Genomic DNA, 72,089 nt, shown 5'->3' with positions numbered 1-72,089 from the left:
CTTTATATATTGTTCCGGGTGGGCGTTGTATTGGTTTTTCGGAAGTGTTAGACCTGTAAGAGAAAAATTTAAATGGTTGGGAAAGGCCATGGGATGTAGAAATATTTTTTTCACATTTTATTTCCTTTTAAAAACAGGTAAATCAATAGGGATTTTCGTACGGATAAGTACCCAGTGAACGGTTCGTTTAGCTTTATATTTTGTTCCGGGTGGGCGTTGTATTGGTTTTTCGGAAGTGTTAGACCTGTAAGAGAAAAATTTAAATGGTTGGGAAAGGCCATGGGATGTAGAAATATTTTTTTCACATTTTACTTCCTTGTAAAAACAGGAAGATCAATAGGGATTTTCGTACGGATATGTACCCAGTGAACGGTTCATTTAGCTTTATATATTGCTCCGGGTGGGCGTTGTATTGGTTTTTCGGAAGCGTTAGACCTGTAAGAGAAAAATTTAAATGGTTGGGAAAGGCCATGGGATGTAGAAATATTTTTTTCACATTTTATTTCCTTGTAAAAACAGGTAAATCAATAGGGTTTTTCGTACGGATAAGTGCCCAGTGAACGGTTCGTTTAGCTTTATATATTTTTCCGGGTGGGCGTTGTATTGGTTTTTCAGAAGTGTTAGACCTGTAAGAGAAAAATTTAAATGGTTGGGAAAGGCCATGGGATGTAGAAATATTTTTTTCACATTTACTTCCTTGTAAAAACAGGTAAATCAATAGGGTTTTTCGTACGGATGAGTACCCTGTGAACGGTTCGTTTAGCTTTATATATTGTTCCGGTGGGCGTTGTATTGGTTTTTTGAAAGTGTTAGACCTGTAAGAGAAAAATTTAAATGGTTGGGAAAGGCCATGGGATGTAGAAATATTTTTTCACTTTTTACTTCCTTGTAAAAACAGGAAAATCAATAGGGATTTTCGTACGGATATGTACCCAGTGAACGGTTCGTTTAGCTTTATATATTGTTCCGGGTGGGCGTTGTATTGGTTTTTCGGAAGCGTTACACCTGTAAGAAAAAAATTTAAATGGTTGGGAAAGGCCATGGGATGTAGAAATATTTTTTTCACATTTTATTTCCTTGTAAAAACAGGTAAAACAATAGGGTTTTTCGTACGGATAAGTGCCCAGTGAACGGTTTGTTTAGCTTTATACATAGTTCCGGGTGGGCGTTGTATTGTTTTTTCGGAAGTGTTAGACCTGTAAGAGAAAAATTAAAATGGTTGGGAAAGGCCATGCGATGTAGAAATATTTTTTTCACATTTTACTTCCTTGTAAAAACAGGAAAATCAATAGGGATTTTCATACGGATAAGTACCCAGTGAACGGTTCGTTTATCTTTATATATTCTTCCGGGTGGGCGTTTTATTGGTTTTTCAGAAGTGTTAGACCTGTAAGAGAAAAATTTAAATGGTTGGGAAAGGCCATGGGATGTAGAAATATTTATTTCACATTTACTTCCTTGTAAAAACAGGTAAATCAATAGGGTTTTTCGTACGGATAAGTACCCAGTGAACCGTTCGTTTATCTTTATATATTCTTCCCCGTGGGCGTTGTATTGGTTTTTCAGAAGTGTTAGACCTGTAAGAGAAAAATTTAAATGGTTGGGAAAGGCCATGGGATGTAGAAATATTTATTTCACATTTACTTCCTTGTAAAAACAGGTAAATCAATAGGGTTTTTCGTACGGATAAGTACCCAGTGAACGGTTCCTTTATCTTTATATTTTCTTCTGGGTGGGCGTTGTATTGGATTTTCGGAAGTGTTAGACCTGTAAGAGAAAAATTTAAATGGTTGGGAAAGGCCATGGGATGTAGAAATATTTTTTTCACATTTACTTCCTTGTAAAAACAGGTAAATCAATAGGGTTTTTCGTACGGATAAGTACCCAGTGAACGGTTCGTTTAGCTTTATATATTGTTCCGGGTGGCCGTTGTATTGGTTTTTCGGAAGTGTTAGACCTGTAAGAGAAAAATTTAAATGGTTGGGAAAGGTCATGGGATGTAGAAATATTTTTTTCACATTTTATTTCCTTTTAAAAACAGGTAAATCAATAGGGATTTTCGTACGGATAAGTACCCAGTGAATGGTTCGTTTAGCTTTATATTTTGTTCCGGGTGGGCGTTGTATTGGTTTTTCGGAAGTGTTAGACCTGTAAGAGAAAAATTTAAATGGTTGGGAAAGGCTATGGGATGTAGAAATATTTTTTTCACATTTTACTTCCTTGTAAAAACAGGAAAATCAATAGGGATTTTCGTACGGATATGTACCCAGTGAACGGTTCATTTAGCTTTATATATTGCTCCGGGTGGGCGTTGTATTGGTTTTTCGGAAGCGTTAGACCTGTAAGAGAAAAATTTAAATGGTTGGGAAAGGCCATGGGATGTAGAAATATTTTTTTCACATTTTATTTCCATGTAAAAACAGGTAAATCAATAGGGTTTTTCGTACGGATAAGTGCCCAGTGAACGGTTCGTTTAGCTTTATATATTGTTCCGGGTGGGCGTTGTTTTGGTTTTTCAGAAGTGTTAGACCTGTAAGAGAAAAATTTAAATGTTTGGAAAAGGCCATGGGATGTAGAAATATTTTTTTCACATTTTACTTCCTTGTAAAAACAGGAAAATCGATAGGGATTTTCATACGGATAAGTACCCAGTGAACGGTTCGTTTAGCTTCATATATTGTTCCGGGTGGGCATTGTATTGGTTTTTCAGAAGTGTTAGACCTGTAAGAGAAAAATTTAAATGGTTGGGAAAGGCTATGGGATGTAGAAATATTTTTTTCACATTTTATTTCCTTTTAAAAACAGGTAAATCAATAGGGATTTTCGTACGGATAAGTACCCAGTGAACGGTTTGTTTAGCTTTATATATTGTTCTGGGTGAACGTTGTATTGGTTTTTTGAAAGTGTTAGACCTGTAAGAGAAAAATTTAAATGGTTGGGAAAGGCCATGGGATGTAGAAATATTTTTTTCACATTTACTTCCTTGTAAAAACAGGTAAATCAATAGGGTTTTTCGTACGGATAAGTACTCAGTGAACGGTTCGTTTAGCTTTATATATTGTTCCGGGTGGGGGTTGTATTGGTTTTTCAGAAGTGTTAGACCTGTAAGAGAAAAATTTAAATGGTTGGGAAAGGCCATGGGATGTAGAAATATTTTTTTCACATTTTATTTCCTTGTAAAAACAGGTAAATCAATAGGGTTTTTCGTACGGATAAGTGCCCAGTGAACGGTTCGTTTAGCTTTATATATTCTTCCGGGTGGGCATTGTATTGGTTTTTCAGAAGTGTTAGACCTGTAAGAGAAAAATTTACATGGTTGGGAAAGGCCATGGGATGTAGAAATATTTATTTCACATTTACTTCCTTGTAAAAACAGGTAAATCAATAGGGTTTTTCGTACGGATAAGTACCCAGTGAACGGTTCCTTTATCTTTATATTTTCTTCTGGGTGGGCGTTGTATTGGATTTTCGGAAGTGTTAGACCTGTAAGAGAAAAATTTAAATGGTTGGGAAAGGCCATGGGATGTAGAAATATTTTTTTCACATTTACTTCCTTGTAAAAACAGGTAAATCAATAGGGTTTTTCGTACGGATAAGTACCCAGTGAACGGTTCGTTTAGCTTTATATATTGTTCCGGGTGGGCGTTGTATTGGTTTTTCGGAAGTGTTAGACCTGTAAGAGAAAAATTTATATGGTTGGGAAAGGCCATGGGATGTAGAAATATTTTTTTCACATTTTATTTCCTTTTAAAAACAGGTAAATCAATAGGGATTTTCGTACGGATAAGTACCCAGTGAACGGTTCGTTTAGCTTTATATTTTGTTCCGGGTGGGCGTTGTATTGGTTTTTCGGAAGTGTTAGACCTGTAAGAGAAAAATTTAAATGGTTGGGAAAGGCCATGGGATGTAGAAATATTTTTTTCACATTTTACTTCCTTGTAAAAACAGGAAAATCAATAGGGATTTTCGTACGGATATGTACCCAGTGAACGGTTCATTTAGCTTTATATATTGCTCCGGGTGGGCGTTGTATTGGTTTTTCGGAAGCGTTAGACCTGTAAGAGAAAAATTTAAATGGTTGGGAAAGGCCATGGGATGTAGAAATATTTTTTTCACATTTTATTTCCTTGTAAAAACAGGTAAATCAATAGGGTTTTTCGTACGGATAAGTGCCCAGTGAACGGTTCGTTTAGCTTTATATATTTTTCCGGGTGGGCGTTGTATTGGTTTTTCAGAAGTGTTAGACCTGTAAGAGAAAAATTTAAATGGTTGGGAAAGGCCATGGGATGTAGAAATATTTTTTTCACATTTACTTCCTTGTAAAAACAGGTAAATCAATAGGGTTTTTCGTACGGATGAGTACCCTGTGAACGGTTCGTTTAGCTTTATATATTGTTCCGGTGGGCGTTGTATTGGTTTTTTGAAAGTGTTAGACCTGTAAGAGAAAAATTTAAATGGTTGGGAAAGGCCATGGGATGTAGAAATATTTTTTCACATTTTACTTCCTTGTAAAAACAGGAAAATCAATAGGGATTTTCGTACGAATATGTACCCAGTGAACGGTTCGTTTAGCTTTATATATTGTTCCGGGTGGGCGTTGTATTGGTTTTTCGGAAGCGTTACACCTGTAAGAAAAAAATTTAAATGGTTGGGAAAGGCCATGGGATGTAGAAATATTTTTTTCACATTTTATTTCCTTGTAAAAACAGGTAAAACAATAGGGTTTTTCGTACGGATAAGTGCCCAGTGAACGGTTCGTTTAGCTTTATATATTGTTCCGGGTGGGCGTTGTATTGGTTTTTCAGAAGTGTTAGACCTGTAAGAGAAAAATTTAAATGGTTGGGAAAGGCCATGGGATGTAGAAATATTTTTTTCACATTTCATTTCCTTTTAAAAACAGGTAAATCAATAGGGATTTTCGTACGGATAAGTACCCAGTGAACGGTTCGTTTAGCTTTATATATTGTTCCGGGTGGGCGTTGTATTGGTTTTTCGGAAGTGTTAGACCTGTAAGAGAAAAATTTAAATGGGTGGGAAAGGCCATGGGATGTAGAAATATTTTTTCACATTTTACTTCCTTGTAAAAACAGGAAAATCAATAGGGATTTTCGTACGGATATGTACCCAGTGAACGGTTCGTTTAGCTTTATATACTGTTCCGGGTGGGCGTTGTATTGGTTTTTCGGAAGCGTTAGACCTGTAAGAAAAAAATTTAAATGGTTGGGAAAGGTCATGGGATGTAGAAATATTTTTTCACATTTTACTTCCTTGTAAAAACAGGAAAATCAATAGGGATTTTCGTACGGATATGTACCCAGTGAACGGTTCGTTTAGCTTTATATATTGTTCCGGGTGGGCGTTGTATTGGTTTTTCGGAAGCGTTAGACCTGTAAGAAAAAAATTTAAATGGTTGGGAAAGGTCATGGGATGTAGAAATATTTTTTTCACATTTTATTTCCTTGTAAAAACAGGTAAAACAATAGGGTTTTTCGTACGGATAAGTGCCCAGTGAACGGTTTGTTTAGCTTTATACATTGTTCCGGGTGGGCGTTGTATTGTTTTTTCGGAAGTGTTAGACCTGTAAGAGAAAAATTAAAATGGTTGGGAAAGGCCATGGGATGTAGAAATATTTTTTTCACATTTTACTTCCTTGTAAAAACAGGAAAATCGATAGGGATTTTCATACGGATAAGTACCCAGTGAACGGTTCATTTAGCTTTATATATTGTTCCGGGTGGGCGTTGTATTGGTTTTTCGGAAGTGTTAGACCTGTAAGAGAAAAATTTAAATGGTTGGAAAAGGCCATGGGATGTAGAAATATTTTTTTCACATTTTACTTCCTTGTAAAAACAGGAAAATCAATAGGGATTTTCGTACGGATATGTACCCAGTGAACGGTTCATTTAGCTTTATATATTGTTCCGGGTGGGCGTTGTATTGGTTTTTCGGAAGCGTTAGACCTGTAAGAGAAAAATTTAAATGGTTGGGAAAGGCCATGGGATGTAGAAATATTTTTTTCACATTTTATTTCCTTGTAAAAACAGGTAAATCAATAGGGTTTTTCGTACGGATAAGTGCCCAGTGAACGGTTCGTTTAGCTTTATATATTGTTCCGGGTGGGCGTTGTTTTGGTTTTTCGGAAGTGTTAGACCTGTAAGAGAAAAATTTAAATGGTTGGAAAAGGCCATGGGATGTAGAAATATGTTTTTCACATTTTACTTCCTTGTAAAAACAGGAAAATCGATAATGATTTCCGTACGGATAAGTACCCAGTGAACGGTTCGTTTAGCTTTATATATTGTTCCGGGTGGGCGTTGTAATGGTTTTTCAGAAGTTTTAGACCTGTAAGAGAAAAATTTAAATGGTTGGGAAAGGCCATGGGATGTAGAAATATTTTTTTCACATTTACTTCCTTGTAAAAACAGGTAAATCAATAGGGTTTTTCGTACGGATAAGTACCCAGTGAACGGTTCGTTTAGCTTTATATATTGTTCCGGGTGGGCGTTGTATTGGTTTTTCAGAAGTGTTAGACCTGTAAGAGAAAAATTTAAATGGTTGGGAAAGGCCATGGGATGTAGAAATATTTTTTTCACATTTTACTTCCTTGTAAAAACAGGAAAATCAATAGGGATTTTCGTACGGATAAGTACCCAGTGAACGGTTCATTTAGCTTTATATATTGTTCCGGGTGGGCGTTGTATTGGTTTTTCGGAAGTGTTAGACCTGTAAGAGAAAAATTTAAATGGTTGGGAAAGGCCATGGGATGTAGAAATATTTTTTTCACATTTTACTTCCTTGTAAAAACAGGAAAATCAATAGGGATTTTCGTACGGATAAGTACCCAGTGAACGGTTCATTTAGCTTTATATATTGTTCCGGGTGGGCGTTGTATTGGTTTTTCGGAAGTGTTAGACCTGTAAGAGAAAAATTTAAATGGTTGGAAAAGGCCATGGGATGTAGAAATATTTTTTTCACATTTTACTTCCTTGTAAAAACAGGAAAATCAATAGGGATTTTCGTACGGATATGTACCCAGTGAACGGTTCATTTAGCTTTATATATTGTTCCGGGTGGGCGTTGTATTGGTTTTTCGGAAGCGTTAGACCTGTAAGGGAAAAATTTAAATGGTTGGGAAAGTCCATGGGATGTAGAAATATTTTTTTCACATTTTATTTCCTTGTAAAAACAGGTAAATCAATAGGGTTTTTCGTACGGATACGTGCCCAGTGAACGATTCGTTTAGCTTTATATATTCTTCCGGGTGGGCATTGTATTGGTTTTTCAGAAGTGTTAGACCTGTAAGAGAAAAATTTAAATGGTTGGGAAAGGCCATGGGATGTAGAAATATTTATTTCACATTTACTTCCTTGTAAAAACAGGTAAATCAATAGGGTTTTTCGAACGGATAAGTACCCAGTGAACGGTTCCTTTATCTTTATATTTTCTTCTGGGTGGGCGTTGTATTGGATTTTCGGAAGTGTTAGACCTGTAAGAGAAAAATTTAAATGGTTGGGAAAGGCCATGGGATGTAGAAATATTTTTTTCACATTTACTTCCTTGTAAAAACAGGTAAATCAATAGGGTTTTTCGTACGGATAAGTACCCAGTGAACGGTTCGTTTAGCTTTATATATTGTTCCGGGTGGGCGTTGTATTGGTTTTTCGGAAGTGTTAGACCTGTAAGAGAAAAATTTAAATGGTTGGGAAAGGCCATGGGATGTAGAAATATTTTTTTCACATTTTATTTCCTTTTAAAAACAGGTAAATCAATAGGGATTTTCGTACGGATAAGTACCCAGTGAACGGTTCGTTTAGCTTTATATTTTGTTCCGGGTGGGCGTTGTATTGGTTTTTCGGAAGTGTTAGACCTGTAAGAGAAAAATTTAAATGGTTGGGAAAGGCCATGGGATGTAGAAATATTTTTTTCACATTTTACTTCCTTGTAAAAACAGGAAGATCAATAGGGATTTTCGTACGGATATGTACCCAGTGAACGGTTCATTTAGCTTTATATATTGCTCCGGGTGGGCGTTGTATTGGTTTTTCGGAAGCGTTAGACCTGTAAGAGAAAAATTTAAATGGTTGGGAAAGGCCATGGGATGTAGAAATATTTTTTTCACATTTTATTTCCTTGTAAAAACAGGTAAATCAATAGGGTTTTTCGTACGGATAAGTGCCCAGTGAACGGTTCGTTTAGCTTTATATATTTTTCCGGGTGGGCGTTGTATTGGTTTTTCAGAAGTGTTAGACCTGTAAGAGAAAAATTTAAATGGTTGGGAAAGGCCATGGGATGTAGAAATATTTTTTTCACATTTACTTCCTTGTAAAAACAGGTAAATCAATAGGGTTTTTCGTACGGATGAGTACCCTGTGAACGGTTCGTTTAGCTTTATATATTGTTCCGGTGGGCGTTGTATTGGTTTTTTGAAAGTGTTAGACCTGTAAGAGAAAAATTTAAATGGTTGGGAAAGGCCATGGGATGTAGAAATATTTTTTCACTTTTTACTTCCTTGTAAAAACAGGAAAATCAATAGGGATTTTCGTACGGATATGTACCCAGTGAACGGTTCGTTTAGCTTTATATATTGTTCCGGGTGGGCGTTGTATTGGTTTTTCGGAAGCGTTACACCTGTAAGAAAAAAATTTAAATGGTTGGGAAAGGCCATGGGATGTAGAAATATTTTTTTCACATTTTATTTCCTTGTAGAAACAGGTAAAACAATAGGGTTTTTCGTACGGATAAGTGCCCAGTGAACGGTTTGTTTAGCTTTATACATAGTTCCGGGTGGGCGTTGTATTGTTTTTTCGGAAGTGTTAGACCTGTAAGAGAAAAATTAAAATGGTTGGGAAAGGCCATGCGATGTAGAAATATTTTTTTCACATTTTACTTCCTTGTAAAAACAGGAAAATCAATAGGGATTTTCATACGGATAAGTACCCAGTGAACGGTTCGTTTATCTTTATATATTCTTCCGGGTGGGCGTTTTATTGGTTTTTCAGAAGTGTTAGACCTGTAAGAGAAAAATTTAAATGGTTGGGAAAGGCCATGGGATGTAGAAATATTTATTTCACATTTACTTCCTTGTAAAAACAGGTAAATCAATAGGGTTTTTCGTACGGATAAGTACCCAGTGAACCGTTCGTTTATCTTTATATATTCTTCCCCGTGGGCGTTGTATTGGTTTTTCAGAAGTGTTAGACCTGTAAGAGAAAAATTTAAATGGTTGGGAAAGGCCATGGGATGTAGAAATATTTATTTCACATTTACTTCCTTGTAAAAACAGGTAAATCAATAGGGTTTTTCGTACGGATAAGTACCCAGTGAACGGTTCCTTTATCTTTATATTTTCTTCTGGGTGGGCGTTGTATTGGATTTTCGGAAGTGTTAGACCTGTAAGAGAAAAATTTAAATGGTTGGGAAAGGCCATGGGATGTAGAAATATTTTTTTCACATTTACTTCCTTGTAAAAACAGGTAAATCAATAGGGTTTTTCGTACGGATAAGTACCCAGTGAACGGTTCGTTTAGCTTTATATATTGTTCCGGGTGGCCGTTGTATTGGTTTTTCGGAAGTGTTAGACCTGTAAGAGAAAAATTTAAATGGTTGGGAAAGGTCATGGGATGTAGAAATATTTTTTTCACATTTTATTTCCTTTTAAAAACAGGTAAATCAATAGGGATTTTCGTACGGATAAGTACCCAGTGAATGGTTCGTTTAGCTTTATATTTTGTTCCGGGTGGGCGTTGTATTGGTTTTTCGGAAGTGTTAGACCTGTAAGAGAAAAATTTAAATGGTTGGGAAAGGCTATGGGATGTAGAAATATTTTTTTCACATTTTACTTCCTTGTAAAAACAGGAAAATCAATAGGGATTTTCGTACGGATATGTACCCAGTGAACGGTTCATTTAGCTTTATATATTGCTCCGGGTGGGCGTTGTATTGGTTTTTCGGAAGCGTTAGACCTGTAAGAGAAAAATTTAAATGGTTGGGAAAGGCCATGGGATGTAGAAATATTTTTTTCACATTTTATTTCCATGTAAAAACAGGTAAATCAATAGGGTTTTTCGTACGGATAAGTGCCCAGTGAACGGTTCGTTTAGCTTTATATATTGTTCCGGGTGGGCGTTGTTTTGGTTTTTCAGAAGTGTTAGACCTGTAAGAGAAAAATTTAAATGTTTGGAAAAGGCCATGGGATGTAGAAATATTTTTTTCACATTTTACTTCCTTGTAAAAACAGGAAAATCGATAGGGATTTTCATACGGATAAGTACCCAGTGAACGGTTCGTTTAGCTTCATATATTGTTCCGGGTGGGCATTGTATTGGTTTTTCAGAAGTGTTAGACCTGTAAGAGAAAAATTTAAATGGTTGGGAAAGGCTATGGGATGTAGAAATATTTTTTTCACATTTTATTTCCTTTTAAAAACAGGTAAATCAATAGGGATTTTCGTACGGATAAGTACCCAGTGAACGGTTTGTTTAGCTTTATATATTGTTCTGGGTGAACGTTGTATTGGTTTTTTGAAAGTGTTAGACCTGTAAGAGAAAAATTTAAATGGTTGGGAAAGGCCATGGGATGTAGAAATATTTTTTTCACATTTACTTCCTTGTAAAAACAGGTAAATCAATAGGGTTTTTCGTACGGATAAGTACTCAGTGAACGGTTCGTTTAGCTTTATATATTGTTCCGGGTGGGGGTTGTATTGGTTTTTCAGAAGTGTTAGACCTGTAAGAGAAAAATTTAAATGGTTGGGAAAGGCCATGGGATGTAGAAATATTTTTTCACATTTTACTTCCTTGTAAAAACAGGTAAATCAATAGGGTTTTTCGTACGGATAAGTACCCAGTGAACGGTTCGTTTAGCTTTATATATTGTTCCGGGTGGGCGTTGTATTGGTTTTTCAGAAGTGTTAGACCTGTAAGAGAAAAATTTAAATGGTTGGGAAAGGCCATGGGATGTAGAAATATTTTTTTCACATTTTATTTCCTTTTAAAAACAGTTAAATCAATAGGGATTTTCGTACGGATAAGTACCCAGTGAACGGTTCGTTTAGCTTTATATATTGTTCCGGGTGGGCGTTGTATTGGTTTTTTGGAAGTGTTAGACCTGTATGGCCACAAGTTAATCACTCTGAAGTCAAGAAGCTCATTGGTACCCTTAAATCAGGGAAAGCCCCTGGCTATGATTTAGTACCTCCTGAACTAATTAGAAGGAACATAGAATGGTGGGTGCCAGTATTGGCTAAGCTGTTTACAACAATTGATAGAACAGGTATCCTTCCAAAAGGTTGGGAAATAGCAGTGGTGGTACCCATATACAAGAGAGGAAATAGGAAGGAACCCCAAAACTACAGACCAATAAGCCTCCTCAGCACCATAAGTAAGCTGTATGCTAGGCACCTTTGCTGGAAATATAGAGACTGGCTAGAAGAAGAGAACATCCTAGCAGAGGAACAAGGAGGCTTTAGAGAAGGATATTCCACACTGGATCATTGTATGCTGGTAGATCACCTAATAGCTAAATACTCCTCAAAGAAATCAACCTCCCTTTATATCTCATTTGTTGATTTTAAATCTGCATTTGACTCTATTCCAAGAGATCTGTTATGGGCCAAATTAGGCAGGACCTCCATTGACAGGAGGCTACTTGTGCTTATTAAAAAACTACATGAAAATACTGCCATAAGAGTTAAATGTAGCCCTCAAGGACATCTCACAGATTTAATCAAGACAACAAAGGGAGTTAAGCAGGGATGCATATTGGCCCCCCTCCTATTTAATTACTTTATTAATGACATTGGCAGCTATCTCAAAAACCCAAATTTCCATCCTCCAAAAATCAGTGGAAAACACATCTCATTTTTGCTTTATGCCGATGATCTAGCCTTATTCTCTAGGACTCCCATAGGAATGAGAAGAGCTTTGAGTGCCTTAAACTTGTATTGCCAAGCAAACTACCTTGAAGTGAACCATAATAAAACTCAGGTGATGGTTTGTGGAAAGAGGCCAAAATCTCACATTTGGAGAATAAATGGGACCCTGATAGAGCAAGTAAAACAATACAAATATTTGGGAGTCATAATTCAGGCCACACAAGCTAGAACTGCACATATAAATTATATCTCATCAAATGCGCAGAAAAGCTCAAGTGCAATTCAGAAATTTTTTTGGCAAAAAGGTGGAAGATGCATACAAGCGGCCATCAACATCTTTAAGGCTAAAGCTCTTGCACAACTAACCTATGGGGCCCCAATAAGCATCTCTGGCAATCTATCTAACCTAGAGAAGGTCCAGTCTAAATTTCTGAGAACTATTCTCCAATTGCCAAATAACATCTCCAATATCGCAATTAGGATAGAGACTGGAATGGTTAATGTTCAGACTAGGCTCTGGATGGCAACCCTTATGTTCTGGCTTAAACTGGTATTTCGGCAGAGGGGTCTTATCAGCCTTCTACTAACAGACTCATTTGTCGCACCCTGGCTAAAAGCACTACCAGAGAAGCTGTGTTCCTATGGTCTGTCCTATCAATTTATTCTGGGCCTGGGACATGACAAAGCGAAAGAATTAATAAGGAACAGACTAATAGATGTAGAAAGACAGCATGATATCAATAAGATATTGGACCCACTTTTTGGGAAAGACCTTCTTAATAAGGCTGTCTTAATGCCATATCTAACTGATCTTCCACATTCTGAACAAAGAAGATCTTTTACTCTTCTCCGCTATAATGCCCTCCCTTCCGCTTTCCTGGAAGGAAAGTTCAAGGGGCTACCGATAGAAGCACGTAAGTGTGTCTGTGGCGAAGGTCAAATAGAGACAGCTGAACATGTCCTATTTGAGTGCAGGCTCTATCGTCACATCCGTACAAATTCACTGGCCTCATTGCTCGCAGAATGCCCCAGAGGTTTGAGGAAACAGCGTCTTAAGCTACTACTTTCAGACACAAATAAAGATCTAACAAAAATTATCGCTAGATTTGCTTGGGTAGCTATAAAAATAAGGCAGAGCTGGACCAACCCTGTTCCCTAGTGTTTTTTTTTTTTCTCTCTCTCTCTCTATCTCTTTTATACTGGATCTATATACAATTGTTCTTATTTCTTAGTTTTCACCCATTTATAATTGATTTTATATTTGTAATTTTATGCTTTTTTACTGGCTGGTCTATGACCGTAAATAAATTGATTGATTGTTAGACCTGTAAGAGAAAAATTTAGATGGTTGGGAAAGGCCATGGGATGTAGAAATATTTTTTTCACATTTTTCTTCCTTATAAAAACAGGAAAATCAATAGAGATTTTCGTACGGATATGTACCCAGTGAACGGTTCGTTTAGCTTTATATATTGTTCCGGGTGGGCGTTGTATTGGTTTTTCGGAAGCGTTAGACCTGTAAGAGAAAAATTTAAATGGTTGGGAAAGGCCATGGGATGTAGAAATATTTTTTTCACATTTTACTTCCTTGTAAAAACATGAAAATCGATTGGGATTTTCATACGGATAAGTACCCAGTGAACGGTTCGTTTATCTTTATATATTCTTCCGGGTGGGCGTTGTATTGGTTTTTCGGAAGTGTTAGACCTGTAAGAGAAAAATTTAAATGGTTGGGAAAGGCCATGGGATGTAGAAATATTCTTTCACATTTACTTCCTTGTAAAAACAGGTAAATCAATAGGGTTTTTCGTACGGATAAGTGCCCAGTGAACGGTTCGTTTAGCTTTATATATTGTTCCGGGTGGGCGTTGTATTGGTTTTTCGGAAGTGTTAGACCTGTAAGAGAAAAATTTAAATGGTTGGGAAAGGCCATGGGATGTAGAAATATTTTTTTCACATTTTACTTCCTTGTAAAAACAGGAAAATCAATAGGGATTTTCGTACGGATATGTACCCAGTGAACGGTTCGTTTAGCTTTATATATTGTTCCGGGTGGGCGTTGTATTGGTTTTTCGGAAGCGTTAGACCTGTAAGAAAAAAATTTAAACGGTTGGGAAAGGCCATGAGATGTAGAAATATTTTTTTCACATTTTATTTCCTTGTAAAAACAGGTAAATCAATAGGGTTTTTCGTACGGATAAGTGCCCAGTGAACGGTTTGTTTAGCTTTATACATTGTTCCGGGTGGGCGTTGTATTGTTTTTTCGGAAGTGTTAGACCTGTAAGAGAAAAATTTAAATGGTTGGGAAAGGCCATGGGATGTAGAAATATTTTTTTCACATTTTACTTCCTTGTAAAAACAGGAAAATCGATAGGGATTTTCATACGGATAAGTACCCAGTGAACGGTTCGTTTATCTTTATATATTCTTCCGGGTGGGCGTTGTATTGGTTTTTCGGAAGTGTTAGACATGTAAGAGAAAAATTTAAATGGTTGGGAAAGGCCATGGGATATAGAATTATTTTTTTCACATTTTATTTCCGTTTAAAAACAGGTAAATCAATAGTGATTTTCGTACGGATAAGTACCCAGTGAACGGTTCGTTTAGCTTTATATATTGTTCCGGGTGGGCGTTGTTTTGGTTTTTCAGAAGTGTTAGACCTGTAAGAGAAAAATGTAAATGGTTGGGAAAGGCCATGGGATGTAGAAATATTTTTTTCACATTTTACTTCCTTGTAAAAACAGGAAAATCGATAGGGATTTTCGTACGGATAAGTAGCTAGTGAACGGTTCCTTTATCTTTATATATTCTTCTGGGTGGGCGTTGTATTGGATTTTCGGAAGTGTTAGACCTGTAAGAGAAAAATTTAAATGGTTGGGAAAGGCCATGGGATGTAGAAATATTTTTTTCACATTTACTTCCTTGTAAAAACAGGTAAATCAATAGGGTTTTTCGTACGGATAAGTACCCAGTGAACGGTTCGTTTAGCTTTATATATTGTTCCGGGTGGGCGTTGTATTGGTTTTTTGGAAGTGTTAGACCTGTAAGAGAAAAATTTAAATGGTTGGGAAAGGCCATGGGATGTAGAAATATTTTTTTCACATTTTATTTCCTTTTAAAAACAGGTAAATCAATAGGGATTTTCGTACGGATAAGTACCCATTGAACGGTTCGTTTTGCTTTATATTTTGTTCCGGGTGGGCGTTGTATTGGTTTTTCGGAAGCGTTAGACCTGTAAGAGAAAAATTTAAATGGTTGGGAAAGGCCATGGGATGTAGAAATATTTTTCTCACATTTTACTTCCTTGTAAAAACAGGAAAATCAATAGGGATTTTTGTACGGATATGTACCCAGTGAACGGTTCATTTAGCTTTATATATTGTTCCGGGTGGGCGTTGTATTGGTTTTTCGGAAGCGTTAGACCTGTAAGAGAAGAATTTAAATGGTTGGGAAAGGCCATGGGATGTAGAAATATTTTTTTCACATTTTATTTCCTTGTAAAAACAGGTAAATCAATAGGGTTTTTCGTACGGATAAGTGCCGAGTGAACGGATCGTTTAGCTTTATATATTGTTCCGGGTGGGCGTTGTTTTGGTTTTTCGGAAGTGTTAGACCTGTAAGAGAAAAATTTAAATGGTTGGGAAAGGCCATGGGATGTAGAAATATTTTTTTCACATTTACTTCCTTGTAAAAACAGGTAAATCAATAGGGTTTTTCGTACGGATAAGTGCCCAGTGAACGGTTCGTTTAGCTTTATATATTGTTCCGGGTGGGCGTTGTATTGGTTTTTCGGAAGTGTTAGACCTGTAAGAGAAAAATTTAAATGGTTGGGAAAGGCCATGGGATGTAGAAAATTTTTTTCACATTTTACTTCCTTGTAAAAACAGGAAAATCAATAGGGATTTTCGTACGGATATGTACCCAGTGAACGGTTCGTTTAGCTTTATATATTGTTCCGGGTGGGCGTTGTATTGGTTTTTCGGAAGCGTTAGACGTGTAAGAGAAAAATTAAAATGGTTGGGAAAGGCCATGGGATGTAGAAATATTTTTTTCACATTTTATTTCCTTGTAAAAACAGGTAAATCAATAGGGTTTTTCGTACGGATAAGTGCCCAGTGAACGGTTCGTTTAGCTTTATATATTTTTCCGGGTGGGCGTTGTATTGGTTTTTCAGAAGTGTTAGACCTGTAAGAGAAAAATTTAAATGGTTGGGAAAGGCCATGGGATGTAGAAATATATTTTCTCTTTCCTTGTAAAAACAGGTAAATCAATAGGGTTTTTCGTACGGATGAGTACCCTGTGAACGGTTCGTTTAGCTTTATATATTGTTCCGGTGGGCGTTGTATTGGTTTTTTGAAAGTGTTAGACCTGTAAGAGAAAAATTTAAATGGTTGGGAAAGGCCATGGGATGTAGAAATATTTTTTCACATTTTACTTCCTTGTAAAAACAGGAAAATCAATAGGGATTTTCGTACGAATATGTACCCAGTGAACGGTTCGTTTAGCTTTATATATTGTTCCGGGTGGGCGTTGTATTGGTTTTTCGGAAGCGTTACACCTGTAAGAAAAAAATTTAAATGGTTGGGAAAGGCCATGGGATGTAGAAATATTTTTTTCACATTTTATTTCCTTGTAAAAACAGGTAAAACAATAGGGTTTTTCGTACGGATAAGTGCCCAGTGAACGGTTCGTTTAGCTTTATATATTGTTCCGGGTGGGCGTTGTATTGGTTTTTCAGAAGTGTTAGACCTGTAAGAGAAAAATTTAAATGGTTGGGAAAGGCCATGGGATGTAGAAATATTTTTTTCACATTTCATTTCCTTTTAAAAACAGGTAAATCAATAGGGATTTTCGTACGGATAAGTACCCAGTGAACGGTTCGTTTAGCTTTATATATTGTTCCGGGTGGGCGTTGTATTGGTTTTTCGGAAGTGTTAGACCTGTAAGAGAAAAATTTAAATGGTTGGGAAAGGCCATGGGATGTAGAAATATTTTTTCACATTTTACTTCCTTGTAAAAACAGGAAAATCAATAGGGATTTTCGTACGTATATGTACCCAGTGAACGGTTCGTTTAGCTTTATATACTGTTCCGGGTGGGCGTTGTATTGGTTTTTCGGAAGCGTTAGACCTGTAAGAAAAAAATTTAAATGGTTGGGAAAGGTCATGGGATGTAGAAATATTTTTTCACATTTTACTTCCTTGTAAAAACAGGAAAATCAATAGGGATTTTCGTACGGATATGTACCCAGTGAACCCAGTGAGGTTGGGAATGGCCATGGGATGTAGAAATATTTTTCTCACATTTTACTTCCTTGTAAAAACAGGAAAATCAATAGGGATTTTTGTACGGATATGTACCCAGTGAACGGTTCATTTAGCTTTATATATTGTTCCGGGTGGGCGTTGTATTGGTTTTTCGGAAGCGTTAGACCTGTAAGAGAAAAATTTAAATGGTTGGGAAAGGCCATGGGATGTAGAAATATTTTTTTCACATTTTATTTCCTTGTAAAAACAGGTAAATCAATAGGGTTTTTCGTACGGATAAGTGCCGAGTGAACGGATCGTTTAGCTTTATATATTGTTCCGGGTGGGCGTTGTTTTGGTTTTTCGGAAGTGTTAGACCTGTAAGAGAAAAATTTAAATGGTTGGGAAAGGCCATGGGATGTAGAAATATTTTTTTCACATTTACTTCCTTGTAAAAACAGGTAAATCAATAGGGTTTTTCGTACGGATAAGTGCCCAGTGAACGGTTCGTTTAGCTTTATATATTGTTCCGGGTGGGCGTTGTATTGGTTTTTCGGAAGTGTTAGACCTGTAAGAGAAAAATTTAAATGGTTGGGAAAGGCCATGGGATGTAGAAAATTTTTTTCACATTTTACTTCCTTGTAAAAACAGGAAAATCAATAGGGATTTTCGTACGGATATGTACCCAGTGAACGGTTCGTTTAGCTTTATATATTGTTCCGGGTGGGCGTTGTATTGGTTTTTCGGAAGCGTTAGACGTGTAAGAGAAAAATTAAAATGGTTGGGAAAGGCCATGGGATGTAGAAATATTTTTTTCACATTTTACTTCCTTGTAAAAACAGGAAAATCTATAGGGATTTTCGTACGGAAAAGTACCCAGTGAACGGTTCGTTTATCTTAATATATCCTTCCGGGTGGGCGTTGTATTGGTTTTTCGGAAGTGTTAGACCTGTAAGAGAAAAATTTAAATGGTTGGGAAAGGCCATGGGATGTAGAAATATTTTTTTCACATTTTATTTCCTTGTAAAAACAGGTAAATCAATAGGGTTTTTCGTACGGATAAGTGCCCAGTGAACGGTTCGTTTAGCTTTATATATTCTTCCGGGTGGGCGTTGTATTCGTTTTTCGGAAGTGTTAGACCTGTAAGAGAAAAATTTAAATGGTTGGGAAAGGCCATGGGATGTAGAAATATTTTTTCACATTTTACTTCCTTGTAAAAACAGGAAAATCGATAGGGATTTTCATACGGATAAGTACCCAGTGAACGGTTCGTTTATCTTTATATATTCTTCCGGGTGGGCGTTGTATTGGTTTTTCGGAAGTGTTAGACCTGTAAGAGAAAAATTTAAATGGTTGGGAAAGGCCATGGGATGTAGAAATATTTTTTTCACATTTTATTTCCTTTTAAAAACAGGTAAATCAATAGGGATTTTCGTACGGATAAGTACCCAGTGAACGGTTCGTTTAGCTTTATATATTGTTCCGGGTAGGCGTTGTATTGGTTTTTTGGAAGTGTTAGACCTGTAAGAGAAAAATTTAAAAGGTTGGGAAAGGCCATGGGATGTAGAAATATTTTTTTCACATTTTACTTCCTTATAAAAACAGGAAAATCAATAGGGATTTTCGTACGGATATGTACCCAGTGAACGTTTCGTTTAGCTTTATATATTGTTCCGGGTGGGCGTTGTATTGGTTTTTCGGAAGCGTTAGACCTGTAAGAAAAAAATTTAAATGGTTGGGAAAGGCCATGGGATGTAGAAATATTTTTTTCACATTTTATTTCCTTGTAAAAACAGGTAAATCAATAGGGTTTTTCGTACGGATAAGTGCCCAGTGAACGGTTTGTTTAGCTTTATACATTGTTCCGGGTGAGCGTTGTATTGTTTTTTCGGAAGTGTTAGGCCTGTAAGAGAAAAATTTAAATGGTTGGGAATGGCCATGGGATGTAGAAATATTTTTTTCACATTTTACTTCCTTGTAAAAACAGGAAAATCGATAGGGAATTTCATGCGGATAAGTACCCAGTGAACGGTTCGTTTAGCTTTATATATTCTTCCGGGTGGGCGTTGTATTGGTTTTTCAGAAGTGTTAGACCTGTAAGAGAAAAATTTAAATGGTTGGGAAAGGCCATGGGATGTAGAAATATTTTTTTCACATTTACTTCCTTGTAAAAACAGGTGAATCAATAGGGTTTTTCGTACGGATAAGTGCCCAGTGAACGGTTCGTTTAGCTTTATATATTGTTCCGGGTGGGCGTTGTATTGATTTTTCGGAAGTGTTAGACCTGTAAGAGAAAAATTTAAATGGTTGGGAAAGGACATGGGATATAGAAATATTTTTTTCACATTTTATTTCCTTTTAAAAACAGGAAAATCAATAGGGATTTTCGTACGGATATGTACCCAGTGAACGGTTCGTTTAGCTTTATATATTGTTCCGGGTGGGCGTTGTATTGGTTTTTTGAAAGTGTTAGACCTGTAAGAGAAAAATTTAAATGGTTGGGAATGGCCATGGGATGTAGAAATATTTTTTTCACATTTACTTCCTTGTAAAAACAGGTAAATCGATAGGGATTTTCATACGGATAAGTACCCAGTGAACGGTTCGTTTATCTTTATATATTCTTCCGGGTGGGCGTTGTATTGGTTTTTCAGAAGTGTTAGACCTGTAAGAGAAAAATTTAAATGGTTGGGAAAGGCCATGGGATGTAGAAATATTTTTTTCACATTTTATTTCCTTTTAAAAACAGATAAATCAATAGGGATTTTCGTACGGATAAGTACACAGTGAATGGTTCGTTTAGCTTTATATATTCTTCCGGGTGGGCGTTGTATTGGTTTTTCAGAAGTGTTAGACCTGTAAGAGAAAAATTTAAATGGTTGGGAAAGGCCATGGGATGTAGAAATATTTTTTTCACATTTACTTCCTTGTAAAAACAGGTGAATCAATAGGGTTTTTCGTACGGATAAGTGCCCAGTGAACGGTTCATTTAGCTTTATATATTGTTCCGGGTGGGCGTTGTATTGATTTTTCGGAAGTGTTAGACCTGTAAGAGAAAAATTTAAATGGTTGGGAAAGGACATGGGATATAGAAATATTTTTTTCACATTTTATTTCCGTTTAAAAACAGGTAAATCAATAGTGATTTTCGTACGGATAAGTACCCAGTGAACGGTTCGTTTAGCTTTATATATTGTTCTGGGTGGGCGTTGTATTGGTTTTTTGAAAGTGTTAGACCTGTAAGAGAAAAATTTAAATGGTTGGGAAAGGCCATGGGATGTAGAAATATTTTTTCTCACATTTTACTTCCTTGTAAAAACAGGAAAATCAATAGGGATTTTCGTACGGATAAGTACCCAGTGAACGGTTCGTTTAGCTTTATATATTGTTCCGGGTGGGCGTTGTATTGTTTTTTCGGAAGTGTTAGACCTGTAAGAGAAAAATTTAAATGGTTGGGAAAGGCCATGGGATGTAGAAATATTTTTTTCACATTTTACTTCCTTGTAAAAACAGGAAAATCAATAGGGATTTTCGTACGGATATGTACCCAGGGAACGGTTCGTTTAGCTTTATATATTGTTCCGGGTGGGCGTTGTATTGGTTTTTCGGAAGCGTTAGACCTGTAAGAGAAAAATTTAAATGGTTGGGAAAGGCCATGGGATGTAGAAATATTTTTTTCACATTTTATTTCCTTGTAAAAACAGGTAAATCAATAGGGTTTTTCGTACGGATAAGTGCCCAGTGAACGGTTCATATAGCTTTATGTATTGTTCCGGGTGGGCGTTGTATTGTTTTTTCGGAAGTGTTAGACCTGTAAGAGAAAAATTTAAATGGTTGGGAAAGGCCATGGGATGTAGAAATATTTTTTCACATTTTACTTCCTTGTAAAAACAGGAAAATCGATAGGGATTTTCATACGGATAAGTACCCAGTGAACGGTTCGTTTATCTTTATATATTCTTCCGGGTGGGCGTTGTATTGGTTTTTCGGAAGTGTTAGACCTGTAAGAGAAAAATTTAAATGGTTGGGAAAGGCCATGGGATGTAGAAATATTTTTTTCACATTCTATTTCCTTGTAAAAACAGGTAAATCAATAGGGTTTTTCGTACGGATAAGTGCCCAGTGAACGGTTCGTTTAGCTTTATATATTGTTCCGGGTGGGCGTTGTTTTGGTTTTTCGGAAGTGTTAGACCTGTAAGAGAAAAATTTAAATGGTTGGGAAAGGCCATGGGATGTAGAAATATTTTTTCACATTTTACTTCCTTGTAAAAACAGGAAAATCGATAGGGATTTTGATACGGATAAGTACCCAGTGAACGGTTCGTTTATCTTTATATATTCTTCCGGGTGGGCGTTGTATTGGTTTTTCGGAAGTGTTAGACCTGTAAGAGAAAAATTTAAATGGTTGGGAAAGGCCATGGGATGTAGAAATATTTTTTTTCACATTCTATTTCCTTGTAAAAACAGGTAAATCAATAGGGTTTTTCGTACGGATAAGTGCCCAGTGAACGGTTCGTTTAGCTTTATATATTGTTCCGGGTGGGCGTTGTTTTGGTTTTTCGGAAGTGTTAGACCTGTAAGAGAAAAATTTAAATGGTTGGGAAAGGCCATGGGATGTAGAAATATTTTTTCACATTTTACTTCCTTGTAAAAACAGGAAAATCGATAGGGATTTTCGTACGGATAAGTACCTAGTGAACGGTTCGTTTATCTTTATATATTGTTCGGGGTGGGCGTTGTATTGGATTTTCGGAAGTGTTAGACCTGTAAGAGAAAAATTTAAATGGTTGGGAAAGGCCATGGGATGTAGAAATATTTTTTTCACATTTACTTCCTTGTAAAAACAGGTAAATCAATAGGGTTTTCCTACGGATAAGTACCCAGTGAACGGTTCGTTTAGCTTTATATATTGTTCCGGGTGGGCGTTGTATTGGTTTTTCGGAAGTGTTAGACCTGTAAGAGAAAAATTTAAATGGTTGGGAAAGGCCATGGGATATAGAAATATTTTTTTCACATTTACTTCCTTGTAAAAACAAGTAAATCAATAGGGTTTTTCGTACGGATAAGTACCCAGTGAACGGTTCGTTTAGCTTTATATATTGTTCCGGGTGGGCGTTGTATTGGTTTTTCAGAAGTGTTAGACCTGTAAGAGAATAATTTAAATGGTTGGGAAAGGCCATGGGATGTAGAAATATTTTTTTCACATTTTATTTCCTTTTAAAAACAGGTAAATCAATAGGGATTTTCGTACGGATAAGTACCCAGTGAACCGTTCGTTTAGCTTTATATATTGTTCCGGGTGGGCGTTGTATTGGTTTTTTGAAAGTGTTAGACCTGTAAGAGAAAAATTTAAATGGTTGGGAAAGGCCATGGGATGTAGAAATATTTTTTTCACATTTACTTCCTTGTAAAAACAGGTAAATCAATAGGGTTTTTCGTACGGATAAGTACCCAGTGAACGGTTCGTTTAGCTTTATATATTGTTCCGGGTGGGCGTTGTATTGGTTTTTCAGAAGTGTTAGACCTGTAAGAGAAAAATTTAAATGGTTGGGAAAGGCCATGGGTTGTAGAAATATTTTTTTCACATTTTATTTCCTTTTAAAACAGATAAATATATAGGGATTTTCGTACGGATAAGTACCCAGTGAATGGTTCGTTTAGCTTTATATATTGTTCCGGGTGGGCGTTGTATTGGTTTTTTGGAAGTGTTAGACCTGTAAGAGAAAAATTTAAATGGTTGGGAAAGGCCATGGGATGTAGAAATATTTTTTTCACATTTTAATTCCTTATAAAAACAGGAAAATCAATAGGGATTTTCGTACGGATATGTACCCAGTGAACGGTTCGTTTAGCTTTATATATTGTTCCGGGTGGGCGTTGTATTGGTTTTTCGGAAGCGTTAGACCTGTAAGAGAAAAATTTAAATGGTTGGGAAAGGCCATGGGATGTAGAAATATTTTTTTCACATTTTATTTCCTTGTAAAAACAGGTAAATCAATAGGGTTTTTCGTACGGATAAGTGCCCAGTGAACGGTTCGTTTAGCTTTATATATTGTTCCCGGTGGGCGTTGTATTGGTTTTTCGGAAGTGTTAGACCTGTAAGAAAAAAATTTAAATGGTTGGGAAAGGCCATGGGATGTAGAAATATTTTTTCACATTTTACTTCCTTGTAAAAACAGGAAAATCGATAGGGATTTTCATACGGATAAGTACCCAGTGAACGGTTCGTTTATCTTTATATATTCTTCCGGGTGGGCGTTGTATTGTTTTTTCGGAAGTGTTAGACCTGTAAGAGAAAAATTTAAATGGTTGGGAAAGGCCATGGGATGTAGAAATATTATTTTCACATTTTACTTCCTTGTAAAAACAGGAAAATCAATAGGGATTTTCGTACGGATATGTACCCAGTGAACCGTTCGTTTAGCTTTATATATTGTTCGGGGTGGGCGTTGTATTGGATTTTCGGAAGTGTTAGACCTGTAAGAGAAAAATTTAAATGGTTGGGAAAGGCCATGGGATGTAGAAATATTTTTTTCACATTTTACTTCCTTGTAAAAACAGGAAAATCGATAGGGATTTTCGGACGGATAAGTACCTAGTGAACGGTTCGTTTATCTTTATATATTGTTCGGGGTGGGCGTTGTATTGGATTTTCGGAAGTGTTAGACCTGTAAGAGAAAAATTTAAATGGTTGGGAAAGGCCATGGGATGTAGAAATATTTTTTTCACATTTACTTCCTTGTAAAAACAGGTAAATCAATAGGGTTTTTCGTACGGATAAGTACCCAGTGAACGGTTCGTTTAGCTTTATATATTGTTCCGGGTGGGCGTTGTATTGGTTTTTCGGAAGTCTTAGACCTGTAAGAGAAAAATTTAAATGGTTGGGAAAGGCCATGGGATGTAGAAATATTTTTTTCACATTTTACTTCCTTGTAAAAACAGGAAAATCAATAGGGATTTTTGTACGGATATGTACCCAGTGAACGGTTCGTTTAGCTTTATATATTGTTCCGGGTGGGCGTTGTATTGGTTTTTCGGATGTGTTAGACCTGTAAGAGAAGAATTTAAATGGTTGGGAAAGGCCATGGGATGTAGAAATATTTTTTTCACATTTTATTTCCTTGTAAAACAGGTAAATCAATAGGGTTTTTCGGACGGATAAGTGCCCAGTGAACGGTTCGTTTAGCTTTATATATTGTTCCGGGTGGGCGTTGTATTGGTTTTTTGGAAGTGTTAGACCTGTAAGAGAAAAATTTAAATGGTTGGGAAAGGCCATGGGATGTAGAAATATTTTTTTCACATTTTACTTCCTTATAAAAACAGGAAAATCAATAGGGATTTTCGTACGGATATGTACCCAGTGAACGGTTCGTTTAGCTTTATATATTGTTCCGGGTGGGCGTTGTATTGGTTTTTCGGAAGCGTTAGACCTGTAAGAGAAAAATTTAAATGGTTGGGAAAGGCCATGGGATGTAGAAATATTTTTTTCACATTTTATTTCCTTGTAAAAACAGGTAAATCAATAGGGTTTTTCGTACGGATAAGTGCCCAGTGAACGGTTCGTTTAGCTTTATATATTGTTCCCGGTGGGCGTTGTATTGGTTTTTCGGAAGTGTTAGACCTGTAAGAGAAAAATTTAAATGGTTGGGAAAGGCCATTGGATGTAGAAATATTTTTTCACATTTTACTTCCTTGTAAAAACAGGAAAATCGATAGGGATTTTCATACGGATAAGTACCCAGTGAACGGTTCGTTTATCTTTATATATTCTTCCGGGTGGGCGTTGTATTGGTTTTTCAGAAGTGTTAGATCTGTAAGAGAAAAATTTAAATGGTTGGGAAAGGCCATGGGATGTAGAAATATTTTTTTCACATTTACTTCCTTGTAAAAACAGGTAAATCAATAGGGATTTTCGTACGGATATGTACCCAGTGAACGGTTCGTTTAGCTTTATATATTGTTCCGGGTGGGCGTTGTATTGGTTTTTCGGATGTGTTAGACCTGTAAGAGAAGAATTTAAATGGTTGGGAAAGGCCATGGGATGTAGAAATATTTTTTTCACATTTTATTTCCTTGTAAAACAGGTAAATCAATAGGGTTTTTCGGACGGATAAGTGCCCAGTGAACGGTTCGTTTAGCTTTATATATTGTTCCGGGTGGGCATTGTTTTGGTTTTTCGGATGTGTTAGACCTGTAAGAGAAGAATTTAAATGGTTGGGAAAGGCCATGGGATGTAGAAATATTTTTTTCACATTTTATTTCCTTGTAAAAACAAGTAAATCAATAGGGTTTTTCGTACGGATAAATGCCCAGTGAACGGTTCGTTTAGCTTTATATATTGTTCCGGGTGGGCGTTGTTTTGGTTTTTCGGAAGTGTTAGACCTGTAAGAGAAAAATTTAAATGGTTGGGAAAGGCCATGGGATGTAGAATTATTTTTTTCACATTTTACTTCCTTGTAAAAACAGGAAAATCGATAGGGATTTTCGTACGGATAAGTACCCAGTGAACCGTTCGTTTAGCTTTATATATTGTTCGGGGTGGGCGTTGTATTGGTTTTTCGGAAGCGTTAGACCTGTAAGAGAAAAATTTAAACGGTTGGGAAAGGCCATGGGATGTAGAAATATTTTTTTCACATTTTACTTCCTTGTAAAAACAGGAAAATCAATAGGGATTTTTGTACGGATATGTACCCAGTGAACGGTTCGTTTAGCTATATATATTTTTCCGGGTGGGCGTTGTATTGGTTTTTCGGATGTGTTAGACCTGTAAGAGAAGAATTTAAATGGTTGGGAAAGGCCATGGGATGTAGAAATATTTTTTTCACATTTTATTTCCTTGTAAAACAGGTAAATCAATAGGGTTTTTCGGACGGATAAGTGCCCACTGAACGGTTCGTTTAGCTTTATATATTGTTCCGGGTGGGCGTTGTATTGGTTTTTTGGAAGTGTTAGACCTGTAAGAGAAAAATTTAAATGCTTGGGAAAGGCCATGGGATGTAGAAATATTTTTTTCACATTTTACTTCCTTATAAAAACAGGAAAATCAATAGGGATTTTCGTACGGATATGTACCCAGTGAACGGTTCGTTTAGCTTTATATATTGTTCCGGGTGGGCGTTGTATTGGTTTTTCGGAAGCGTTAGACCTGTAAGAGAAAAATTTAAATGGTTGGGAAAGGCCATGGGATGTAGAAATATTTTTTTCACATTTTATTTCCTTGTAAAAACAGGTAAATCAATAGGGTTTTTCGTACGGATAAGTGCCCAGTGAACGGTTCGTTTAGCTTTATATATTGTTCCCGGTGGGCGTTGTATTGGTTTTTCGGAAGTGTTAGACCTGTAAGAGAAAAATTTAAATGGTTGGGAAAGGCCATGGGATGTAGAAATATTTTTTCACATTTTACTTCCTTGTAAAAACAGGAAAATCGATAGGGATTTTCATACGGATAAGTACCCAGTGAACGGTTCGTTTATCTTTATATATTCTTCCGGGTGGGCGTTGTATTGGTTTTTCAGAAGTGTTAGATCTGTAAGAGAAAAATTTAAATGGTTGGGAAAGGCCATGGGATGTAGAAATATTTTTTTCACATTTACTTCCTTGTAAAAACAGGTAAATCAATAGGGATTTTCGTACGGATATGTACCCAGTGAACGGTTCGTTTAGCTTTATATATTGTTCCGGGTGGGCGTTGTATTGGTTTTTCGGATGTGTTAGACCTGTAAGAGAAGAATTTAAATGGTTGGGAAAGGCCATGGGATGTAGAAATATTTTTTTCACATTTTATTTCCTTGTAAAACAGGTAAATCAATAGGGTTTTTCGGACGGATAAGTGCCCAGTGAACGGTTCGTTTAGCTTTATATATTGTTCCGGGTGGGCATTGTTTTGGTTTTTCGGAAGTGTTAGACCTGTAAGAGAAAAATTTAAATGGTTGGGAAAGGCCATGGGATGTAGAAATATTTTTTTCACATTTTATTTCCTTGTAAAAACAAGTAAATCAATAGGGTTTTTCGTACGGATAAATGCCCAGTGAACGGTTCGTTTAGCTTTATGTATTGTTCCGGGTGGGCGTTGTTTTGGTTTTTCGGAAGTGTTAGACCTGTAAGAGAAAAATTTAAATGGTTGGGAAAGGCCATGGGATGTAGAATTATTTTTTTCACATTTTACTTCCTTGTAAAAACAGGAAAATCGATAGGGATTTTCGTACGGATAAGTACCCAGTGAACCGTTCGTTTAGCTTTATATATTGTTCGGGGTGGGCGTTGTATTGGATTTTCGGAAGTGTTAGACATGTAAGAGAAAAATTTAAATGGTTGGGAAAGGCCATGGGATGTAGAAATATTTTTTTCACATTTTACTCCCTTGTAAAAACAGGAAAATCGATAGGGATTTTCGGACGGATAAGTACCTAGTGAACGGTTCGTTTATCTTTATATATTGTTCGGTGTGGGCGTTGTATTGGTTTTTCGGAAGTGTTAGACCTGTAAGAGAAAAATTTAAATGGTTAGGAAAGGCCATGGGATGTAGAAATATTTTTTTCACATTCACTTCCTTGTAAAAACAGGTAAATCAATAGGGTTTTTCGTACGGATAAGTACCCAGTGAACGGTTCGTTTAGCTTTATATATTGTTCCGGGTGGGCGTTGTATTGGTTTTTCGGAAGTGTTAGACCTGTAAGAGAAAAATTTAAATGGTTGGGAAAGGCCATGGGATGTAGAAATATTTTTTTCACATTTTACTTCCTTGTAAAAACAGGAAAATCAATAGGGATTTTCGTACGGATATGTACCCAGTGAACGGTTCGTTTAGCTTTATATATTGTTCCGGGTGGGCGTTGTATTGGTTTTTCGGATGTGTTAGACCTGTAAGAGAAGAATTTAAATGGTTGGGAAAGGCCATGGGATGTAGAAATATTTTTTTCACATTTTATTTCCTTGTAAAACAGGTAAATCAATAGGGTTTTTCGTACGGATAAGTGCCCAGTGAACGGTTCGTTTAGCTTTATATATTGTTCCGGGTGGGCATTGTTTTGGTTTTTCGGAACTGTTAGACCTGTAAGAGAAAAATTTAAATGGTTGGGAAAGGCCATGGGATGTAGAAATATTTTTTTCACATTTTATTTCCTTGTAAAAACAGGTAAATCAATAGGGTTTTTCGTACGGATAAGTGCCCAGTGAACGGTTCGTTTAGCTTTATATATTGTTCCGGGTGGGCGTTGTTTTGGTTTTTCGGAAATGTTAGACCTGTAAGAGAAAAATTTATATGGTTGGGAAAGGCCATGGGATGTAGAAATATTTTTTTCACATTTTACTTCCTTGTAAAAACAGGAAAATCAATAGGGATTTTCGTACGGATATGTACCCAGTGAACGGTTCGTTTAGCTTTATATATTGTTCCGGGTGGGCGTTGTATTGGTTTTTCGGATGTGTTAGACCTGTAAGAGAAGAATTTAAATGGTTGGGAAAGGCCATGGGATGTAGAAATATTTTTTTCACATTTTATTTCCTTGTAAAACAGGTAAATCAATAGGGTTTTTCGTACGGATAAGTGCCCAGTGAACGGTTCGTTTAGCTTTATATATTGTTCCGGGTGGGCGTTGTTTTGGTTTTTCGGAAGTGTTAGACCTGTAAGAGAAAAATTTAAATGGTTGGGAAAGGCCATGGGATGTAGAATTATTTTTTTCACATTTTACTTCCTTGTAAAACAGGTAAATCAATAGGGTTTTTCGTACGGATAAGTGCCCAGTGAACGGTTCGTTTAGCTTTATATATTGTTCCAGGTGGGCGTTGTTTTGGTTTTTCGGAAGTGTTAGACCTGTAAGAGAAAAATTTAAATGGTTGGAAAAGGCCATGGGATGTAGAAATATTTTTTTCACATTTTGCTTCCTTGTAAAAACAGGAAAATCGATAGGGATTTTCGTACGGATAAGTACCCAGTGAACGGTTCGTTTATCTTAATATATTCTTCCGGGTGGGCGTTGTATTGGTTTTTCGGAAGTGTTAGACCTGTAAGAGAAAAATTTAAACGGTTGGGAAAGGCCATGGGATGTAGAAATATTTTTTTCACATTTACTTCATTGTAAAAACAGGTAAATCAATAGGGATTTTCGTACGGATAAGTGCCCAGTGAACGGTTCGTTTAGCTTTATATATTGTTCCCGGTGGGCGTTGTATTGGTTTTTTGGAAGTGTTAGACCTGTAAGAGAAAAATTTAAATGGTTGGGAAAGGCCATGGGATGTAGAAATATTTTTTCACATTTTACTTCCTTGTAAAAACAGGAAAATCGATAGGGATTTTCATACGGATAATTACCCAGTGTACGGTTCGTTTATTTTTATATATTCTTCCGGGTGGGCGTTGTATTGGTTTTTCAGAAGTGTTAGATCTGTAAGAGAAAAAATTTAAATGGTTGGGAAAGGCCATGGGATGTAGAAATATTTTTTTCACATTTACTTCCTTGTAAAAACAGGTAAATCAATAGGGATTTTCGTACGGATATGTACCCAGTGAACGGTTCGTTTAGCTTTATATATTGTTCCGGGTGGGCGTTGTATTGGTTTTTCGGATGTGTTAGACCTGTAAGAGAAGAATTTAAATGGTTGGGAAAGGCCATGGGATGTAGAAATATTTTTTTCACATTTTATTTCCTTGTAAAACAGGTAAATCAATAGGGTTTTTCGTACGGATAAGTGCCCAGTGAACGGTTCGTTTAGCTTTATATATTGTTCCGGGTGGGCATTGTTTTGGTTTTTCGGAAGTGTTAGACCTGTAAGAGAAAAATTTAAATGGTTGGGAAAGGCCATGGGATGTAGAAATATTTTTTTCACATTTTATTTCCTTGTAAAAACAAGTAAATCAATAGGGTTTTTCGTACGGATAAATGCCCAGTGAACGGTTCGTTTAGCTTTATATATTGTTCCGGGTGGGCGTTGTTTTGGTTTTTCGGAAGTGTTAGACCTGTAAGAGAAAAATTTAAATGGTTGGGAAAGGCCATGGGATGTAGAATTATTTTATTCACATTTTACTTCCTTGTAAAAACAGGAAAATCGATAGGGATTTTCGTACGGAGAAGTACCCAGTGAAACGTTCGTTTAGCTTTATATATTGTTCGGGGTGGGCGTTGTATTGGATTTTCGGAAGTGTTAGACATGTAAGAGAAAAATTTAAATGGTTGGGAAAGGCCATGGGATGTAGAAATATTTTTTTCACATTTTACTCCCTTGTAAAAACAGGAAAATCGATAGGGATTTTCGGACGGATAAGTACCTAGTGAACGGTTCGTTTATCTTTATATATTGTTCGGTGTGGGCGTTGTATTTGTTTTTCGGAAGTGTTAGACCTGTAAGAGAAAAATTTAAATGGTTAGGAAAGGCCATGGGATGTAGAAATATTTTTTTCACATTCACTTCCTTGTAAAAACAGGTAAATCAATAGGGTTTTTCGTACGGATAAGTACCCAGTGAACGGTTCGTTTAGCTTTATATATTGTTCCGGGTGGGCGTTGTATTGGTTTTTCGGAAGTGTTAGACCTGTAAGAGAAAAATTTAAATGGTTGGGAAAGGCCATGGGATGTAGAAATATTTTTTTCACATTTTACTTCCTTGTAAAAACAGGAAAATCAATAGGGATTTTCGTACGGATATGTACCCAGTGAACGGTTCGTTTAGCTTTATATATTGTTCCGGGTGGGCGTTGTATTGGTTTTTCGGATGTGTTAGACTTGTAAGAGAAGAATTTAAATGGTTGGGAAAGGCCATGGGATGTAGAAATATTTTTTTCACATTTTATTTCCTTGTAAAACAGGTAAATCAATAGGGTTTTTCGTACGGATAAGTGCCCAGTGAACGGTTCGTTTAGCTTTATATATTGTTCCGGGTGGGCATTGTTTTGGTTTTTCGGAAGTGTTAGAGCTGTAAGAGAAAAATTTAAATGGTTGGGAAAGGCCATGGGATGTAGAAATATTTTTTTCACATTTTATTTCCTTGTAAAAACAGGTAAATCAATAGGGTTTTTCGTACGGATAAGTGCCCAGTGAACGGTTCGTTTAGATTTATATATTGTTCCGGGTGGGCGTTGTTTTGGTTTTTCGGAAGTGTTAGACCTGTAAGAGAAAAATTTATATGGTTGGGAAAGGCCATGGGATGTAGAAATATTTTTTTCACATTTTACTTCCTTGTAAAAACAGGAAAATCAATAGGGATTTTCGTACGGATATGTACCCAGTGAACAGTTCGTTTAGCTTTATATATTGTTCCGGGTGGGCGTTGTATTGGTTTTTCGGATGTGTTAGACCTGTAAGAGAAGAATTTAAATGGTTGGGAAAGGCCATGGGATGTAGAAATATTTTTTTCACATTTTATTTCCTTGTAAAACAGGTAAATCAATAGGGTTTTTCGTACGGATAAGTGCCCAGTGAACGGTTCGTTTAGCTTTATATATTGTTCCGGGTGGGCATTGTTTTGGTTTTTCGGAAGTGTTAGACCTGTAAGAGAAAAATTTAAATGGTTGGGAAAGGCCATGGGATGTAGAAATATTTTTTTCACATTTTATTTCCTTGTAAATACAGGTAAATCAATAGGGTTTTTCGTACGGATAAGTGCCCAGTGAACGGTTCGTTTAGCTGTATATATTGTTCCGGGTGGGCGTTGTTTTTGTTTTTCGGAAGTGTTAGACCTGTAAGAGAAAAATTTAAATGGTTGGGAAAGGCCATGGGATGTAGAAATATTTTTTTCACATTTTATTTCCTTGTAAAAACAAGTAAATCAATAGGGTTTTTCGTACGGATAAATGCCCAGTGAACGGTTCGTTTAGCTTTATATATTGTTCCGGGTGGGCGTTGTTTTGGTTTTTCGGAAGTGTTAGACCTGTAAGAGAAAAATTTAAATGGTTGGGAAAGGCCATGGGATGTAGAATTATTTTTTTCACATTTTACTTCCTTGTAAAAACAGGAAAATCGATAGGGATTTTCGTACGGATAAGTACCCAGTGAACCGTTCGTTTAGCTTTATATATTGTTCGGGGTGGGCGTTGTATTGGATTTTCGGAAGTGTTAGACATGTAAGAGAAAAATTTAAATGGTTGGGAAAGGCCATGGGATGTAGAAATATTTTTTTCACATTTTACTCCCTTGTAAAAACAGGAAAATCGATAGGGATTTTCGGACGGATAAGTACCTAGTGAACGGTTCGTTTATCTTTATATATTGTTCGGTGTGGGCGTTGTATTGGTTTTTCGGAAGTGTTAGACCTGTAAGAGAAAAATTTAAATGGTTAGGAAAGGCCATGGGATGTAGAAATATTTTTTTCACATTCACTTCCTTGTAAAAACAGGTAAATCAATAGGGTTTTTCGTACGGATAAGTACCCAGTGAACGGTTCGTTTAGCTTTATATATTGTTCCGGGTGGGCGTTGTATTGGTTTTTCGGAAGTGTTAGACCTGTAAGAGAAAAATTTAAATGGTTGGGAAAGGCCATGGGATGTAGAAATATTTTTTTCACATTTTACTTCCTTGTAAAAACAGGAAAATCAATAGGGATTTTCGTACGGATATGTACCCAGTGAACGGTTCGTTTAGCTTTATATATTGTTCCGGGTGGGCGTTGTATTGGTTTTTCGGATGTGTTAGACCTGTAAAAGAAGAATTTAAATGGTTGGGAAAGGCCATGGGATGTAGAAATATTTTTTTCACATTTTATTTCCTTGTAAAACAGGTAAATCAATAGGGTTTTTCATACGGATAAGTGCCCAGTGAACGGTTCGTTTAGCTTTATATATTGTTCCGGGTGGGCATTGTTTTGGTTTTTCGGAAGTGTTAGACCTGTAAGAGAAAAATTTAAATGGTTGGGAAAGGCCATGGGATGTAGAAATATTTTTTTCACATTTTATTTCCTTGTAAAAACAGGTAAATCAATAGGGTTTTTCGTACGGATAAGTGCCCAGTGAACGGTTCGTTTAGATTTATATATTGTTCCGGGTGGGCGTTGTTTTGGTTTTTCGGAAGTGTTAGACCTGTAAGAGAAAAATTTATATGGTTGGGAAAGGCCATGGGATGTAGAAATATTTTTTTCACATTTTACTTCCTTGTAAAAACAGGAAAATCAATAGGGATTTTCGTACGGATATGTACCCAGTGAACGGTTCATTTAGCTTTATATATTGTTCCGGGTGGGCGTTGTATTGGTTTTTCGGATGTGTTAGACCTGTAAGAGAAGAATTTAAATGGTTGGGAAAGGCCATGGGATGTAGAAATATTTTTTTCACATTTTATTTCCTTGTAAAACAGGTAAATCAATAGGGTTTTTCGTACGGATAAGTGCCCAGTGAACGGTTCGTTTAGCTTTATATATTGTTCCGGGTGGACATTGTTTTGGTTTTTCGGAAGTGTTAGACCTGTAAGAGAAAAATTTAAATGGTTGGGAAAGGCCATGGGATGTAGAATTATTTTTTTCACATTTTACTTCCTTGTAAAACAGGTAAATCAATAGGGTTTTTCGTACGGATAAGTGCCCAGTGAACGGTTCGTTTAGCTCTATATATTGTTCCAGGTGGGCGTTGTTTTGGTTTTTCGGAAGTGTTAGACCTGTAAGAGAAAAATTTAAATGGTTGGAAAAGGCCATGGGATGTAGAAATATTTTTTTCACATTTTGCTTCCTTGTAAAAACAGGAAAATCGATAGGGATTTTCGTACGGATAAGTACCCAGTGAACGGTTCGTTTATCTTAATATATTCTTCCGGGTGGGCGTTGTATTGGTTTTTCGGAAGTGTTAGACCTGTAAGAGAAAAATTTAAACGGTTGGGAAAGGCCATGGGATGTAGAAATATTTTTTTCACATTTACTTCATTGTAAAAACAGGTAAATCAATAGGGTTTTTCGTACGGATAAGTACCCAGTGAACCGTTCGTTTAGCTTTATATATTGTTCCGGGTGGGCGTTGTATTGGTTTTTCGGAAGTGTTAGACCTGTAAGAGAAAAATTTAAATGGTTGGGAAAGGCCATGGGATGTAGAAATATTTTTTTCACATTTTATTTCCTTTTAAAAACAGGTAAATCAATAGGGATTTTCGTACGGATAAGTACCCAGTGAACGGTTCGTTTAGCTTTATATATTGTTCCGGGTGGGCGTTGTATTGGTTTTTTGGAAGTGTTAGACCTGTAAGAGAAAAATTTAAATGGTTGGGAAAGGCCATGGGATGTAGAATTATTTTTTTCACATTTTACTTCCTTGTAAAAACAGGAAAATCAATAGGGATTTTCGTACGGATATGTACCCAGGGAACGGTTCATTTAGCTTTATATATTGTTCCGGGTGGGCGTTTATTGGTTTTTCGGAAGCGTTAGACATGTAAGAGAAAAATTTAAATGGTTGGGAAAGGCCATGGGATGTAGAAATATTTTTTTCACATTTTATTTCCTTGTAAAAACAGGTAAATCAATAGGGTTTTTCGTACGGATAAGTGCCCAGTGAACGGTTCATATAGCTTTATATATTGTTCCGGGTGGGCGTTGTATTGTTTTTTCGGAAGTGTTAGACCTGTAAGAGAAAAATTTAAATGGTTGGGAAAGGCCATGGGATGTAGAAATATTTTTTCACATTTTACTTCCTTGTAAAAACAGGAAAATCGATAGGGATTTTCATACGGATAAGTACCCAGTGAACGGTTCGTTTATCTTTATATATTCTTCCGGGTGGGCATTGTATTGGTTTTTCGGAAGTGTTAGACCTGTAAGAGAAAAATTTAAATGGTTGGGAAAGGCCATGGGATGTAGAAATATTTTTATCACATTTTATTTCCTAGTAAAAACAGGTAAATCAATAGGGTTTTTCGTACGGATAAGTGCCCAGTGAACGGTTCGTTTAGCTTTATATATTGTTCCGGGTGGGCGTTGTTTTGGTTTTTCGGAAGTGTTAGACCTGTAAGAGAAAAATTTAAATGGTTGGGAAAGGCCATGGGATGTAGAAATATTTTTTTCACATTTTACTTCCTTGTAAAAACAGGAAAATCGATAGGGATTTTCGGACGGATAAATACCTAGTGAACGGTTCGTTTATCTTTATATATTGTTCGGGGTGGGCGTTGTATTGGATTTTCGGAAGTGTTAGACCTGTAAGAGAAAAATTTAAATGGTTGGGAAAGGCCATGGGATGTAGAAATATTTTTTTCACATTTACTTCCTTGTAAAAACAGGTAAATCAATAGGGTTTTTCGTACGGATAAGTACCCAGTGAACGGTTCGTTTAGCTTTATATATTGTTCCGGGTGGGCGTTGTTTTGGTTTTTCGGAAGTGTTAGACCTGTAAGAGAAAAATTTAAATGGTTGGGAAAGGCCATGGGATGTAGAAATATTTTTTTTCACATTTACTTCCTTGTAAAAACAGGTAAATCAATAGGGTTTTTCGTACGGATAAGTACCCAGTGAACGGTTCGTTTAGCTTTATATATTGTTCCGGGTGGGCGTTGTATTGGTTTTTCAGAAGTGTTAGACCTGTAAGAGAATAATTTAAATGGTTGGGAAAGGCCATGGGATGTAGAAATATTTTTTTCACATTTTACTTCCTTTTAAAAACAGGAAAATCAATAGGGATTTTCGTACGGATAAGTACCCAGTGAACCGTTCGTTTAGCTTTATATATTGTTCGGGGTGGGCGTTGTATTGGATTTTCGGAAGTGTTAGACCTGTAAGAGAAAAATTTAAATGGTTGGGAAAGGCCATGGGATGTAGAAATATTTTTTTCACATTTTACTTCCTTGTAAAAACAGGAAAATCGATAGGAATTTTCGGACGGATAAGTACCTAGTGAACGGTTCGTTTATCTTTATATATTGTTCGGGGTGGTCGTTGTATTGGATTTTCGGAAGTGTTAGACCTGTAAGAGAAAAATTTAAATGGTTGGGAAAGGCCATGGGATGTAGAAATATTTTTTTCACATTTACTTCCTTGTAAAAACAGGTAAATCAATACGGTTTTTCGTACAGATAAGTACCCAGTGAACGGTTCGTTTAGCTTTATATATTGTTCCGGGTGGGCGTTGTATTGGTTTTTCGGAAGTCTTAGACCTGTAAGAGAAAAATTTAAATGGTTGGGAAAGGCCATGGGATGTAGAAATATTTTTTTCACATTTTACTTCCTTGTAAAAACAGGAAAATCAATAGGGATTTTCGTACGGATATGTACCCAGTGAACGGTTCGTTTAGCTGTATATATTGTTCCAGGTGGGCGTTGTATTGGTTTTTTGGATGTGTTAGACCTGTAAGAGAAGAATTTAAATGGTTGGGAAAGGCCATGGGATGTAGAAATATTTTTTTCACATTTTATTCCCTGTAAAACAGGTAAATCAATAGGGTTTTTCGGACGGATAAGTGCCCAGTGAACGGTTCGTTTAGCTTTATATATTGTTCCGGGTGGGCATTGTTTTGGTTTTTCGGAAGCGTTAGACCTGTAAGAGAAAAATTTAAATGGTTGGGAAAGGCCATGGGATGTAGAAATATTTTTTTCACATTTTACTTCCTTGTAAAAACAGGAAAATCAATAGGGATTTTCGTACGGATAAGTACCCAGTGAACCGTTCGTTTAGCTTTATATATTGTTCGGGGTGGGCGTTGTATTGGATTTTCGGAAGTGTTAGACCTGTAAGAGAAAAATTTAAATGGTTGGGAAAGGCCATGGGATGTAGAAATATTTTTTTCACATTTTACTTCCTTGTAAAAACAGGAAAATCGATAGGAATTTACGGACGGATAAGTACCTAGTGAACGGTTCGTTTATCTTTATATATTGTTCGGGGTGGTCGTTGTATTGGATTTTCGGAAGTGTTAGACCTGTAAGAGAAAAATTTAAATGGTTGGGAAAGGCCATGGGATGTAGAAATATTTTTTTCACATTTACTTCCTTGTAAAAACAGGTAAATCAATACGGTTTTTCGTACGGATAAGTACCCAGTGAACGGTTCGTTTAGCTTTATATATTGTTCCGGGTGGGCGTTATATTGGTTTTTCGGAAGTCTTAGACCTGTAAGAGAAAAATTTAAATGGTTGGGAAAGGCCATGGGATGTAGAAATATTTTTTTCACATTTTACTTCCTTGTAAAAACAGGAAAATCAATAGGGATTTTCGTACGGATATGTACCCAGTGAACGGTTCGTTTAGCTTTATATATTGTTCCAGGTGGGCGTTGTATTGGTTTTTTGGATGTGTTAGACCTGTAAGAGAAGAATTTAAATGGTTGGGAAAGGCCATGGGATGTAGAAATATTTTTTTCACATTTTATTCCCTGTAAAACAGGTAAATCAATAGGGTTTTTCGGACGGATAAGTGCCCAGTGAACGGTTCGTTTAGCTTTATATATTGTTCCGGGTGGGCATTGTTTTGGTTTTTCGGAAGTGTTAGACCTGTAAGAGAAAAATTTAAATGGTTGGGAAAGGCCATGGGATGTAGAAATATTTTTTTCACATTTTACTTCCTTGTAAAAACAGGAAAATCAATAGGGATTTTCGTACGGATAAGTACCGAGTGAACCGTTCGTTTAGCTTTATATATTGTTCGGGGTGGGCGTTGTATTGGATTTTCGGAAGTGTTAGACCTGTAAGAGAAAAATTTAAATGGTTGGGAAAGGCCATGGGATGTAGAAATATTTTTTTCACATTTACTTCCTTGTAAAAACAGGTAAATCAATAGGGTTTTTCGTACGGATAAGTACCCAGTGAACGGTTCGTTTAGCTTTATATATTATTCCGGGTGGGCGTTGTATTGGTTTTTCGGAAGTCTTAGACCTGTAAGAGAAAAATTTAAATGGTTGGGAAAGGCCATGGGATGTAGAAATATTTTTTTCACATTTTACTTCCTTGTAAAAACAGGAAAATCAATAGGGATTTTTGTACGGATATGTACCCAGTGAACGGTTCGTTTAGCTTTATATATTGTTCCAGGTGGGCGTTGTATTGGTTTTTTGGATGTGTTAGACCTGTAAGAGAAGAATTTAAATGGTTGGGAAAGGCCATGGGATGTAGAAATATTTTTTTCACATTTTATTTCCTTGTAAAACAGGTAAATCAATAGGGTTTTTCGGACGGATGAGTGCCCAGTGAACGGTTCGTTTAGCTTTATATATTGTTCCGGGTGGGCATTGTTTTGGTTTTTCGGAAGTGTTAGACCTGTAAGAGAAAAATTTAAATGGTTGGGAAAGGCCATGGGATGTAGAAATATTTTTTTCACATTTTATTTCCTTATAAAAACAGGTAAATCAATAGGGTTTTTCGTACGGATAAGTGCCCAGTGAACGGTTCGTTTAGCTTTATATATTGTTCCGGGTGGGCGTTGTTTTGGTTTTTCGGAAGTGTTAGACCTGTAAGAGAAAAATTTAAATGGTTGGGAAAGGCCATGGGATGTAGAATTATTTTTTTCACATTTTACTTCCTTGTAAAAACAGGAAAATCGATAGGGATTTTCGTACGGATAAGTACCAAGTGAACCGTTCGTTTAGCTTTATATATTGTTCGGGGTGGGCGTTGTATTTGTTTTTCGCAAGTGTTAGACCTGTAAGAGAAAAATTTAAACGGTTGGGAAAGGCCATGGGATGTAGAAATATTTTTTTCACATTTTACTTCCTTGTAAAAACAGGAAAATCGATACGGATTTTCGGACGGATAAGTACCTAGTGAACGGTTCGTTTATCTTTATATATTGTTCGGGGTGGGCGTTGTATTGGATTTTCGGAAGTGTTAGACCTGTAAGAGAAAAATTTAAATGGTTAGGAAAGGCCATGGGATGTAGAAATATTTTTTTCACATTTACTTCCTTGTAAAAACAGGTAAATCAATAGGGTTTTTCGTACGGATAAGTACCCAGTGAACGGTTCGTTTAGCTTTATATATTGTTCCGGGTGGGCGTTGTATTGGTTTTTCAGAAGTGTTAGACCTGTAAGAGAATAATTTAAATGGTTGGGAAAGGCCATGGGATGTTGAAATATTTTTTTCACATTTTATTTCCTTGTAAAAACAGGTAAATCAATAGGGTTTTTCGTACGGATAAGTGCCCAGTGAACGGTTCGTTTAGCTTTATATATTGTTCCGGGTGGGCGTTGTTTTGGTTTTTCGGAAGTGTTAGACCTGTAAGAGAAAAATTTAAATGGTTGGGAAAGGCCATGGGATGTAGAATTATTTTTTTCACATTTTACTTCCTTGTAAAAACAGGAAAATCGATAGGGTTTTTCGTACGGATAAGTACCCAGTGAACGGTTCGTTTAGCTTTATATATTGTTCCGGGTGGGCGTTGTATTGGTTTTTCAGAAGTGTTAGACCTGTAAGAGAATAATTTAAATGGTTGGGAAAGGCCATGGGATGTTGAAATATTTTTTTCACATTTTATTTCCTTGTAAAAACAGGTAAATCAATAGGGTTTTTCGTACGGATAAGTGCCCAGTGAACGGTTCGTTTAGCTTTATATATTGTTCCGGGTGGGCATTGTTTTGGTTTTTCGGAAGTGTTAGACCTGTAAGAGAAAAATTTAAATGGTTGGGAAAGGCCATGGGATGTAGAAATATTTTTTTCACATTTTATTTCCTTGTAAAAACAGGTAAATCAATAGGGTTTTTCGTACGGATAAGTGCCCAGTGAACGGTTCGTTTAGCTTTATATATTGTTCCGGGTGGGCGTTGTTTTGGTTTTTCGGAAGTGTTAGACCTGTAAGAGAAAAATTTAAATGGTTGGGAAAGGCCATGGGATGTAGAATTATTTTTTTCACATTTTACTTCCTTGTAAAAACAGGAAAATCGATAGGGATTTTCGTACGGATATGTACCAAGTGAACCGTTCGTTTAGCTTTATATATTGTTCGGGGTGGGCGTTGTATTTGTTTTTCGCAAGTGTTAGACCTGTAAGAGAAAAATTTAAACGGTTGGGAAAGGCCATGGGATGTAGAAATATTTTTTTCACATTTTACTTCCTTGTAAAAACAGGAAAATCGATAGGGATTTTCGGACGGATAAGTACCTAGTGAACGGTTCGTTTATCTTTATATATTGTTCGGGGTGGGCGTTGTATTGGATTTTCGGAAGTGTTAGACCTGTAAGAGAAAAATTTAAATGGTTAGGAAAGGCCATGGGATGTAGAAATATTTTTTTCACATTTACTTCCTTGTAAAAACAGGTAAATCAATAGGGTTTTTCGTACGGATAAATACCCAGTGAACGGTTCGTTTAGCTTTATATATTGTTCCGGGTGGGCGTTGTATTGGTTTTTCAGAAGTGTTAGACCTGTAAGAGAATAATTTAAATGGTTGGGAAAGGCCATGGGATGTAGAAATATTTTTTTCACATTTTACTTCCTTGTAAAAACAGGAAAATCAATAGGAATTTTCGGACGGATAAGTACCTAGTGAACGGTTCGTTTATCTTTATATATTGTTCGGGGTGGTCGTTGTATTGGATTTTCGGAAGTGTTAGACCTGTAAGAGAAAAATTTAAATGGTTGGGAAAGGCCATGGGATGTAGAAATATTTTTTTCACATTTACTTCCTTGTAAAAACAGGTAAATCAATAGGGTTTTTCGTACGGATAAGTACCCAGTGAACGGTTCGTTTAGCTTTATATATTGTTCCGGGTGGGCGTTGTATTGGTTTTTCGGAAGTCTTAGACCTGTAAGAGAAAAATTTAAATGGTTGGGAAAGGCCATGGGATGTAGAAATATTTTTTTCACATTTTACTTCCTTGTAAAAACAGGAAAATCAATAGGGATTTTCGTACGGATATGTACCCAGTGAACGGTTCGTTTAGCTTTATATATTGTTCCAGGTGGGCGTTGTATTGGTTTTTTGGATGTGTTAGACCTGTAAGAGAAAAATTTAAATGGTTGGGAAAGGCCATGGGATGTAGAAATATTTTTTTCACATTTTACTTCCTTGTAAAAACAGGAAAATCAATAGGGATTTTCGTACGGATAAGTACCCAGTGAACCGTTCGTTTAGCTTTATATATTGTTCCAGGTGGGCGTTGTATTGGTTTTTTGGATGTGTTAGACCTGTAAGAGAAGAATTTAAATGGTTGGGAAAGGCCATGGGATGTAGAAATATTTTTTTCACATTTTATTTCCTTGTAAAACAGGTAAATCAATAGGGTTTTTCGGACGGATAAGTGCCCAGTGAACGGTTCGTTTAGCTTTATATATTGTTCCGGGTGGGCATTGTTTTGGTTTTTCGGAAGTGTTAGACCTGTAAGAGAAAAATTTAAATGGTTGGGAAAGGCCATGGGATGTAGAAATATTTTTTTCACATTTTATTTCCTTGTAAAAACAGGTAAATCAATAGGGTTTTTCGTACGGATAAGTGCCCAGTGAACGGTTCGTTTAGCTTTATATATTGTTCCGGGTGGGCGTTGTTTTGGTTTTTCGGAAGAGTTAGACCTGTAAGAGAAAAATTTAAATGGTTGGGAAAGGCCATGGGATGTAGAATTATTTTTTTCACATTTTACTTCCTTGTAAAAACAGGAAAATCGATAGGGATTTTCGTACGGATAAGTACCAAGTGAACCGTTCGTTTAGCTTTATATATTGTTCGGGGTGGGCGTTGTATTTGTTTTTCGCAAGTGTTAGACCTGTAAGAGAAAAATTTAAATGGTTAGGAAAGGCCATGGGATGTAGAAATATTTTTTTCACATTTACTTCCTTGTAAAAACAGGTAAATCAATAGGGTTTTTCGTACGGATAAGTACCCAGTGAACGGTTCGTTTAGCTTTATATATTGTTCCGGGTGGGCGTTGTATTGGTTTTTCGGAAGCGTTAGACCTGTAAGAGAAAAATTTAAATGGTTGGGAAAGGCCATGGGATGTAGAAATATTTTTTTCACATTTTACTTCCTTGTAAAAACAGGAAAATCAATAGGGATTTTCGTACGGATATGTACCCAGTGAACGGTTCGTTTAGCTTTATATATTGTTCCGGGTGGGCGTTGTATTGGTTTTTCGGATGTGTTAGACCTGTAAGAGAAAAATTTAAATGGTTGGAAAAGGCCATGGGATGTAGAAATATTTTTTTCACATTTTACTTCCTTGTAAAAACAGGAAAATCGGTAGGGATTTTCGGACGGATAAGTGCCCAGTGAACGGTTCGTTTAGCTTTATATATTGTTCGGGGTGGGCATTGTTTTGGTTTTTCGGAAGTGTTAGACCTGTAAGAGAAAAATTTAAATGGTTGGGAAAGGCCATGGGATGTAGAAATATTTTTTTCACATTTACTTCCTTGTAAAAACAGGTAAATCAATAGGGTTTTTCGTACGGATAAGTACCCAGTGAACGGTTCGTTTAGCTTTATATATTGTTCCGGGTGGGCGTTGTATTGTTTTTTCGGAAGTGTTAGACCTGTAAGAGAAAAATTTAAATGGTTGGGAAAGGCCATGGGATGTAGAAATATTTTTTCACATTTTACTTCCTTGTAAAAACAGGAAAATCGATAGGGATTTTCATACGGATAAGTACCCAGTGAACGGTTCGTTTAGCTTTATATATTGTTCGGGGTGGGCGTTGTATTTGTTTTTCGCAAGTGTTAGACCTGTAAGAGAAAAATTTAAATGGTTGGGAAAGGCCATGGGATGTAGAAATATTTTTATCACATTTTATTTCCTTGTAAAAACAGGAAAATCGATAGGGATTTTCGTACGGATAAGTACCTAGTGAACGGTTCGTTTATCTTTATATATTGTTCCGGGTGGGCGTTGTTTTGGTTTTTCGGAAGTGTTAGACCTGTAAGAGAAAAATTTAAATGGTTGGGAAAGGCCATGGGATGTAGAATTATTTTTTTCACATTTTACTTCCTTGTAAAACAGGTAAATCAATAGGGTTTTTCGTACGGATAAGTGCCCAGTGAACGGTTCGTTTAGCTTTATATATTGTTCCGGGTGGGCGTTGTTTTGGTTTTTCGGAAGTGTTAGACCTGTAAGAGAAAAATTTAAATGGTTGGAAAAGGCCATGGGATGTAGAAATATTTTTTTCACATTTTACTTCCTTGTAAAAACAGGAAAATCGATAGGGATTTTCGTACGGATAAGTACCCAGTGAACGGTTCGTTTATCTTAATATATTCTTCCGGGTGGGCGTTGTATTGGTTTTTCGGAAGTGTTAGACATGTAAGAGAAAAATTTAAATGGTTGGGAAAGGCCATGGGATGTAGAATTATTTTTTTCACATTTTACTTCCTTGTAAAACAGGTAAATCAATAGGGTTTTTCGTACGGATAAGTGCCCAGTGAATGGTTCGTTTAGCTTTATATATTGTTCCGGGTGGGCGTTGTTTTGGTTTTTCGGAAGTGTTAGACCTGTAAGAGAAAAATTTAAATGGTTGGAAAAGGCCATGGGATGTAGAAATATTTTTTTCACATTTTACTTCCTTGTAAAAACAGGAAAATCGATAGGGATTTTCGTACGGATAAGTACCCAGTGAACGGTTCGTTTATCTTAATATATTCTTCCGGGTGGGCGTTGTATTGGTTTTTCGGAAGTGTTAGACTTGTAAGAGAAAAATTTAAATGGTTGGGAAAGGCCATGGGATGTAGAAATACTTTTTTCACATTTTACTTCCTTGTAAAAACAGGAAAATCGATAGGGATTTTCGGACGGATAAGTACCTAGTGAACGGTTCGTTTATCTTTATATATTGTTCGGGGTGGGCGTTGTATTGGATTTTCGGAAGTGTTTGACCTGTAAGAGAAAAATTTAAATGGTTGGGAAAGGCCATGGGATGTAGAAATATTTTTTTCACATTTACTTCCTTGTAAAAACAGGTAAATCAATAGGGTTTTTCGTACGGATAAGTACCCAGTGAACGGTTCGTTTAGCTTTATATATTGTTCCGGGTGGGCGTTGTATTGGTTTTTCGGAAGTGTTAGACCTGTAAGAGAAAAATTTAAATGGTTGGGAAAGGCCATGGGATGTAGAAATATTTTTTTCACATTTACTTCCTTGTAAAAACAGGTAAATCAATAGGGTTTTTCGTACGGATAAGTGCCCAGTGAACGGTTCGTTTAGCTTTATATATTGTTCCGGGTGGGCGTTGTTTTGGTTTTTCGGAAGTGTTAGACCTGTAAGAGAAAAATTTAAATGGTTGGGAAAGGCCATGGGATGTAGAATTATTTTTTTCACATTTACTTCCTTGTAAAAACAGGTAAATCGATAGGGTTTTTCGTACGGATAAGTACCCAGTGAACGGTTCGTTTAGCTTTATATATTGTTCCGGGTGGGCGTTGTATTGGTTTTTCGGAAGCGTTAGACCTGTAAGAGAAAAATTTAAATGGTGGGAAAGGCCATGGGATGTAGAAATATTTTTTTCACATTTTACTTCCTTGTAAAAACAGGAAAATCAATAGGGATTTTCGTACGGATATGTACCCAGTGAACGGTTCTTTTAGCTTTATATATTGTTCCGGGTGGGCGTTGTATTGGTTTTTCGGATGTGTTAGACCTGTAAGAGAAGAATTTAAATGGTTGGGAAAGGCCATGGGATGTAGAAATATTTTTTTCACATTTTATTTCCTTGTAAAACAGGTAAATCAATAGGGTTTTTCGTACGGATAAGTGCCCAGTGAACGGTTCGTTTAGCTTTATATATTGTTCCGGGTGGGCGTTGTTTTGGTTTTTCGGAAGTGTTAGACCTGTAAGAGAAAAATTTAAATGGTTGGGAAAGGCCATGGGATGTAGAATTATTTTTTTCACATTTTACTTCCTTGTAAAACAGGTAAATCAATAGGGTTTTTCGTACGGATAAGTGCCCAGTGAACGGTTCGTTTAGCTTTATATATTGTTCCGGGTGGGCGTTGTTTTGGTTTTTCGGAAGTGTTAGACCTGTAAGAGAAAAATTTAAATGGTTGGAAAAGGCCATGGGATGTAGAAATATTTTTTTCACATTTTACTTCCTTGTAAAAACAGGAAAATCGATAGGGATTTTCGTACGGATAAGTACCCAGTGAACGGTTCGTTTATCTTAATATATTCTTCCGGGTGGGCGTTGTATTGGTTTTTCGGAAGTGTTAGACCTGTAAGAGAAAAATTTAAACGGTTGGGAAAGGCCATGGGATGTAGAAATATTTTTTTCACATTTTACTTCCTTGTAAAAACAGGAAAATCGATGGGGATTTTCGGACGGATAAGTACCTAGTGAATGGTTCGTTTATCTTTATATATTGTTCGGGGTGGGCGTTGTATTGGATTTTCGGAAGTGTTAGACCTGTAAGAGAAAAATTTAAATGGTTGGGAAAGGCCATGGGATGTAGAAATATTTTTTTCACATTTACTTCCTTGTAAAAACAGGTAAATCGATAGGGTTTTTCGTACGGATAAGTACCCAGTGAACGGTTCGTTTAGCTTTATATATTGTTCCGGGTGGGCGTTGTATTGGTTTTTCGGAAGTGTTAGACCTGTAAGAGAAAAATTTAAATGGTTGGGAAAGGCCATGGGATGTAGAAATATTTTTTTCACATTTACTTCCTTGTAAAAACAGGTAAATCAATAGGGTTTTTCGTACGGATAAGTACCCAGTGAACGGTCCGTTTAGCTTTATATATTGTTCTGGGTTTGCGTTGTATTGGTTTTTCAGAAGTGTTAGACCTGTAAGAGAATAATTTAAATGGTTGGGAAAGGCCATGGGATGTAGAAATATTTTTTTCACATTTTATTTCCTTTGAAAAACAGGTAAATCAATAGGGATTTTCGTACGGATAAGTACCCAGTGAACGGTTCGTTTAGCTTTATATATTGTTCCGGGTGGGCGTTGTATTGGTTTTTTGAAAGTGTTAGACCTGTAAGAGAAAAATTTAAATGGTTGGGAAAGGCCATGGGATGTAGAAATATTTTTTTCACATTTACTTCCTTGTAAAAACAGGTAAATCAATAGGGTTTTTCGTACGGATAAGTACCCAGTGAACGGTTCGTTTAGCTTTATATATTGTTCCGGGTGGGCGTTGTATTGGTTTTTTGGAAGTGTTAGACCTGTAAGAGAAAAATTTAAATGGTTGGGAAAGGCCATGGGATGTAGAAATATTTTTTTCACATTTTACTTCCTTATAAAAACAGGAAAATCAATAGGGATTTTCGTACGGATATGTACCCAGTGAACGGTTCGTTTAGCTTTATATATGGTTCCGGGTGGGCGTTGTATTGGTTTTTCGGAAGCGTGAGACCTGTAAGAGAAAAATTTAAATGGTTGGGAAAGGCCATGGGATGTAGAATTATTTTTTTCACATTTTACTTCCTTGTAAAACAGGTAAATCAATAGGGTTTTTCGTACGGATAAGTGCCCAGTGAATGGTTCGTTTAGCTTTATATATTGTTCCGGGTGGGCGTTGTTTTGGTTTTTCGGAAGTGTTAGACCTGTAAGAGAAAAATTTAAATGGTTGGAAAAGGCCATGGGATGTAGAAATATTTTTTTCACATTTTACTTCCTTGTAAAAACAGGAAAATCGATAGGGATTTTCGTACGGATAAGTACCCAGTGAACGGTTCGTTTATCTTAATATATTCTTCCGGGTGGGCGTTGTATTGGTTTTTCGGAAGTGTTAGACCTGTAAGAGAAAAATTTAAATGGTTGGGAAAGGCCATGGGATGTAGAAATATTTTTTTCACATTTTACTTCCTTGTAAAAACAGGAAAATCGATAGGGATTTTCGGACGGATAAGTACCTAGTGAACGGTTCGTTTATCTTTATATATTGTTCGGGGTGGGCGTTGTATTGGATTTTCGGAAGTGTTTGACCTGTAAGAGAAAAATTTAAATGGTTGGGAAAGGCCATGGGATGTAGAAATATTTTTTTCACATTTACTTCCTTGTAAAAACAGGTAAATCAATAGGGTTTTTCGTACGGATAAGTACCCAGTGAACGGTTCGTTTAGCTTTATATATTGTTCCGGGTGGGCGTTGTTTTGGTTTTTCGGAAGTGTTAGACCTGTAAGAGAAAAATTTAAATGGTTGGGAAAGGCCATGGGATGTAGAAATATTTTTTTCACATTTACTTCCTTGTAAAAACAGGTAAATCAATAGGGTTTTTCGTACGGATAAGTGCCCAGTGAACGGTTCGTTTAGCTTTATATATTGTTCCGGGTGGGCGTTGTTTTGGTTTTTCGGAAGTGTTAGACCTGTAAGAGAAAAATTTAAATGGTTGGGAAAGGCCATGGGATGTAGAATTATTTTTTTCACATTTACTTCCTTGTAAAAACAGGTAAATCGATAGGGTTTTTCGTACGGATAAGTACCCAGTGAACGGTTCGTTTAGCTTTATATATTGTTCCGGGTGGGCGTTGTATTGGTTTTTCGGAAGCGTTAGACCTGTAAGAGAAAAATTTAAATGGTTGGGAAAGGCCATGGGATGTAGAAATATTTTTTTCACATTTTACTTCCTTGTAAAAACAGGAAAATCAATAGGGATTTTCGTACGGATATGTACCCAGTGAACGGTTCGTTTAGCTTTATATATTGTTCCGGGTGCGCGTTGTATTGGTTTTTCGGATGTGTTAGACCTGTAAGAGAAGAATTTAAATGGTTGGGAAAGGCCATGGGATGTAGAAATATTTTTTTCACATTTTATTTCCTTGTAAAACAGGTAAATCAATAGGGTTTTTCGTACGGATAAGTGCCCAGTGAACGGTTCGTTTAGCTTTATATATTGTTCCGGGTGGGCGTTGTTTTGGTTTTTCGGAAGTGTTAGACCTGTAAGAGAAAAATTTAAATGGTTGGGAAAGGCCATGGGATGTAGAAATATTTTTTTCACATTTTACTTCCTTGTAAAAACAGGAAAATCGATAGGGATTTTCGTACGGATAAGTACCCAGTGAACGGTTCGTTTATCTTAATATATTCTTCCGGGTGGGCGTTGTATTGGTTTTTCGGAAGTGTTAGACCTGTAAGAGAAAAATTTAAATGGTTGGGAAAGGCCATGGGATGTAGAAATATTTTTTTCACATTTTACTTCCTTGTAAAAACAGGAAAATCGATGGGGATTTTCGGACGGATAAGTACCTAGTGAACGGTTCGTTTATCTTTATATATTGTTCGGGGTGGGCGTTGTATTGGATTTTCGGAAGTGTTAGACCTGTAAGAGAAAAATTTAAATGGTTGGGAAAGGCCATGGGATGTAGAAATATTTTTTTCACATTTACTTCCTTGTAAAAACAGGTAAATCAATAGGGTTTTTCGTACGGATATGTACCCAGTGAACGGTTCGTTTAGCTTTATATATTGTTCCGGGTGGGCGTTGTATTGGTTTTTCGGAAGTGTTAGACCTGTAAGAGAAAAATTTAAATGGTTGGGAAAGGCCATGGGATGTAGAAATATTTTTTTCACATTTACTTCCTTGTAAAAACAGGTAAATCAATAGGGTTTTTCGTACGGATAAGTACCCAGTGAACGGTCCGTTTAGCTTTATATATTGTTCTGGGTTTGCGTTGTATTGGTTTTTCAGAAGTGTTAGACCTGTAAGAGAATAATTTAAATGGTTGGGAAAGGCCATGGGATATAGAAATATTTTTTTCACATTTTATTTCCTTTGAAAAACAGGTAAATCAATAGGGATTTTCGTACGGATAAGTACCCAGTGAACGGTTCGTTTAGCTTTATATATTGTTCCGGGTGGGCGTTGTATTGGTTTTTTGGAAGTGTTAGACCTGTAAGAGAAAAATTTAAATGGTTGGGAAAGGCCATGGGATGTAGAAATATTTTTTTCACATTTTACTTCCTTATAAAAACAGGAAAATCAATAGGGATTTTCGTACGGATATGTACCCAGTGAACGGTTCGTTTAGCTTTATATATGGTTCCGGGTGGGCGTTGTATTGGTTTTTCGGAAGCGTGAGACCTGTAAGAGAAAAATTTAAATGGTTGGGAAAGGCCATGGGATGTAGAAATATTTTTTTCACATTTTATTTCCTTGTAAAAACAGGTAAATCAATAGGGTTTTTCGTACGGATAAGTGCCCAGTGAACGGTTCGTTTAGCTTTATATATTGTTCCGGGTGGGCGTTGTATTGGTTTTTCGGAAGTGTTAGACCTGTAAGAGAAAAATTTAAATGGTTGGGAAAGGCCATGGGATGTAGAAATATTTTTTCACATTTTACTTCCTTGTAAAAACAGGAAAATCGATAGGGATTTTCATACGGATAAGTACCCAGTGAACGGTTCGTTTATCTTTATATATTCTTCCGGGTGGGCGTTGTATTGGTTTTTCGGAAGTGTTAGACCTGTAAGAGAAAAATTTAAATGGTTGGGAAAGGCCATGGGATGTAGAAATATTTTTTTCACATTTTATTTCCTTGTAAAAACAGGTAAATCAATAGGGTTTTTCGTACGGATAAGTGCCCAGTGAACGGTTCGTTTAGCTTTATATATTGTTCCGGGTGGGCGTTGTTTTGGTTTTTCAGAAGTGTTAGACCTGTAAGAGAAAAATTTAAATGGTTGGGAAAGGCCATGGGATGTAGAAATATTTTTTTCACATTTTACTTCCTTGTAAAAACAGGAAAATCGATAGGGATTTTTGGACGGATAAGTACCTAGTGAACGGTTCGTTTATCTTTATATATTGTTCGGGGTGGGCGTTGTATTGGATTTTCGGAAGTGTTAGACCTGTAAAAGAATAATTTAAATGGTTGGGAAAGGCCATGGGATGTAGAAATATTTTTTTCACATTTTATTTCCTTTGAAAAACAGGTAAATCAATAGGGATTTTCGTACGGATAAGTACCCAGTGAACGGTTCGTTTAGCTTTATATATTGTTCCGGGTGGGCGTTGTATTGGTTTTTTGAAAGTGTTAGACCTGTAAGAGAAAAATTTAAATGGTTGGGAAAGGCCATGGGATGTAGAAATATTTTTTTCACATTTACTTCCTTGTAAAAACAGGTAAATCAATAGGGTTTTTCGTACGGATAAGTACCCAGTGAACGGTTCGTTTAGCTTTATATATTGTTCCGGGTGGGCGTTGTATTGGTTTTTTTGGAAGTGTTAGACCTGTAAGAGAAAAATTTAAATGGTTGGGAAAGGCCATGGGATGTAGAAATATTTTTTTCACATTTTACTTCCTTATAAAAACAGGAAAATCAATAGGGATTTTCGTACGGATATGTACCCAGTGAACGGTTCGTTTAGCTTTATATATGGTTCCGGGTGGGCGTTGTATTGGTTTTTCGGAAGCGTGAGACCTGTAAGAGAAAAATTTAAATGGTTGGGAAAGGCCATGGGATGTAGAAATATTTTTTTCACATTTTATTTCCTTGTAAAAACAGGTAAATCAATAGGGTTTTTCGTACGGATAAGTGCCCAGTGAACGGTTCGTTTAGCTTTATATATTGTTCCGGGTGGGCGTTGTATTGGTTTTTCGGAAGTGTTAGACCTGTAAGAGAAAAATTTAAATGGTTGGGAAAGGCCATGGGATGTAGAAATATTTTTTCACATTTTACTTCCTTGTAAAAACAGGAAAATCGATAGGGATTTTCATACGGATAAGTACCCAGTGAACGGTTCGTTTATCTTTATATATTCTTCCGGGTGGGCGTTGTATTGGTTTTTCGGAAGTGTTAGACCTGTAAGAGAAAAATTTAAATGGTTGGGAAAGGCCATGGGATGTAGAAATATTTTTTTCACATTTTATTTCCTTGTAAAAACAGGTAAATCAATAGGGTTTTTCGTACGGATAAGTGCCCAGTGAACGGTTCGTTTAGCTTTATATATTGTTCCGGGTGGGCGTTGTTTTGGTTTTTCAGAAGTGTTAGACCTGTAAGAGAAAAATTTAAATGGTTGGGAAAGGCCATGGGATGTAGAAATATTTTTTTCACATTTTACTTCCTTGTAAAAACAGGAAAATCGATAGGGATTTTTGGACGGATAAGTACCTAGTGAACGGTTCGTTTATCTTTATATATTGTTCGGGGTGGGCGTTGTATTGGATTTTCGGAAGTGTTAGACCTGTAAGAGAAAAATTTAAATGGTTGGGAAAGGCCATGGGATGTAGAAATATTTTTTTCACATTTACTTCCTTGTAAATACAGGTAAATCAATAGGGTTTTTCGTACGGATAAGTACCCAGTGAACGGTTCGTTTAGCTTTATATATTGTTCCGGGTGGGCGTTGTATTGGTTTTTCGGAAGTGTTAGACCTGTAAGAGAAAAATTTAAATGGTTGGGAAAGGCCATGGGATGTAGAAATATTTTTTTCACATTTACTTCCTTGTAAAAACAGGTAAATCAATAGGGTTTTTCGTACGGATAAGTACCCAGTGAACGGTTCGTTTAGCTTTATATATTGTTCCGGGTGGGCGTTGTATTGGTTTTTCGGAAGCGTTAGACCTGTAAGAGAAAAATTTAAATGGTTGGGAAAGGCCATGGGATGTAGAAATATTTTTTTCACATTTTATTTCCTTGTAAAAACAGGTAAATCAATAGGGTTTTTCGTACGGATAAGTGCCCAGTGAACGGTTCGTTTAGCTTTATATATTGTTCCGGGTGGGCGTTGTATTGGTTTTTCGGAAGTTTTAGACCTGTAAGAGAAAAATTTAAATGGTTGGGAAAGGCCATGGGATGTAGAAATATTTTTTCACATTTTACTTCCTTGTAAAAACAGGAAAATCGATAGGGATTTTCATACGGATAAGTACCCAGTGAACGGTTCGTTTATCTTTATATATTCTTCCGGGTGGGCGTTGTATTGGTTTTTCGGAAGTGTTAGACCTGTAAGAGAAAAATTTAAATCGTTGGGAAAGGCCATGGGATGTAGAAATATTTTTTTCACATATACTTCCTTGTAAAAACAGGTAAATCAATAGGGTTTTTCGTACGGATAAGTACCCAGTGAACCGTTCGTTTAGCTTTATATATTGTTCCGGGTGGGCATTGTATTGTTTTTTCGGAAGTGTTAGACCTGTAAGAGAAAAATTTAAATGGTTGTGAAAGGCCATGGGATGTAGAAATATTTTTTTCACATTTTACTTCCTTGTAAAAACAGGAAAATCAATAGGGATTTTCGTACGGATAAGTACCCAGTGAACCGTTCGTTTAGCTTTATATATTGTTCGGGGTGGGCGTTGTATTGGATTTTCGGAAGTGTTAGACCTGTAATAGAAAAATTTAAATGGTTGGGAAAGGCCATGGGATGTAGAAATATTTTTTTCACATTTTACTTCCTTGTAAAAACAGGAAAATCGATAGGGATTTTCGGACGGATAAGTACCTAGTGAACGGTTCGTTTATCTTTATATATTGTTCGGGGTGGGCGTTGTATTGGATTTTCGGAAGTGTTAGACCTGTAAGAGAAAAATTTAAATGGTTGGGAAAGGCCATGGGATGTAGAAATATTTTTTTCACATTTACTTCCTGGTAAAAACAGGTAAATCAATAGGGTTTTTCGTACGGATAAGTACCCAGTGAACGGTTCGTTTAGCTTTATATATTGTTCCGGGTGGGCGTTGTATTGGTTTTTCGGAAGTGTTAGACCTGAAAGAGAAAAATTTAAATGGTTGGGAAAGGCCATGGGATGTAGAAAAATTTTTTCACATTTTACTTCCTTGTAAAAACAGGAAAATCAATACGGATTTTCGTACGGATATGTACCCAGTGAATGGTTCGTTTAGCTTTATATATTGTTCCGGGTGGGCGTTGTATTGGTTTTTCGGATGTGTTAGACCTGTAAGAGAAGAATTTAAATGGTTGGGAAAGGCCATGGGATGTAGAAATATTTTTTTCACATTTTATTTCCTTGTAAAACAGGTAAATCAAAAGGGTTTTTCGTATGTATAAGTGCCCCGTGAACGGTTCGTTTAGCTTTATATATTGTTCCAGGTGGGCATTGTTTTGGTTTTTCGGAAGTGTTAGACCTGTAAGAGAAAAATTTAAATGGTTGGGAAAGGCCATGGGATGTAGAAATATTTTTTCACATTTTACTTCCTTGTAAAAACAGGAAAATCGATAGGGATTTTCATACGGATAAGTACCCAGTGAACGGTTCGTTTATCTTTATATATTCTTCCGGGTGGGCGTTGTATTGGTTTTTCGGAAGTGTTAGACCTGTAAGAGAAAAATTTAAATCGTTGGGAAAGGCCATGGGATGTAGAAATATTTTTTTCACATATACTTCCTTGTAAAAACAGGTAAATCGATAGGGTTTTTCGTACGGATAAGTACCCAGTGAACCGTTCGTTTAGCTTTATATATTGTTCCGGGTGGGCATTGTATTGTTTTTTCGGAAGTGTTAGACCTGTAAGAGAAAAATTTAAATGGTTGTGAAAGGCCATGGGATGTAGAAATATTTTTTTCACATTTTAATTCCTTGTAAAAACAGGAAAATCAATAGGGATTTTCGTACGGATAAGTACCCAGTGAACCGTTCGTTTAGCTTTATATATTGTTCAGGGTGGGCGTTGTATTGGATTTTCGGAAGTGTTAGACCTGTAAGAGAAAAATTTAAATGGTTGGGAAAGGCCATGGGATGTAGAAATATTTTTTTCACATTTTACTTCCTTGTAAAAACAGGAAAATCGATAGGGATTTTCGGACGGATAAGTACCTAGTGAACGGTTCGTTTATCTTTATATATTGTTCGGGGTGGGCGTTGTATTGGATTTTCGGAAGTGTTAGACCTGTAAGAGAAAAATTTAAATGGTTGGGAAAGGCCATGGGATGTAGAAATATTTTTTTCACATTTACTTCCTTGTAAAAACAGGTAAATCAATAGGGTTTTTCGTACGGATAAGTACCCAGTGAACGGTTCGTTTAGCTTTATATATTGTTCCGGGTGGGCGTTGTATTGGTTTTTCGGAAGTGTTAGACCTGTAAGAGAAAAATTTAAATGGTTGGGAAAGGCCATGGGATGTAGAAATATTTTTTTCACATTTACTTCCTTGTAAAAACAGGTAAATCAATAGGGTTTTTCGTACGGATAAGTACCCAGTGAACGGTTCGTTTAGCTTTATATATTGTTCCGGGTGGGCGTTGTATTGGTTTTTCGGAAGCGTTAGACCTGTAAGAGAAAAATTTAAATGGTTGGGAAAGGCCATGGGATGTAGAAATATTTTTTTCACATTTTATTTCCTTGTAAAAACAGGTAAATCAATAGGGTTTTTCGTACGGATAAGTGCCCAGTGAACGGTTCGTTTAGCTTTATATATTGTTCCGGGTGGGCGTTGTATTGGTTTTTCGGAAGTTTTAGACCTGTAAGAGAAAAATTTAAATGGTTGGGAAAGGCCATGGGATGTAGAAATATTTTTTTCACATTTTAATTCCTTGTAAAAACAGGAAAATCAATAGGGATTTTCGTACGGATAAGTACCCAGTGAACCGTTCGTTTAGCTTTATATATTGTTCAGGGTGGGCGTTGTATTGGATTTTCGGAAGTGTTAGACCTGTAAGAGAAAAATTTAAATGGTTGGGAAAGGCCATGGGATGTAGAAATATTTTTTTCACATTTTACTTCCTTGTAAAAACAGGAAAATCGATAGGGATTTTCGGACGGATAAGTACCTAGTGAACGGTTCGTTTATCTTTATATATTGTTCGGGGTGGGCGTTGTATTGGATTTTCGGAAGTGTTAGACCTGTAAGAGAAAAATTTAAATGGTTGGGAAAGGCCATGGGATGTAGAAATATTTTTTTCACATTTACTTCCTTGTAAAAACAGGTAAATCAATAGGGTTTTTCGTACGGATAAGTACCCAGTGAACGGTTCGTTTAGCTTTATATATTGTTCCGGGTGGGCGTTGTATTGGTTTTTCGGAAGTGTTAGACCTGTAAGAGAAAAATTTAAATGGTTGGGAAAGGCCATGGGATGTAGAAATATTTTTTTCACATTTACTTCCTTGTAAAAACAGGTAAATCAATAGGGTTTTTCGTACGGATAAGTACCCAGTGAACCGTTCGTTTAGCTTTATATATTGTTCCGGGTGGGCATTGTATTGTTTTTTCGGAAGTGTTAGACCTGTAAGAGAAAAATTTAAATGGTTGTGAAAGGCCATGGGATGTAGAAATATTTTTTTCACATTTTACTTCCTTGTAAAAACAGGAAAATCAATAGGGATTTTCGTACGGATAAGTACCCAGTGAACCGTTCGTTTAGCTTTATATATTGTTCGGGGTGGGCGTTGTATTGGATTTTCGGAAGTGTTAGACCTGTAAGAGAAAAAATTAAATGGTTGAGAAAGGCCATGGGATGTAGAAATATTTTTTTCACATTTTACTTCCTTGTAAAAACAGGAAAATCGATAGGGATTTTCGGACGGATAAGTACCTAGTGAACGGTTCGTTTATCTTTATATATTGTTCGGGGTGGGCGTTGTATTGGATTTTCGGAAGTGTTAGACCTGTAAGAGAAAAATTTAAAAGGTTGGGAAAGGCCATGGGATGTAGAAATATTTTTTTCACATTTACTTCCTGGTAAAAACAGGTAAATCAATAGGGTTTTTCGTACGGATAAGTACCCAGTGAACGGTTCGTTTAGCTTTATATATTGTTCCGGGTGGGCGTTGTATTGGTTTTTCGGAAGTGTTAGACCTGAAAGAGAAAAATTTAAATGGTTGGGAAAGGCCATGGGATGTAGAAAAATTTTTTCACATTTTACTTCCTTGTAAAAACAGGAAAATCAATACGGATTTTCGTACGGATATGTACCCAGTGAATGGTTCGTTTAGCTTTATATATTGTTCCGGGTGGGCGTTGTATTGGTTTTTCGGATGTGTTAGACCTGTAAGAGAAGAATTTAAATGGTTGGGAAAGGCCATGGGATGTAGAAATATTTTTTTCACATTTTATTTCCTTGTAAAACAGGTAAATCAAAAGGGTTTTTCATATGTATAAGTGCCCAGTGAACGGTTCGTTTAGCTTTATATATTGTTCCAGGTGGGCATTGTTTTGGTTTTTCGGAAGTGTTAGACCTGTAAGAGAAAAATTTAAATGGTTGGGAAAGGCCATGGGATGTAGAAATATTTTTTCACATTTTACTTCCTTGTAAAAACAGGAAAATCGATAGGGATTTTCATACGGATAAGTACCCAGTGAACGGTTCGTTTATCTTTATATATTCTTCCGGGTGGGCGTTGTATTGGTTTTTCGGAAGTGTTAGACCTGTAAGAGAAAAATTTAAATCGTTGGGAAAGGCCATGGGATGTAGAAATATTTTTTTCACATATACTTCCTTGTAAAAACAGGTAAATCGATAGGGTTTTTCGTACGGATAAGTACCCAGTGAACCGTTCGTTTAGCTTTATATATTGTTCCGGGTGGGCATTGTATTGTTTTTTCAGAAGTGTTAGACCTGTAAGAGAAAAATTTAAATGGTTGTGAAAGGCCATGGGATGTAGAAATATTTTTTTCACATTTTAATTCCTTGTAAAAACAGGAAAATCAATAGGGATTTTCGTACGGATAAGTACCCAGTGAACCGTTCGTTTAGCTTTATATATTGTTCAGGGTGGGCGTTGTATTGGATTTTCGGAAGTGTTAGACCTGTAAGAGAAAAATTTAAATGGTTGGGAAAGGCCATGGGATGTAGAAATATTTTTTTCACATTTTACTTCCTTGTAAAAACAGGAAAATCGATAGGGATTTTCGGACGGATAAGTACCTAGTGAACGGTTCGTTTATCTTTATATATTGTTCGGGGTGGGCGTTGTATTGGATTTTCGGAAGTGTTAGACCTGTAAGAGAAAAATTTAAATGGTTGGGAAAGGCCATGGGATGTAGAAATATTTTTTTCACATTTACTTCCTTGTAAAAACAGGTAAATCAATAGGGTTTTTCGTACGGATAAGTACCCAGTGAACGGTTCGTTTAGCTTTATATATTGTTCCGGGTGGGCGTTGTATTGGTTTTTCGGAAGTGTTAGACCTGTAAGAGAAAAATTTAAATGGTTGGGAAAGGCCATGGGATGTAGAAATATTTTTTTCACATTTTACTTCCTTGTAAAAACAGGAAAATCAATACGGATTTTCGTACGGATATGTACCCAGTGAACGGTTCGTTTAGCTTTATATATTGTTCCGGATGGGCGTTGTATTGGTTTTTCGGATGTGTTAGACCTGTAAGAGAAGAATTTAAAGGGTTGGGAAAGGCCATGGGATGAAGAAATATTTTTTTCACATTTTATTTCCTTGTAAAACAGGTAAATCAAAAGGGTTTTTCGTATGTATAAGTGCCCAGTAAACGGTTCGTTTAGCTTTATATATTGTTCCGGGTGGGCATTGTTTTGGTTTTTCGGAAGTGTTAGACCTGTAAGAGAAAAATTTAAATGGTTGGGAAAGGCCATGGGATGTAGAAATATTTTTTTCACACTTTATTTCCTTGTAAAAACAGGTAAATCAATAGGGTTTTTCGTACGGATAAGTGCCCATTGAACGGTTCGTTTAGCTTTATATATTGTTCCGGGTGGGCGTTGTTTTGGTTTTTCGGAAGTGTTAGACCTGTAAGAGAAAAATTTAAATGGTTGGGAAAGGCCATGGGATGTAGAATTATTTTTTTCACATTTTACTTCCTTGTAAAAACAGGAAAATCGATAGGGATTTTCGTACGGATAAGTACCCAGTGAACCGTTCGTTTAGCTTTATATATTGTTCCGGGTGGGCATTGTATTGTTTTTTCAGAAGTGTTAGACCTGTAAGAGAAAAATTTAAATGGTTGTGAAAGGCCATGGGATGTAGAAATATTTTTTTCACATTTTAATTCCTTGTAAAAACAGGAAAATCAATAGGGATTTTCGTACGGATAAGTACCCAGTGAACCGTTCGTTTAGCTTTATATATTGTTCAGGGTGGGCGTTGTATTGGATTTTCGGAAGTGTTAGACCTGTAAGAGAAAAATTTAAATGGTTGGGAAAGGCCATGGGATGTAGAAATATTTTTTTCACATTTTACTTCCTTGTAAAAACAGGAAAATCGATAGGGATTTTCGGACGGATAAGTACCTAGTGAACGGTTCGTTTATCTTTATATATTGTTCGGGGTGGGCGTTGTATTGGATTTTCGGAAGTGTTAGACCTGTAAGAGAAAAATTTAAATGGTTGGGAAAGGCCATGGGATGTAGAAATATTTTTTTCACATTTACTTCCTTGTAAAAACAGGTAAATCAATAGGGTTTTTCGTACGGATAAGTACCCAGTGAACGGTTCGTTTAGCTTTATATATTGTTCCGGGTGGGCGTTGTATTGGTTTTTCGGAAGTGTTAGACCTGAAAGAGAAAAATTTAAATGGTTGGGAAAGGCCATGGGATGTAGAAAAATTTTTTCACATTTTACTTCCTTGTAAAAACAGGAAAATCAATACGGATTTTCGTACGGATATGTACCCAGTGAATGGTTCGTTTAGCTTTATATATTGTTCCGGGTGGGCGTTGTATTGGTTTTTCGGATGTGTTAGACCTGTAAGAGAAGAATTTAAATGGTTGGGAAAGGCCATGGGATGTAGAAATATTTTTTTCACATTTTATTTCCTTGTAAAACAGGTAAATCAAAAGGGTTTTTCATATGTATAAGTGCCCAGTGAACGGTTCGTTTAGCTTTATATATTGTTCCAGGTGGGCATTGTTTTGGTTTTTCGGAAGTGTTAGACCTGTAAGAGAAAAATTTAAATGGTTGGGAAAGGCCATGGGATGTAGAAATATTTTTTCACATTTTACTTCCTTGTAAAAACAGGAAAATCGATAGGGATTTTCATACGGATAAGTACCCAGTGAACGGTTCGTTTATCTTTATATATTCTTCCGGGTGGGCGTTGTATTGGTTTTTCGGAAGTGTTAGACCTGTAAGAGAAAAATTTAAATCGTTGGGAAAGGCCATGGGATGTAGAAATATTTTTTTCACATATACTTCCTTGTAAAAACAGGTAAATCGATAGGGTTTTTCGTACGGATAAGTACCCAGTGAACCGTTCGTTTAGCTTTATATATTGTTCCGGGTGGGCATTGTATTGTTTTTTCAGAAGTGTTAGACCTGTAAGAGAAAAATTTAAATGGTTGTGAAAGGCCATGGGATGTAGAAATATTTTTTTCACATTTTAATTCCTTGTAAAAACAGGAAAATCAATAGGGATTTTCGTACGGATAAGTACCCAGTGAACCGTTCGTTTAGCTTTATATATTGTTCAGGGTGGGCGTTGTATTGGATTTTCGGAAGTGTTAGACCTGTAAGAGAAAAATTTAAATGGTTGGGAAAGGCCATGGGATGTAGAAATATTTTTTTTACATTTTACTTCCTTGTAAAAACAGGAAAATCGATAGGGATTTTCGGACGGATAAGTACCTAGTGAACGGTTCGTTTATCTTTATATATTGTTCGGGGTGGGCGTTGTATTGGATTTTCGGAAGTGTTAGACCTGTAAGAGAAAAATTTAAATGGTTGGGAAAGGCCATGGGATGTAGAAATATTTTTTTCACATTTACTTCCTTGTAAAAACAGGTAAATCAATAGGGTTTTTCGTACGGATAAGTACCCAGTGAACGGTTCGTTTATCTTTATATATTCTTCCGGGTGGGCGTTGTATTGGTTTTTCGGAAGTGTTAGACCTGTAAGAGAAAAATTTAAATCGTTGGGAAAGGCCATGGGATGTAGAAATATTTTTTTCACATATACTTCCTTGTAAAAACAGGTAAATCGATAGGGTTTTTCGTACGGATAAGTACCCAGTGAACCGTTCGTTTAGCTTTATATATTGTTCCGGGTGGGCATTGTATTGTTTTTTCAGAAGTGTTAGACCTGTAAGAGAAAAATTTAAATGGTTGTGAAAGGCCATGGGATGTAGAAATATTTTTTTCACATTTTAATTCCTTGTAAAAACAGGAAAATCAATAGGGATTTTCGTACGGATAAGTACCCAGTGAACCGTTCGTTTAGCTTTATATATTGTTCAGGGTGGGCGTTGTATTGGATTTTCGGAAGTGTTAGACCTGTAAGAGAAAAATTTAAATGGTTGGGAAAGGCCATGGGATGTAGAAATATTTTTTTTACATTTTACTTCCTTGTAAAAACAGGAAAATCGATAGGGATTTTCGGACGGATAAGTACCTAGTGAACGGTTCGTTTATCTTTATATATTGTTCGGGGTGGGCGTTGTATTGGATTTTCGGAAGTGTTAGACCTGTAAGAGAAAAATTTAAATGGTTGGGAAAGGCCATGGGATGTAGAAATATTTTTTTCACATTTACTTCCTTGTAAAAACAGGTAAATCAATAGGGTTTTTCGTACGGATAAGTACCCAGTGAACGGTTCGTTTAGCTTTATATATTGTTCCGGGTGGGCGTTGTATTGGTTTTTCGGAAGTGTTAGACCTGTAAGAGAAAAATTTAAATGGTTGGGAAAGGCCATGGGATGTAGAAATATTTTTTTCACATTTTACTTCCTTGTAAAAACAGGAAAATCAATACGGATTTTCGTACGGATATGTACCCAGTGAACGGTTCGTTTAGCTTTATATATTGTTCCGGATGGGCGTTGTATTGGTTTTTCGGATGTGTTAGACCTGTAAGAGAAGAATTTAAAGGGTTGGGAAAGGCCATGGGATGAAGAAATATTTTTTTCACATTTTATTTCCTTGTAAAACAGGTAAATCAAAAGGGTTTTTCGTATGTATAAGTGCCCAGTAAACGGTTCGTTTAGCTTTATATATTGTTCCGGGTGGGCATTGTTTTGGTTTTTCGGAAGTGTTAGACCTGTAAGAGAAAAATTTAAATGGTTGGGAAAGGCCATGGGATGTAGAAATATTTTTTTCACACTTTATTTCCTTGTAAAAACAGGTAAATCAATAGGGTTTTTCGTACGGATAAGTGCCCATTGAACGGTTCGTTTAGCTTTATATATTGTTCCGGGTGGGCGTTGTTTTGGTTTTTCGGAAGTGTTAGACCTGTAAGAGAAAAATTTAAATGGTTGGGAAAGGCCATGGGATGTAGAATTATTTTTTTCACATTTTACTTCCTTGTAAAAACAGGAAAATCGATAGGGATTTTCGTACGGATAAGTACCCAGTGAACCGTTCGTTTAGCTTTATATATTGTTCCGGGTGGGCATTGTATTGTTTTTTCAGAAGTGTTAGACCTGTAAGAGAAAAATTTAAATGGTTGTGAAAGGCCATGGGATGTAGAAATATTTTTTTCACATTTTAATTCCTTGTAAAAACAGGAAAATCAATAGGGATTTTCGTACGGATAAGTACCCAGTGAACCGTTCGTTTAGCTTTATATATTGTTCAGGGTGGGCGTTGTATTGGATTTTCGGAAGTGTTAGACCTGTAAGAGAAAAATTTAAATGGTTGGGAAAGGCCATGGGATGTAGAAATATTTTTTTCACATTTTACTTCCTTGTAAAAACAGGAAAATCGATAGGGATTTTCGGACGGATAAGTACCTAGTGAACGGTTCGTTTATCTTTATATATTGTTCGGGGTGGGCGTTGTATTGGATTTTCGGAAGTGTTAGACCTGTAAGAGAAAAATTTAAATGGTTGGGAAAGGCCATGGGATGTAGAAATATTTTTTTCACATTTACTTCCTTGTAAAAACAGGTAAATCAATAGGGTTTTTCGTACGGATAAGTACCCAGTGAACGGTTCGTTTAGCTTTATATATTGTTCCGGGTGGGCGTTGTATTGGTTTTTCGGAAGTGTTAGACCTGTAAGAGAAAAATTTAAATGGTTGGGAAAGGCCATGGGATGTAGAAATATTTTTTTCACATTTTACTTCCTTGTAAAAACAGGAAAATCAATACGGATTTTCGTACGGATATGTACCCAGTGAACGGTTCGTTTAGCTTTATATATTGTTCCGGATGGGCGTTGTATTGGTTTTTCGGATGTGTTAGACCTGTAAGAGAAGAATTTAAAGGGTTGGGAAAGGCCATGGGATGAAGAAATATTTTTTTCACATTTTATTTCCTTGTAAAACAGGTAAATCAAAAGGGTTTTTCGTATGTATAAGTGCCCAGTAAACGGTTCGTTTAGCTTTATATATTGTTCCGGGTGGGCATTGTTTTGGTTTTTCGGAAGTGTTAGACCTGTAAGAGAAAAATTTAAATGGTTGGGAAAGGCCATGGGATGTAGAAATATTTTTTTCACACTTTATTTCCTTGTAAAAACAGGTAAATCAATAGGGTTTTTCGTACGGATAAGTGCCCATTGAACGGTTCGTTTAGCTTTATATATTGTTCCGGGTGGGCGTTGTTTTGGTTTTTCGGAAGTGTTAGACCTGTAAGAGAAAAATTTAAATGGTTGGGAAAGGCCATGGGATGTAGAATTATTTTTTTCACATTTTACTTCCTTGTAAAAACAGGAAAATCGATAGGGATTTTCGTACGGATAAGTACCCAGTGAACCGTTCGTTTAGCTTTATATATTGTTCCGGGTGGGCGTTGTATTGGTTTTTCGGAAGTGTTAGACCTGTAAGAGAAAAATTTAAATGGTTGGGAAAGGCCATGGGATGTAGAAATATTTTTTTCACATTTTACTTCCTTGTAAAAACAGGAAAATCAATAGGGATTTTCGTACGGATATGTACCCAGTGAACGGTTCGTTTAGCTTTATATATTGTTCCGGGTGGGCGTTGTATTGGTTTTTCGGATGTGTTAGACCTGTAAGAGAAGAATTTAAATGGTTGGGCAAGGCCATGGGATGTAGAAATATTTTTTTCACATTTTATTTCCTTGTAAAACAGGTAAATCAATAGGGTTTTTCGTACGGATAAGTGCCCAGTGAACGGTTCGTTTAGCTTTATATATTGTTCCGGGTGGGCGTTGTATTGGTTTTTCGGAAGTGTTAGACCTATAAGAGAAAAATTTAAATGGTTGGGAAAGGCCATGGGATGTAGAAATATTTTTTTCACATTTTACTTCCTTGTAAAAACAGGAAAATCAATACGGATTTTCGTACGGATATGTACCCAGTGAACGGTTCGTTTAGCTTTATATATTGTTCCGGGTGGGCGTTGTATTGGTTTTTCGGATGTGTTAGACCTGTAAGAGAAGAATTTAAATGGTTGGGAAAGGCCATGGGATGTAGAAATATTTTTTTCACATTTTATTTCCTTGTAAAACAGGTAAATCAAAAGGGTTTTTCGTATGTATAAGTGCCCAGTGAACGGTTCGTTTAGCTTTATATATTGTTCCGGGTGGGCATTGTTTTGGTTTTTCAGAAGTGTTAGACCTGTAAGAGAAAAATTTAAATGGTTGGGAAAGGCCATGGGATGTAGAAATATTTTTTTCACACTTTATTTCCTTGTAAAAACAGGTAAATCAATAGGGTTTTTCGTACGGATAAGTGCCCAGTGAACGGTTCGTTTAGCTTTATATATTGTTCCGGGTGGGCGTTGTTTTGGTTTTTCGGAAGTGTTAGACCTGTAAGAGAAAAATTTAAATGGTTGTGAAAGGCCATGGGATGTAGAAATATTTTTTTCACATTTTAATTCCTTGTAAAAACAGGAAAATCAATAGGGATTTTCGTACGGATAAGTACCCAGTGAACCGTTCGTTTAGCTTTATATATTGTTCAGGGTGGGCGTTGTATTGGATTTTCGGAAGTGTTAGACCTGTAAGAGAAAAATTTAAATGGTTGGGAAAGGCCATGGGATGTAGAAATATTTTTTTCACATTTTACTTCCTTGTAAAAACAGGAAAATCGATAGGGATTTTCGGACGGATAAGTACCTAGTGAACGGTTCGTTTATCTTTATATATTGTTCGGGGTGGGCGTTGTATTGGATTTTCGGAAGTGTTAGACCTGTAAAAGAAAAATTTAAATGGTTGGGAAAGGCCATGGGATGTAGAAATATTTTTTTCACATTTACTTCCTTGTAAAAACAGGTAAATCAATAGGGTTTTTCGTACGGATAAGTACCCAGTGAACGGTTCGTTTAGCTTTATATATTGTTCCGGGTGGGCGTTGTATTGGTTTTTCGGAAGTGTTAGACCTGTAAGAGAAAAATTTAAATGGTTGGGAAAGGCCATGGGATGTAGAAATATTTTTTTCACATTTTACTTCCTTGTAAAAACAGGAAAATCAATACGGATTTTCGTACGGATATGTACCCAGTGAACGGTTCGTTTAGCTTTATATATTGTTCCGGATGGGCGTTGTATTGGTTTTTCGGATGTGTTAGACCTGTAAGAGAAGAATTTAAAGGGTTGGGAAAGGCCATGGGATGAAGAAATATTTTTTTCACATTTTATTTCCTTGTAAAACAGGTAAATCAAAAGGGTTTTTCGTATGTATAAGTGCCCAGTAAACGGTTCGTTTAGCTTTATATATTGTTCCGGGTGGGCATTGTTTTGGTTTTTCGGAAGTGTTAGACCTGTAAGAGAAAAATTTAAATGGTTGGGAAAGGCCATGGGATGTAGAAATATTTTTTTCACACTTTATTTCCTTGTAAAAACAGGTAAATCAATAGGGTTTTTCGTACGGATAAGTGCCCATTGAACGGTTCGTTTAGCTTTATATATTGTTCCGGGTGGGCGTTGTTTTGGTTTTTCGGAAGTGTTAGACCTGTAAGAGAAAAATTTAAATGGTTGGGAAAGGCCATGGGATGTAGAATTATTTTTTTCACATTTTACTTCCTTGTAAAAACAGGAAAATCGATAGGGATTTTCGTACGGATAAGTACCCAGTGAACCGTTCGTTTAGCTTTATATATTGTTCCGGGTGGGCGTTGTATTGGTTTTTCGGAAGTGTTAGACCTGTAAGAGAAAAATTTAAATGGTTGGGAAAGGCCATGGGATGTAGAAATATTTTTTTCACATTTTACTTCCTTGTAAAAACAGGAAAATCAATAGGGATTTTCGTACGGATATGTACCCAGTGAACGGTTCGTTTAGCTTTATATATTGTTCCGGGTGGGCGTTGTATTGGTTTTTCGGATGTTTTAGACCTGTAAGAGAAGAATTTAAATGGTTGGGCAAGGCCATGGGATGTAGAAATATTTTTTTCACATTTTATTTCCTTGTAAAACAGGTAAATCAATAGGGTTTTTCGTACGGATAAGTGCCCAGTGAACGGTTCGTTTAGCTTTATATATTGTTCCGGGTGGGCGTTGTATTGGTTTTTCGGAAGTGTTAGACCTGTAAGAGAAAAATTTAAATGGTTGGGAAAGGCCATGGGATGTAGAAATATTTTTTTCACATTTTACTTCCTTGTAAAAACAGGAAAATCAATACGGATTTTCGTACGGATATGTACCCAGTGAACGGTTCGTTTAGCTTTATATATTGTTCCGGGTGGGCGTTGTATTGGTTTTTTGGATGTGTTAGACCTGTAAGAGAAGAATTTAAATGGTTGGGAAAGGCCATGGGATGTAGAAATATTTTTTTCACATTTTATTTCCTTGTAAAACAGGTAAATCAAAAGGGTTTTTCGTATGTATAAGTGCCCAGTGAACGGTTCGTTTAGCTTTATATATTGTTCCGGGTGGGCATTGTTTTGGTTTTTCGGAAGTGTTAGACCTGTAAGAGAAAAATTTAAATGGTTGGGAAAGGCCATGGGATGTAGAAATATTTTTTTCACACTTTATTTCCTTGTAAAAACAGGTAAATCAATAGGGTTTTTCGTACGGATAAGTGCCCAGTGAACGGTTCGTTTAGCTTTATATATTGTTCCGGGTGGGCGTTGTTTTGGTTTTTCGGAAGTGTTAGACTTGTAAGAGAAAAATTTAAATGGTTGGGAAAGGCCATGGGATGTAGAATTATTTTTTTCACATTTTACTTCCTTGTAAAAACAGGAAAATCGATAGGGATTTTCGTACGGATAAGTACCCAGTGAACCGTTCGTTTAGCTTTATATATTGTTCGGGGTGGGCGTTGTATTGGATTTTCGGAAGTGTTAGACCTGTAAGAGAAAAATTTAAATGGTTGGGAAAGGCCATGGGATGTAGAAATATTTTTTTCACATTTTACTTCCTTGTAAAAACAGGAAAATCAATAGGGTTTTTCGTACGGATAAGTACCCAGTGAACGGTTCGTTTAGCTTTATATATTGTTCCGGGTGGGCGTTGTATTGGTTTTTCGGATGTGTTAGACCTGTAAGAGAAGAATTTAAATGGTTGGGAAAGGCCATGGGATGTAGAAATATTTTTTTCACATTTTATTTCCTTGTAAAACAGGTAAATCAATAGGGTTTTTCGTACGGATAAGTGCCCAGTGAACGGTTCGTTGAGCTTTATATATTGTTCCGGGTGGGCATTGTTTTGGTTTTTCGGAAGTGTTAGACCTGTAAGAGAAAAATTTAAATGGTTGGGAAAGGCCATGGGATGTAGAAATATTTTTTTCACATTTTATTTCCTTGTAAAAACAGGTAAATCAATAGGGTTTTTCGTACGGATAAGTGCCCAGTGAACGGTTCGTTTAGCTTTATATATTGTTCCGGGTGGGCATTGTTTTGGTTTTTCGGAAGTGTTAGACCTGTAAGAGAAAAATTTAAATGGTTGGGAAAGGCCATGGGATTTAGAAATATTTTTTTCACATTTTATTTCCTTGTAAAAACAGGTAAATCAATAGGGTTTTTCGTACGGATAAGTGCCCAGTGAACGGTTCGTTTAGCTTTATATATTGTTCCGGGTGGGCGTTGTTTTGGTTTTTCGGAAGTGTTAGACCTGTAAGAGAAAAATTTAAATGGTTGGGAAAGGCCATGGGATGTAGAAATATTTTTTTCACATTTTACTTCCTTGTAAAAACAGGAAAATCAATACGGATTTTCGTACGGATATGTACCCAGTGAACGGTTCGTTTAGCTTTATATATTGTTCCGGGTGGGCGTTGTATTGGTTTTTCGGATGTGTTAGACCTGTAAGAGAAGAATTTAAATGGTTGGGAAAGGCCATGGGATGTAGAAATATTTTTTTCACATTTTATTTCCTTGTAAAACAGGTAAATCAAAAGGGTTTTTCGTATGTATAAGTGCCCAGTGAACGGTTCGTTTAGCTTTATATATTGTTCGGGGTGGGCGTTGTATTGGTTTTTCGGAAGTGTTAGACCTGTAAGAGAAAAATTTAAATGGTTGGGAAAGGCCATGGGATGTAGAATTATTTTTTTCACATTTTACTTCCTTGTAAAAACAGGAAAATCGATAGGGATTTTCGTACGGATAAGTACCCAGTGAACCGTTCGTTTAGCTTTATATATTGTTCGGGGTGGGCGTTGTATTGGATTTTCGGAAGTGTTAGACCTGTAAGAGAAAAATTTAAATGGTTGGGAAAGGCCATGGGATGTAGAAATATTTTTTTCACATTTTACTTCCTTGTAAAAACAGGAAAATCAATAGGGTTTTTCGTACGGATAAGTACCCAGTGAACGGTTCGTTTAGCTTTATATATTGTTCCGGGTGGGCGTTGTATTGGTTTTTCGGAAGTGTTAGACCTGTAAGAGAAAAATTTAAATGGTTGGGAAAGGCCATGGGATGTAGAAATATTTTTTTCACATTTTACTTCCTTGTAAAAACAGGAAAATCAATAGGGATTTTCGTACGGATATGTACCCAGTGAACGGTTCGTTTAGCTTTATATATTGTTCCGGGTGGGCGTTGTATTGGTTTTTCGGATGTGTTAGACCTGTAAGAGAAGAATTTAAATGGTTGGGAAAGGCCATGGGATGTAGAAATATTTTTTTCACATTTTATTTCCTTGTAAAACAGGTAAATCAATAGGGTTTTTCGTACGGATAAGTGCCCAGTGAACGGTTCGTTTAGCTTTATATATTGTTCCGGGTGGGCATTGTTTTGGTTTTTCGGAAGTGTTAGACCTGTAAGAGAAAAATTTAAATGGTTGGGAAAGGCCATGGGATGTAGAAATATTTTTTTCACACTTTATTTCCTTGTAAAAACAGGTAAATCAATAGGGTTTTTCGTACGGATAAGTGCCCAGTGAACGGTTCGTTTAGCTTTATATATTGTTCCGGGTGGGCGTTGTTTCGGTTTTTCGGAAGTGTTAGACCTGTAAGAGAAAAATTTAAATGGTTGGGAAAGGCCATGGGATGTAGAATTATTTTTTTCACATTTTACTTCCTTGTAAAAACAGGAAAATCGATAGGGATTTTCGTACGGATAAGTACCCAGTGAACCGTTCGTTTAGCTTTATATATTGTTCCGGGTGGGCGTTGTATTGGTTTTTCGGATGTGTTAGACCTGTAAGAGAAGAATTTAAATGGTTGGGAAAGGCCATGGGATGTAGAAATATTTTTTTCACATTTTATTTCCTTGTAAAACAGGTAAATCAAAAGGGTTTTTCGTATGTATAAGTGCCCAGTGAACGGTTCGTTTAGCTTTATATATTGTTCCGGGTGGGCATTGTTTTGGTTTTTCGGAAGTGTTAGACCTGTAAGAGAAAAATTTAAATGGTTGGGAAAGGCCATGGGATGTAGAAATATTTTTTTCACACTTTATTTCCTTGTAAAAACAGGTAAATCAATAGGGTTTTTCGTACGGATAAGTGCCCAGTGAACGGTTCGTTTAGCTTTATATATTGTTCCGGGTGGGCGTTGTTTTGGTTTTTCGGAAGTGTTAGACCTGTAAGAGAAAAATTTAAATGGTTGGGAAAGGCCATGGGATGTAGAATTATTTTTTTCACATTTTACTTCCTTGTAAAAACAGGAAAATCGATAGGGATTTTCGTACGGATAAGTACCCAGTGAACCATTCGTTTAGCTTTATATATTGTTCCGGGTGGGCGTTGTATTGGTTTTTCGGATGTGTTAGACCTGTAAGAGAAGAATTTAAATGGTTGGGAAAGGCCATGGGATGTAGAAATATTTTTTTCACACTTTATTTCCTTGTAAAAACAGGTAAATCAATAGGGTTTTTCGTACGGATAAGTGCCCAGTGAACGGTTCGTTTAGCTTTATATATTGTTCCGGGTGGGCGTTGTTTTGGTTTTTCGGAAGTGTTAGACCTGTAAGAGAAAAATTTAAATGGTTGGGAAAGGCCATGGGATGTAGAATTATTTTTTTCACATTTTACTTCCTTGTAAAAACAGGAAAATCGATAGGGATTTTCGTACGGATAAGTACCCAGTGAACCGTTCGTTTAGCTTTATATATTGTTCGGGGTGGGCGTTGTATTGGATTTTCGGAAGTGTTAGACCTGTAAGAGAAAAATTTAAATGGTTGGGAAAGTCCATGGGATGTAGAAATATTTTTTTCACATTTTACTTCCTTGTAAAAACAGGAAAATCAATAGGGTTTTTCGTACGGATAAGTACCCAGTGAACGGTTCGTTTAGCTTTATATATTGTTCCGGGTGGGCGTTGTATTGGTTTTTCGGAAGTGTTAGACCTGTAAGAGAAAAATTTAAATGGTTTGGAAAGGCCATGGGATGTAGAAATATTTTTTTCACATTTTACTTCCTTGTAAAAACAGGAAAATCAATAGGGATTTTCGTACGGATATGTACCCAGTGAACGGTTCGTTTAGCTTTATATATTGTTCCGGGTGGGCGTTGTATTGGTTTTTCGGATGTGTTAGACCTGTAAGAGAAGAATTTAAATGGTTGGGAAAGGCCATGGGATGTAGAAATATTTTTTTCACATTTTATTTCCTTGTAAAACAGGTAAATCAATAGGGTTTTTCGTACGGATAAGTGCCCAGGGAACGGTTCGTTTAGCTTTATATATTGTTCCGGGTGGGCATTGTTTTGGTTTTTCGGAAGTGTTAGACCTGTAAGAGAAAAATTTAAATGGTTGGGAAAGGCCATGGGATGTAGAAATATTTTTTTCACATTTTATTTCCTTGTAAAAACAGGTAAATCAATAGGGTTTTTCGTACGGATAAGTGCCCAGTGAACGGTTCGTTTAGCTTTATATATTGTTCCGGGTGGGCATTGTTTTGGTTTTTCGGAAGTGTTAGACCTGTAAGAGAAAAATTTAAATGGTTGGGAAAGGCCATGGGATTTAGAAATATTTTTTTCACATTTTATTTCCTTGTAAAAACAGGTAAATCAATAGGGTTTTTCGTACGGATAAGTGCCCAGTGAACGGTTCGTTTAGCTTTATATATTGTTCCGGGTTGGCGTTGTTTTGGTTTTTCGGAAGTGTTAGACCTGTAAGAGAAAAATTTTAATGGTTGGGAAAGGCCATGTGATGTAGAATTATTTTTTTCACATTTTACTTCCTTGTAAAAACAGGAAAATCGATAGGGATTTTCGTACGGATAAGTACCCAATGAACGGTTCGTTTAGCTTTATATATTGTTCCGGGTGGATGTTGTATTGGTTTTTCGGAAGTGTTAGACCTGTAAGAGAAAAATTTAAATGGTTGGGAAAGGCTATGGTATGTAGAAATATTTTTTTCACATTTTATTTCCTTGTAAATACAGGTAAAACGATAGGGATTTTCGTACGGATAAGTGCCCAGTGAACGCTTCGTTTAGCTTTATATATTGTTCCGGGTGGGCGTTGTTTTGGTTTTTCGGAAGTGTTAGACCTGTAAGAGAAAAATTTAAATGGTTGGGAAAGGCCATGGGATGTAGAAATATTTTTTTCACATTTTACTTCCTTGTAAAATCAGGAAAATCGATAGGGATTTTCGTACGGATAAGTAACCAGTGAACGGTTCGTTTAGCTTTATATATTGTTCCGGGTGGATGTTGTATTGGTTTTTCGGAAGTGTTAGACCTGTAAGAGAAAAATTTAAATGGTTGGGAAAGGCCATGGGATGTAGAAATATTTTTTTCACATTTTACTTCCTTGTAAAATCAGGAAAATCGATAGGGTTTTTCGTACAGATAAGTACCCAGTGAACGGTTCGTTTAGCTTTATATATTGTTCCGGCTGGGCGTTGTATTGGTTTTTCGGAAGTGTTAGACCTGTAAGAGAAAAATTTAAATGGTTGGGAAAGGCCATGGGATGTAGAAATATTTTTTTCACATTTTATTTCCTTTTAAAAACAGGTAAATCAATAGGGATCTTCGTACGGATAAGTGCCCAGTGAACGGTTCGTTTAGCTTTATATATTGTTCCGGGTGGGCGTTGTTTTGGTTTTTCGGAAGTGTTAGACCTGTAAGAGAAAAATTTAAATGGTTGGGAAAGGCCATGGGATGTAGAAATATTTTTTTCACATTTTATTTCCTTGTAAAAACAGGTAAATCAATAGGGTTTTTCGTACGGATAAGTGCCCAGTGAACGGTTCGTTTAGCTTTATATATTGTTCCGGGTGGGCGTTGTATTGGTTTTTCGGAAGTGTTAGACCTGTAAGAGAAAAATATAAATGGTTGGGAAAGGCCATGGGATGTAGAAATATTTTTTTCACATTTTATTTCCTTGTAAAAACAGGTAAATCAATAGGGTTTTTCGTACGGATAAGTGCCCAGTGAACGGTTCGTTTAGCTTTATATATTGTTCCGGGTGGGCGTTGTATTGGTTTTTCGGAAGTGTTAGACCTGTAAGAGAAAAATTTAAATGGTTGGGAAAGGCCATGGGATGTAGAAATATTTTTTTCACATTTTATTTCCTTTTAAAAACAGGTAAATCAATAGGGATCTTCGTACGGATAAGTGCCCAGTGAACGGTTCGTTTAGCTTTATATATTGTTCCGGGTGGGCGTTGTTTTGGTTTTTCGGAAGTGTTAGACCTGTAAGAGAAAAATTTAAATGGTTGGGAAAGGCCATGGGATGTAGAAATATTTTTTTCACATTTTATTTCCTTGTAAAAACAGGTAAATCAATAGGGTTTTTCGTACGGATAAGTGCCCAGTGAACGGTTCGTTTAGCTTTATATATTGTTCCGGGTGGGCGTTGTTTTGGTTTTTCGGAAGTGTTAGACCTGTAAGAGAAAAATTTAAATGGTTGGGAAAGGCCATGGGATGTAGAAATATTTTTTTCACATTTTACTTCCTTGTAAAATCAGGAAAATCGATAGGGATTTTCGTACGGATAAGTACCCAGTGAACGGTTCGTTTAGCTTTATATATTGTTCCGGGTGGATGTTGTATTGGTTTTTCGGAAGTGTTAGACCTGTAAGAGAAAAATTTAAATGGTTGGGAAAGGCCATGGTATGTAGAAATATTTTTTTCACATTTTATTTCCTTGTAAATACAG

This window comes from Paroedura picta, chromosome 4 (assembly GCF_049243985.1).
Source record: "Paroedura picta isolate Pp20150507F chromosome 4, Ppicta_v3.0, whole genome shotgun sequence".
NCBI classification, from domain to species: domain Eukaryota; kingdom Metazoa; phylum Chordata; class Lepidosauria; order Squamata; family Gekkonidae; genus Paroedura; species Paroedura picta.
The sequence above is the reverse complement of the archived record's forward strand: the minus strand, read 5'-3'. Positions refer to the sequence as shown.